We start from the raw sequence: 69,755 nt of genomic DNA, 5'->3' as shown, positions 1-69,755 counted from the left end.
GCTAAGAGGTATTGATTGTATTTTCCTACAGCAATTATACCAACACCCTGGTATGAACTATAGCTAAGGTCTTAGGCTTCTATACTCCCATCTGTGAAATGATCTCCTGGAACCATCTCAGCACTCTCCTGACTGCCTTTGGAATGTCTTCTGTGTTTGGGGGTTGAATGTTGCTTGATGGTAAGCTTTGCTGTCAGCAAAATGATGGTTGAGTTTATGAAAGCCTGCTAAATGCCATTATTTTTTTTCTAGCTTTATTGAGATATAATTGACATACAACACTGTATAAAGTTCAAGGTGTACCTAAAGTGCCATTACAAAATGATTACTTGTGCTATACCAAAAACAAAACAAAACAAAAACCACTCAGAAGCTTAAAACAATAACCACACATTGTCATGCTCATGGGTCTGTAAGTCAGCTGTACCTTGAGTCATCTAGCTTCAGGCTCCAAACCAGGTTGAGTTCAGGTGTGCTTTACATGTCTCTCATTCTCCTTGGACCAGTGGCTACCCAGGGCATATGGTCTGTTCCTGGACACTCATTCCAGGACCCAGACTGAAGGAGCAGTGGCTGTCCGGGGATTGTTTTTATCATGACAGATTACTGCAGCACAAGAGGGCATGTCCTGTGAGCAAGCATATTTCAAAGCTTCTCTTGTCAGATTCACAAACTTCCTAATGGCCAAAGCAAGTCACATAGCCAAACACAAAGTCAAAATGTGGGAAAGTATTCTTCTCTGTCCACTATGACAAGGGTATGGATGGAGAATTCTTTTACAGGGAGCAAAGATTTGGACCAATAATTCAATTATCACAGCTGCTTCAGCTCCATGCCACTTGCTTGGTTCAAGCTCTAGCATTAGACAATAGGAACATTCTGCTAGGAGCCCTGCCTGCCTCTTGTCTGGTCGTTCCAAACCTTGCTGCAGCCAGAATGATTGTTTTTTCAGTAGTCCTCCTCCAGTTTTTTTTCCCTAATTGTGGTAAAAAACACATAACATAAAACTGACCATCTTAACCATTTCCAAGTATACAGCTCAGTAGTGTTAAGTGTATTTACATTGTTGTGCTACCAGTCTCCAAAATTTTTTCAGCTTGCAAAACCAAAACTCTATACCCATAAAACAACAACTCCCCATTTCCTACTCCCCACCCAGTCCCTGGCAACCACAATTTTTCTGTTTCTATTAATTTGACTACTCTAGAAACCTCATATAAGTGGAATCACATAGTATTTGTCTTTTTGTGACTGGTCTATTTCACTTAGCATAGTTCATCCAAGTTGTAGGATATGTCAGAATTTCCTTCTTTTTTAAGGCTGAGTAATATTCCTTTGGATATACATACCACATTTTGCTTATCCATTCACCTGTTGATGGACACTTGAATTGCTTCCATGTTTTAGCTATTTTAAATAATGCTGCTATGAACATGGATATACACATATCTCTTTGAGACCCTGCTTTAAATTCTTTTTAGTACATACCCAGAAGGGGAATATGGTAATTCTATTTTTAAGTTTTTGAGTAACTTCTATACTGTTTCCCACCGTGGCTGTAGCATTTTACATTCCTACAAGCAGTGCACAGAAGTTCCAATTTCTTTGCATCCTCACCAACACTTGTTATTTTCTGTTTTGTTTTGTTGTTTGTTTGTTTTTGATAGCATCCATCCTAATGGGTGTCAGGGTTCTTTTTTAATTAAATTTTTATTTTGTAATAATTGTAGTCACATGCAGTTATAAGAAATAATAGAGAGATTCCCTTCGTTTGATTCCCATCCCCCAGCTTTCACCAATGATGACATCTTGTAATAGTAATAATAGCTACACCCTGGAAATTGACATTGATACAATCCACCAGTCTACTTCAGATTTCAGCAGTTTGCATGATTTTTTAAACAGGTGAATCTGATCTGATCGTATCACTTCCCTGTTTAAAACTTTTCTAAGGATGTTCATTGCATCATTGTTTAAATTATTTAAAAAATAAAATAAAATAAAAATTAGAAGCAATCCCAAATGTTCAGCAACAGAGGAACGGTTTAATTGATTACATTACATTCTTATAATAGGCATATAATGCAGCCATTAAAAAGAACATAGCAACTGTATATATACTGATACAGACTAGTTCCTGTGGTCCATTATTTTGCTACTGAGAAGATCCAGGTGCAGAATAGTGAGTACCTTTTGGGTATAAAGACAGAGAATGTAGGGAAGGATAGGTAAGACATTGTCCACAGCAGTGGTCTTTGGAGAGAAGCAAACAGTAGGCTGTGATTCAGGAGTGAGATGAAGACATTCACTCTGTTTTGCAGCGGTTCTCAGACTTTTTAATTTGGGACCCTTTTATACTCAAAACTATTGAGGACCCCAAAGCACTTTTATTAATGAGGGCTATTAGAAATTAAGACTAAGAAAAATTTTAAATATTTATGTATTAATTCATTTAAAAATAACTATAATAAACCAATTATATATTAATGTAAAGAACATATTTTTATGAAAAGAAACTATTTTTTCCAAAACAAAAAAATTTAGTGAGAAGAATGGCTTTGTTTTGCATTTTTTGAGAGCCTCTTTAATCCCTGGCTTAATAGAAAACAGCTTGATTCTCATATCTGCTTCTGCATTCACTCTATTGCAATGCATTTTTTTGGTTGAAGTAAGTGAAGAAAACTCAGTGTCACAAAGATATATAGCTAGAAAAAGGAGGAACCTTCTAATAGCCATTTGTGGATATTCTTTTCTGATAGCACATCAAAATTCGACAAGTGGCGTTTTCTTAAATGTTAGTTGCAATGTAAATCTGAAACCATAGCAAGAGCATTTTTCATACTCTGTTACCTTAAAATCTATTGTTCTGTCTTGCACTTTGAATGAATCTTTTATATGTGCATGGCTTTGTAACATCATACATTTGTCATTTGGAAAATATTGATTGAGTTATACAGATCTTCCAAATTTTAACACATTTCATTATACAATATTGAAAAATCACATTTGTTACTATCACTACTAATCTCAGGCCTCCCATCTTCCCCCTCGTCCTCCAGGCTCCTGGTGGGAAGGAGCAGGAAGTGCCCAGCCCTGCAGATTCAATCAGAGTGAGGAGTGGGGCCAGGCCAGCCTCAGGAGTATTGCTAGGAGCCCCACTCTTCTCTAGTCTCCCGACCACCAAAGATCAAAAAGTGGGTGGTGGCCCAATTTCTGGAAATCCCCACCCTTTCCCCAAAATAACTGGAATACTCCTCCCACTCATTAGCCTATGAAATTACCCACCCTATAAAAACTGACAACCCCATACCCTAGCGCCGCTCTCGCCTTCTGAGATGGCCCACACTCTGTCTGTGGAGTGTGTTTCTCTCTAAGTAAATCCACTTCTCACCTATCACTTTGTCTCTCACTGAATTCTTTCTGTGGTGAGACATCAAGAACCTGAGCTTCATTAAGTCCTGAGACTAGGTGTGTGATCTCAGTTAAAAGAACGTGGGTTCGAGACTTCCCTGGTGGTCCAGTGGTTGAGAATACATGCTTCCAATGCAGGGGGTGCAGGTTCAATCCATGGTCGGGGAGCTAAGATCCCACATCCTGTGTGGTGCAGCCAAAAAAAAGAAAAAGAACATGAGTTCAAGTCCCAGTCTGGGTTTTGGCTTGCTTCAAGTCCAAGCACGTGGGTTCAAGTCCCAATCTGAGTTGCACGGTTTCACAATCCCCTCTAATCTTATGATTAGTTCCTCTGGCAACCAGCCCAACATCCTTCAGAAGTCATCTCAGGTGTGGTTGAAAGGGGCTTATGATGAATAACAAAAGACCTTCTTTCACCCCTATGACTCTGGAACTTTCAAGGGTTATAGGAGCTCTGTGCAAATAAATGGAGGAAAACCAAATACATATTTCTTATTATATCCCAGTTTTGATGCCAAAAACTCGGCCTCCGTGCCGAATTGAATCCTGGAGACAGAGTTTTGGGTGATGTAGAAAAGGATAACTTTATTGCTTTGCCAGGCAAAGGGGGACACAGCAGGCTTGTGTCCCTCAAAACTGTGTGTCCCAGCCTAGGAGGATTTGGTGAGGAGTTTTATAGCAATGGTTCAAGGGCAGGTTGCTGATAAGGATTAGGGTGTGTGCAGGGTCTGCACTCATTTAATCTGGCCTCAGGTGGTCTCTTCCTAATGAGCTTCTCTGGTTCCTTTAATCTGGCCTCAAGTGGTCTCTTGATGAAGTTCTCAAGGTTATTAAACTATGATCTTCTCCAGAATGAAGAATGCTAACATCTTCCATTTGTTCGGGGGTTTTAGTTCTGTAAAGAGCTCAAAGCGGGGGGGGGGGGGGGGGGGGGGTGATGAATTGGGAGATTGGGATTAACATATATACACTAATATGTATAAAATAGATAACTAATAAGAACTTGCTGTATAAAAAAATAAATAAAATAAAATTCAAAGATTCAAAAAATAGAAAGAAAATAATCCAAAAATACAAACATGGTTGTACAAGAATTAAATGTAGCTTTAAATGATAAAAAAAAAAAAAAGCGCTCAAAGACATTGTTATGTATAACCCTTGAAGCAGAACCAGGACCCTGCCCCAAGGCTGCACTATTGTTTCTTGGCTGCTCCTCCCTTGTCTCTTCATCCCCTCCCTTACCTGATTAGCAACTGTTTGAAAGGCTTCCATGCCTAGGAGCCCCACAGTGTCCTGCTTGGTTTCAGTATCGCAGTAGGAAGCTGTGAAGCTCACAGTGATGAATACAAGTTTTCCAAAATTCTAACTTTTGCTTGAAAGTTCAAATTTTACTGTAAGCAAGAAATAGTGTCCATCGTTTTCCATGAAGTGACAGGTTCACTATATTCATTTTCAAGAAAATATCTGCCAAATTATCAGAGTCTGAATCATCATTGTCACTTTTTTTCAAGTAAAAATGGTATTCCATGAAAACAGCTAGTTTAGCTGGCAACTCAAAGAATCACACAAGTGCGTTTCCTTGAGACAAACAACATCCTTTGGATGTTGAAGTGCTTCATGCATACTTTCCCCTTTCTCACACAGAATATTAAAAAGACAGACATGTACTACTCACAGATTGAGATTTAATAAAATTAATATTTTTTACTGCTCCATCAAGGGCATTCATATTGCAAATACACAGCAATGAAGCTTAGAGTGACTACCAGTATAGTTTGGTGTGGTGGGGAGGAAAAACTTTTCCTCTACCCTCTTAGGTTCAGAATCTGGGGGCCTGTGAATTAAACAAACAAAAGACAGATTTACAGGAGAAAAGCATACAATTTTTATTAATATTTACATGTATGGGAGTTTACAGAAAAGAACTGAACCTCAAAGGAGTTATTAGGGTTGGGGGCTTATATATCATTCTAACAAAGGAAAGGGGGTTTGGGCTTTGAGGAATAGTAAACCATGGGAAAGTGGCTAGGAAATATATGAAGGAACTGATGGAAGATAAGGGTTATTCTAGTAAGGTCTGTCTACATAGACTCATCTTTGTGTTCACTCTTCAACTCTAGTGATGAGTCTCTCCTCCCTTCCTGGTACTGAGGGAAACACCTCCGCAAAGGGAAATCGATGCCCTACTTTTAGGTAGATAAAGCGAGGATAAAGAACTCTTCCTGCATCTGTTGATTCTCAATTGCCTTCAGGTCACAATAATCCTTATGCCAAAATGGAATACTTTGGGGTGGCATATCCTGATTCCTTCATGTGCCACTGCCTTAATTTGTGCTAAGGCACTAACAGATTTACCCACCATTCTTTTGAGTGATCAGTCAAATGATAACATAATGAAAAGGGTAAATAATGTCTTAGTATTGTTGTAACCGAGCAGGACCCTGTGGGGCCCTCCTGGGCACAAAAGCCTTTCTGTGATCTGCCCCCGACCCTCACTCCTTGTTCCTTATTTGCAGGATAAAGGCTTCAGCCTCCTAGATTTCCCTGAGTTCTAGGGAACAGATGTAAACAGTTGCTAATCAGGGAAGTAAGGGAATGCAGAAACAAAGGAGGAACAATCAAGAATTTATAGTGCAGCTATTAAAGCAGGATCCTGGTTCCTCCTCAAGGAATATACATAACAATATCTTTGAGCCCTTCTACAGGGACTAAGGCCCCCACCCAGGTGGACGATGGTAACTTCAGGCTGAGCACAAGATTCCTGGAAAACCACCCTGTTACCTCACCAGCAACCAATCAGAAGAATGCCACACCTTGCAGTCCCACTCCCAAATTTTGCCCATAAATACTTCTCCCTGAAAACCATCAGGGACTTCGTGGGGTTCTGAGCACAAGCCACCTGTTCCCCTTGCTTGGCCCTGCAACAAACCTTCCTTGGCTCTTCCAACTTTATGGCTTGTTTGGCCTCATTGTGTGTTGAGCACACCAACTTGCCTTTGGTAACAGGAGTCCTGTATTTTTATTTGCTCCATCTGGCAACCTTAGGCAAGCCATTACTCTTCAGCACCCCATGCAAGGTAAACCCCTTTTTATACACAATGTCACCTCTGTCTTTGTTAGTCCTTGCCGCCTGCATGGGAAGCTTAAACAGCTTACTGGAATGAATACTTTCAGTCTCAAAACTGCCCAGATGCAGGGGACAGAGGCAAACCGTGGGCTGGGATGGATACTAGGGGTAAGGGCAGGTCTCTTCCTGTAAAGGGGTGGGGGGCTCTCCATTTCAGCTTGGTCACAACCTCCTTTTTTTTTTCCCCCCCATTTATTTATTTATTTATTTTTGGCTGTGTTGGGTCTTCATTGCTATGCGCAGGCTTTCTCTAGTTGTGGCGAGCGGGGGCTACTCTTCGTTGCGGTGCACGGGCTTCTCATTGCGGTGGCTTCTCTTGTTCTGGAGCACAGGCTCTAGGCGTGCAGGCTTCAGTAGTTGTGGCACACAGGCTTAGTTACTCCGTGGCATGTGGGATCTTCCCAGACCAGGGATCGAAACTGCATCCCCTGCATTGGTAGGTGGATTCTTATCCACTGCACCACCAGGGAAGCCCACAACCTCCTTTCTTAAGCCACCTCTTCTCCCCACAGTCCCCTCAGTCCTCTCTCTAACCTTCCAGGACTGGTGTCTCTGCAAACTCTTCCCCCCATAAGACTGACCACCGCTCCCCACAGAGCACTGAAACCCACCTCTACCTCCCATCAGGCCCCCTGGGTGTGTGTGATTTCCCTGGCAGGCGGGCTCCACTCTGAGGTTGGGGGTGGTGATGGGTCCTCCCTCCCAGCCCATTGCTCTCCACCAGCCCCAGCTGCTTGCGTTTTCTCCCTTTAAGGACCTGAGAGCAAACTCTCCTCCCTGCTGGACTTCTTCCTCCAGAAGAAGATCACAGAGTGGGGGATGCACCCTCTAGCTTGCATGAGGCCCTGATTTTCCTCATTAACCTGACCTTGACCCTTTTCCCTGCTGAGAGTACAGCCCCCACCATATTAAGCTGAAGATGCCTTTCCCTCCTGCTGGGCTGCCATTCCCATGTCCTAGAAACTGAAAATGCTTGCTGCTGAACCACCCGATTGAATGGTGCAAATCTGCCCTCTCCTCCAGCCCAGGGTTCCTCTCTGAGAAGAAGACCACAGAGGGAGAGATTTGGATGAGGCAGCCCCAGCCATGGGCTAGTCCCTAGGAGAGGCTGTGTGAAGTCAGATGCAACAAACATCTCCTGTTGTTGGGCACTGATCTGGAAAATAGCTGTGATCGAAATCAGAGCAGGTTTGCCCCCATGGAGCCAGGGATGGGTATATTCTGGAAGGGGTGATGTGTTCTCCTAAGGAGGTAACGGGAGAGCTGGGACTTGTGTGAGCAGGCAGTCACTGTTGCTGGGTGTGGAGGAGTGGGCAGAGGCTTTAGGGCCAGCCCAGCCTGCCAGCCCGATTCACAGGGGAGGAGAGAGTGAGGCTGGAAGACAAGTGAGTTGTCCAAGATCACACAGTGACTGAGGCCTAGAATTTAGGGCTTTGGGCTCTCCATCAGGATAGGAGACCTCATGGCCAGGTGGCAGATTCTCCCTCCCTCTGCCCCTGGAGGGGAAAGGGTGGGGTTTCCTGGTGAGTCTTGTGCCAGAAAGAACTCTTGGGACTAATTCAATCATTCCTCCCCTCTGAGGCCTGTACCCTAGCTGCTGCTCTTGGACTCACAAGGTCAGGGAGACTGGCTGTGGGGTCCTGGCTGGACACCTTCTGGTTTAAACAGAATGGCTTCCCACAGGTTGGACACCTAGATCAGAGGAAACTGGGTGACAAAAGACTGCCACCGCCTGTATCATTTGCAGGCCTGGGGCAAGAGAACATATACAGAGGCTCCTACCCGTGGTTGGCTTCCCTTCTCTTCGGTGGCATGTTGCATATTTCAGAGGTGGCCACCACAATATATCCAAGTGCCTTCTTACAATGTACTTTGACACATGTCCCATTAAGACGTGGAGCCTGTGTGCCCTGTCCTCTCATTTGGGCAGCCTTATGACTGCAGCAGAAACGATGCTCTATGATTTCTATAACCGAAAGTTATAGAAATCACGAAAGGTGATACAGCTTCTGCCTGATCCTTTTCAGGACTCTTGCTCTTAGACCCCAGCTGCTATGCCACAAGGAAGTCCAGGCGCACACCAGCATAGGTGGAGGTGCAGTGCCCACAGCCAGCACCTGACTGCCACCACATAAGAGACCCGAAAAGAGAACAGTCCAGCTGAGTCCGGTCAAACTCCAGAACCGTAAGAGATAACAATAAAATGCTTGTTCCTGTTTCACACCACTAAGTTTTGGGGTGGTTGGTAATACAGTGGTGACTGGAACATATTCTATCACAGGCTCCATCCTGCACCATGAGTAGCCTCGGACTCCTGTGTGTCGGCACCCCAGAACGTCTGTTCAAACTCTCTACACTCTCCCTATGTTCTCTTGCACAACAGCACCGTTGGCCAGCCCTTGGGAAGATAAGGTGGGCAGAAACCACCGTAGGTCTGGAAAGTGGGCTGGGGGCCTTGTAGGCAGGGGACCCAGAGTGTAGTCTAGAATGGAGTGTGGGTTCTACTCTTGGTCCCAGTGGGGCAGGGAGCAGGCAGGGCAGGACCAGAGTGAGGCCTTCTAAAGCACAGCGCCCAGGCAGGGGCAGTACTGGCTGAGTACTTTATATCTATTGTCTCTTGTTCCTCCCCCAGCCCTGCCCCACTGGGCTCATTGTCCCCGTTGCCCACAATAACACAGAGGCTCACAGAAATTCAGTCACAGGGCACAGGCACACCAGCAGCAGCCAAGGTCACATGGTGGCCTTTGTCATACCACATGGCCCCCAAGGCCCTCCTTGGCTCAAAGACACTTGATTGAGCATTTCTTAGACATACAGTCTACCTACCTTTGTTTAAAAACCAAACAAAACTGTACCCACTTTAGACTAAAAGGGGAGGCCCAAGGAGCCTGACATAGGAGAACCTAGCCTTGACCGTGGGGGATGAGGCCGGAACTCAGAGCGCTGGAGGCGTCCAGCTGCTGTCCATCCAGGAGGCCAGTCCTGTTGGAGGTCACCAAGCCAGCTGGTGGAGACTCATTTATCTCTTTAGCTCCCCACCAAAGGATCTCTTTATCAGCCCAGTCTGTAAACCCAATGTCCACCCCAAGGAGTGTCTTTTAAAACCGTTTGGCCTTGAGAAAGGCAGTCTGCCCCTTATCTCTCTGTTTTGTTCTGTGTTGGCTTCCTGGTGGGTTATCAGGGGAGGCTTTGGTTTCTCCATCTCCTGTTATCTCCCTGCTGGCTTTCAAGGCTGCCCTCTCAGCAGCTCCTGGCCTGAGCTGGTGCCTTACCCTGCAGAGACTAGAGAACTGGCGGGGCAGGAGCCTTCCTGATTGCCAACTCCTGGAACTTGTCTGCCCCTCGCCCAGCTGGGCGCTCAGCAAGGCTGGCTGCGTGTCACTTATGGCTTCTCCAGGGACATATGACATCAAGAGGGCAAGCCCCATGGAGCCTAGATTTGGGGAGTTCACAGAGCAGCCACTTTTAGTTTTTTTAGGGAAACCAATGTAGGCTTCTCACTTCACTTTTGTATGTTTATTTATTTGCCAAATACATTACAAAAAGTAACTTCTGTTTCTTAAGAAAGGATGAGGGGAATTCCCTGGCGGTCCAGTGGTTAGGACTCTGCGCTCTCACTGCCAAGAGGGCCCGGGTTCAATCCCCTGTCGGGGAACTAGGATCCTGCAAGCCATGCAGCGCAGCCAAAAAACAAACAAAAAAACACCTCCCAATAATGTCAGATTAAAATGATGGCGTCGCCCCACTCCCAGCCCTATCCCCTGACAAGAAAGGATGCTGGCAGCCTCATATGATCCCTGAGGCCTGGGAAAACCTTGTCTGGGTTGCATCAGCTCCTGGATAGGTATTAAGTCCCAGATCTGAGGAAACAAGGCTCTGGGAATTCCACAGAGCTGCCAGGTCCTCATACACACAGGGCTGTTTCATGGCCTGCATAGCACCCTTGCTTGCGATGCACCCCCATCCCCTCCCCCACACACTCACACTCATGCTTCAGACACAGCCCAGGTGTCTCCTCCTCTAAGCAAGGCCTGCACTGTGGGTGTAGGATGTGTGCGGTCACACAGGCCCTGTGCTGAGAAGGGCCCAGTGCTTGGTTTAATGCTCTGCCATCGCCATCTCAAAATCTGAGCAACGGGCCTTGCATTTTCATTTTGCATGGGGCCATACAGGTTATGTAGCCGGTCCTGCTTCCATAACATCTTTCTGATGTCACCTCTCACCCTAAGCTGAATCTGGGGCCTCCACTGCACTCAGACAGCCCCTCTGCTCACTCCCCGATCACCCTACACTGAAAGCCCTACTCACTTATCTGTCTCCCCACTAGACTCTGAACCCCCTGAGGTCTGGGGCAGAGTCTATGTGAGCCCCACACCATACTTAGTACATGGCAGGTGCTCAGTAAATGTGTGTTAACATAAATAGTCCAGGGGAAGGCCTGGCCCAGTTCCTTATGTGATTCTGGCTAGAGCTGGGCTTTTAAAGAATTATTTATTTATTTTCTTTTGGCTGTGTTGGGTCTTCGTTTCTGTGCGAGGGCTTTCTCTAGTTGTGGCAAGCGGGAGCCACTCTTCATCGCGGTGCGCGGGCCTCTCACTATCGCGGCCTCTCTTGTTGCGGAGCACAGGCTCCAGACGCGCAGGCTCAGTAGTTGTAGCTCACGGGCCTAGTTGCTCCGCGGCATGTGGGATCTTCCCAGACCAGGGTTCGAACCCGTGTCCCCTGCACTGGCAGGTAGATTCTCAACCACTGCGCCACCAGGGAAGCCCTAGAGCTGGGCTTTGACCCACTTCTCTTGCTTTGGGGCCAAGACAATCTTCCCTGCCCTCTCTTGCTCTCCTGACCAGTGGCCAAAGGCCAAAACCAACCCAGACCAAAGCCAAACATAAATTTGTTTTTCTGACCTAGGACCCAAATTAATGTATTTTGTTTTTTGCCAAAGGTACTCACCATTTTCTAGAAGAGTTAAAGCCAACTAATCCAGACCATCAGAACACCCTCAACTCTCCAGTGCTGGGTGGAGTAGAGTCAGAGTGAGGGCCAAAATACCACCCAAGGAAGACTAGGACCCCTGCTGGGTCATAAGGGACTCAGACTAGGTCCCAGATATGAGGAACCAGTAAGCTGTGAACAGGGGGAGTGGCAAGTGCTGAGGCTAGATTTTACAGGAGCAAAAAAACCGAAGGGTATGGCTTATACCAGTTCTGCCAAATCTACCATGCAATCCCCTTACAGCCTTTCATTCATTCATTCATTCATTCAACCACTCATGCAGGGGATGTCTAGTGCGGAAGACTGACAGATTCCAATCTTTTTAATGCTTAGGTTCCAATCTTCTTTGGAACAAAGCAGAGTCTATAAATAATATGGAGGAAACAAGCCATTGGTACCCACCTGGCTCTCTGCACTGGACAGAGATTCCACAGACGCACCTCTTGGGCTTTTGCTGTCTTTAAAGGCAGCCCTCTCCTTGCTCTGGGACCCAGGCCCAAGCCAGTGGTTATCTGAGCATGCAACAGGCAGCACTGTGCTGTGCTCTGAACTTCCCCAACTTCCCCAGGGCCCCTCTCTCCTCCCTTAGCTGAGTTCTTACCCAGCTGCTCTAGGCCCCATCTGATTGGTCCCTAGTGGAAGCCAGACCCGGAGCCACAAGGTCTCCTCTGCCTGCCCTGGAGGCCTGGGAGGTAGAACTGACCATGCCTCCCCTCAACAAATATTGAAACACCCTCTGGTTGCCCAGCTCTGGGCTCAGGAGGGTGTATCCAGCCCCAGGAGGGAAGGGATCTGGTCTGCTTTCTAGAGCTCTGGTCCCCATTGTGGGCACCCGAGAAAGAGGTGTTGAAGGAATGAATGAGCAGGCCTGGGCAGACTAACTTCTGGGCAAAGTTGGGGCACAGATGATCAGTGTTTGGCTGGTCAGAGAGGGAAGAAGTCAGGAGTGTGGGGGAGGTGAAAATAAAACGTTTCTATTCTCTAAATTCAAGAAAAGAAAAGACTTCTGGGACCAAGCCCTAAGCCACGAACAGATCCATTTTAAACCTGGCAGAAGTAACCATTGACAGCCTTACGGCAGTACCCTGAGAGCCAGCCAATCAGTGGCGGCCTCGTTCCAGTGACCACGCTTCTGAGAGCCAGCCAATCAGCAACAGCCTTATTCCCCAGCGCTACCGCTTCTGAAAGGCAACCAATTCCTAAACTTTAAGGTTGAAAGGCAGCCAGTCTGCAAACAGTCTGGCTTCTGAAAGTCAGCCAATTGCTGAACAGCATGCTTTCCATACCCTGTGTAAGATCAGCTCTTGCGTTGCACAGATTTTGTGCTTTCATAGCAAGTAAAGTTTTGTTTTTTTCTTTTTGCAAGTAATAAATACAGCTTCATTGTTTCAGATACATATGGGGTGGCCGGGGGAGACTTGCACTCAGAACACGTGTCCCAGCGTGACCGGTGGTTTCTGGGCCTCTGAGCCACTTCTCCATAATCCTGTCCTCTTCTTTCCCCAGTGATGTCTTGAGAACTGGGGAGAGAGAGTGTGTGTATGGGGTATCTTCACAAGGTCCTCTGTGGGACCCCACAGGTGGGGGAGAAGGACTCAGCCTAAGGGGGATCCATGGGCAGACACAGCCCAGCTGTCCCAGGGCTGCTCTGAAAGGGACACTGATGGATGGGGAGACATCCATGACATCACATCTGATTGGAGTGACATGGTCTGATAGAGAAGGCAGGACACCTAAAAGCAATCAGCAAAACAACTCTGGATCTCCCAAGTCTCACTCAGACAGGCCCCTCTTCCTGGCCCAGGAGGTACTGAGGAGGGTGGGGAGGGTAAGTCAAGGAGGGCTTCCCAATGGAAGTGACGTTCAGGGGACTAGAATGCCTTCCCCAGTCGTGCTCACATTATTTGCCAGCGCTTCGGGTCAGGGAAAGGAAGAGGAGAGCACAGCTTCTCCTTTCCATCTTCTCCCAGTCCTGTCCTCCAGTATCCCTCAGGCTAAGCCGCTGATGGGGTTGTTACCAAACGCAAGTTCGCAAGTTCGTGTGCCCGACACACAGAGGCCAAACAAACCAAATCAAAATGTCAGAGTTTGAAGCAGAGAAAGATTTATTGCAGAGCCTTGCAAGGAGAATGGGTGGCTTGTGCTCAAAAAAACCCCTGAACTCCCGAAGGGTTTCAGCAAAGCATTTTTAAAGACCAGGCGAGGGAGGGGCATGCCCGGGGTATGTGATCAGCTCATGAACAATTCTCTGGTTGATGCTGAGGTAACAGAGTGGTTAACATTATCAGTCCTTAGGCACCAGTAGGTCTGGGGGCGCCATGCTCAGGATCATCAAGTAGTTAATTTCTTCCATTTGGCGGTAGTTTTTAGCATCTGAAAAACTCAGGAAATATGCATGAGATACTATTATCTGGGTACTTCAGAGAGGAGCTACAGCAGAGGATATGGGGGAGGGGGTCTGTCCTGGGAAGGCCTCAGAGGGTCCTGCTTGGTTACAGGGTGAGCCCAAGGCAGGATCCCAAGGAGGAGAGCTTCTGTGAGCTTCTTGGAAGAGGGGCCTGGGATGGCCTGAAGGAGGTCTGGTTGGGGCACTCTGAGTGGCTGGTACGATAAGCAGAATCAGCCTCTGAGAAGATTCTGTGTCCTCTGTCTGCTTTGCCCCACTCTTCTCCTCCCCACAAACACCTGTCTCTGCACCTCCCCTTCACTGAGTAAATGAAATACATTAAGGTGTCTTTTTCATTCACTGGAATAGACCTAAAGTGGCAACCAACCATCTCAATAAGTTGTGCTTTACTAAGTCCTGGTCTGGTTGGGAGTTTGAAGTGATTTTGGACCAACCCTTGTGCAATGGGTGCAGCACCCACGCAGGTGCCCTCCCTCCAGTCTGGCTACTGGTGCTCCTTCCTTCAGCCTCCCACCCTCACCCCCATGCAGACCTCCAAAAGGCTGATTTGCATAACATTTGGCCTGTGTTTGCGTGGTGGCTCCTCTCTCCTTTTGGAGCCAGCCTGGAACTCCTGGGTTCTGGCTGCAAGGAGCTCTGTTCCTTCATGCCTGCCTGCCTGCAGAAGGACCAGGTTCCTCAATTCTTCTCCCCTGATGTTAATCTGGGGCTAAAGTAAGGCCAGCAAAGTGCCTACACCAAAATAAATAATAATAATTAAAAAATAAAGAGATACTCTTTTTGGGGGGGAGGTGGGCGCCACACCACACGCCTTGCCAGGTCTTAGTTCCCCGACCAGGAATAGAAACCGGCCCCTGGCAGTGGAAACACCTAGTCCTAACCACTGGACCGCCAGGGAATTCCCCCCTCTTTTTTTTTTAAAATTGAGGTGTAGTTGATTTACAATGTTGTGCTAGTTTCTGCTGTACAGCAAAGTGACTCAGTTATACACACATAGGCACACTTTTTTTTAATATTCTTTTCCATTATGGTTTATCCCAGGAGATTGGCTATAGTTCCCTATGCTATACAGTAGGACCTTGCTGTTTACCCATTCTAAATGTAATTGTTTGTATCTTTTAACCCCAAACTCCCAGTCCATCCCTCCCCCTCCCCTCCCCCTTGGCAACCACAAGTCTGTTCTCTATGTCTGTGAGTCTGCTTCTGTTTTGTAGATAGGTTCATTTGTGCCATATTTTAGATTTGAGATTCCACATATAAGTAATAACATATGGTATTCGTCTTTCTCTTTCTGACTTACTTCACTTAGTATGATAATCTCTAGTTGCATCCATGTTGCTGCAAATGGCATTATTTCATTCTTTTTTATGGCTGAGGAGTATTTCATTGTATATCTGTACCACATCTTCTTTATCCATTCATCTGTAGATGGTCCTTTAGGTTGTTTCCATGTCCTGGCTATTGTAAATAGTGCTGCTATGCACATAGGGATGCATGTATCTTTTTGAATTATAGTTTCGTCCAGGTATATGCCCAGGAGTGGGATTGCTGGATAACATGGTAGTTGTATTTTTAGTTTTCTGAGGAACCTCCATACTGTTTTCCATAGTGGCTGTACCAACTTACATCCCCACCAACAGTGTAGGAGGGTTCCCTTTTCTCCACACTCTCTCCAGCAGCTGTTATTTGTAGTCGTTTTAATGATGGCCATTCTGACTGGTGTGAGGTGGTACCTCATTGTAGTTTTGATTTGCACTTCTCTAATAATTAGTGATGTTGAGCATCTTTTCATGTGCCTACTGGCCATCTGTATGTCTTCTCTGGAGAAATGTCTATTAAGGTCTTCTGCCCATTTTTCGATTGGGTTGTTTGTTTTTGTTGTTGTTGAGTTGTATGAGCTGTTTGTATATTTTGGAGATTAAGCCTTTGTCGGTTGCATCATTTGCAAATGTTTTCTCCTGTTCCGTAGGTTGTCTTTTCACTTTTTTAATGGTTTCCTTTGCTGTGCAAAAGCTTGTAAGTTTGATTAGGTCCCATTTGTTTATTTTTGTTTTTATTTCTATTGCCTGGGAGACTGACCTAAGAAAACATTGGTACAATTTATGTCAGAGACTGTTTTGAAGAGACACTCACTCTTACGTGCTGACCCTGCACTTGCAGGACGCTGAGGGTGAAAGCCTCCTAAACTTTTGCCCCCTAGATGCCTCACTTGCCTTACTGGAGCCCCTGCTGGGAGTGTTCAGGCCCCTGGGGTCTGAAATCAAATCTTATCAAATATGCCCTAAAAGCTGTTAATCCTGAGTCTGTCCTTGAGCTGACCTAGGCACCCCCTTCCCTGGCCCCTGACCCCTCTTGGAGGGGAAGCTAGAAGAGGTAAGAAGGGGTCTGAGGTAGGTGGGATTGTGAGATCAATATCAGGATCAAGAATCAGAGGGGAACACCCCCCCACCCACCCCAGGAACTGAAAACCACACTGAAGGAATCTTGGAGTGACCTGCCCTCAGAGGGAACCAAGCAGGCCAGACAGTGATTGGGACTAAATGCTGATGTGAAACCCAGAACCCTGGGCTGAACTTGACCCCTGCACAGCCTATCCTGGGGATTACCTGGCCCTTCCCAGAGAGGTCTGAAAGGCTCTGGGGAAGGCCGGGCTGAAGCATGAGGTTTAAACTCCAGGTCTCCAGGTCTCTGATAGGAACTAGCTGTGAAAGAGGACTGTTGTGAGACCAGGAGAGACAAGGCAGTAAAAGATCCGCCTGTGTTGTGGAGGACCTGGGGGGGGGGGGTGGGCATTGTCAGTGGGCGTGGGCATGTGCCCCCATCTCCATGCTTAGGCCTCAGTACCTGCTCGGGCACTGGGCGACCTTCCCCCTCTCTCGGCCCTGCCTGTTCCTCACTCTGCAGAGAGCTTTATCCTGCCTGACCCCTTGGGCATCCCTCCTGCTTTCGAAGCTCATCCAGAGCCTGGAACCCCATAGTGCCCGGGTCACTGTTTGTGGCCTCAGGAAGTGTTTTCTTGGGAATTCCCTGGTGGTCCAGTGGTTAGGACTTGGCGCTTTCACTGCTGTGGCCCAGGTTCAATCCCTCGTCGGGGAACTAAAATCCCACAAGCCGTGTGGCATGGCCAAAAAAAAAAAAGAAGTGTTTCCTTAAGTCTAGCTGGAGGAGAGCGTGCCCCAGCTCACTGGCCTCTTCTAGCAGCTGGGTGGGGGTGGTCCACAAGCCCACGTGGGCAGGTTGGGGGGGGTAAATCAAGTGCAGGGTGAGCGCCCTCCTGTGTCTGGGGAGGTGCCGAGCCAGGGCTGGGGGTGTGTGTGTGTGTGCGTGGAGGTGCTTCTGGATTATTCCAGGCTGGGTCTTCTGCATTCCCTGCGTGTCTGAGAGGCCTGAGCTCACTGGACAAACACAACCCTGGCAGGTGGCAGGCAGGCCATTGTTTTCAGGAGGTGTTTCCTCACTTCCTTCTGGGAAAGGTGAAAGCAAAGACAAGAGCTGACTAATGGTTCTGAGCCCCACCTCCCCAAGTGTGAAGTGATCCCAAACTCCCCGCCTCCCATATTTCTCCTCCCACCTCCCCCAGGGCTGGGGAACCCAGGAGGCTCCTGACACTTATGAGACCTCTGATAGGTAGGCCTCTAGCCTTGGCTTGCAACCCTCTAGTGACTTATGCCCCCCAGAGAGTATGAGGTGATAAAAAACAGAACAGACTTTGAGACTGGCCGAGAAGTGGTGACGTGGGGAGGCTGGAGGGAACTGATCATAAATCAGAACTTGTGGGGCACACCCCACACCACTGGCAGGTTTGACAGTGAGGGGAAGCAGAATATGCCACCCCAGAAGGTGTCAATTTCGCATGTAGATTATTTTGAACTGAAGACAGTGGGGGCCCGGAGGGCTCAGGAAGAGCTTTTTACTTCCCCCCTAACTGCCTAAAATTATTTAGAGAGGGGCCTGTACCAGGAAGGATAACTTTTCATATCAGGAAGACTTATCTGCAGGGCATGACAAACATTTGTTTACCAAACATCTGCTCTTCTCATCTTCCTGTGAATTGTCTTCCTCCCCTTTGAAGCCCCTGACCCCTACCCCCTTCTCCTTAGCTCAGGATGGTATATAAGCCTCAATTACTCCTGACTGCCCTTGGGAGTCTCATATTTTTACAGGGCTCCCACATGTATGAAATTTGTTTTTCTCCTATTAATCTGTCCTATGTCAATTTAATTATTAATCCGGCCAAAGAACCTAGAAGGGAAAAAGGGAAAAGTTTTCCGCCCCTACAGCAGTGTCTGGGGCCAGGCCAGCCAATGGGGTGAGTTCCAGGGAGAGAAGCTCCAGCTCAAAAAGAAGAAACTTTTCCCAGCAGAGCTAGTGATGCCGAAAACTTGACCTCTGTGCACCGGTGCTGAATCGAATCTCGGAGATAGAGTTTTGGGTGACATGGAAAAGAATAGCTTTATTGCTTTGCCAGGCAAAGGGGGACACAGTGGGCTCTGTGCCCTCAAAAACCGTGTGTCCCAATCTGGGAGGACTGGTGAGGAGTTTTATAGCAATGTTTCAAGGGCGGGATTGCTAATAAGGATTAGGGTGTGTGTAGGGCCTGTACTCCTTTAATCAGGCCTCAGGTAGTCCCTTGATGAGCTCTTCTGGGATGAAGAATGCTAACATCTTCCATTTGTTGGGGGTTTTAGCTCTGTAAAGAGCTCAAAGATGTTGTTATGTGTATCCCTCGAGGTGGAACCAGGACCTTGCCCCGAGGCTGCACTATTGTTTCTTGGCTGTTCCTCCCTTGTCTCTGCATCCCCTCCCTTCCCTGATTAGCAACTGTCTGAAAGGCTTCCGTGCCCAGGAGCCCCATAGGGACCTGAGCAGTTTCACTAGGGGCCGTGGTCACGATTTCGGGGAACTAAAGAGCTTTCTGTCACTGGAGGAGTGCAAGTAGACAGTGGGCATCAGCAGGGCTGTGGTGGCTTCCAGGAGGGCCCCCAGAGGGGCCCCAGGTGATGGGATGAGACTCTTCTCTGGGAGCATGGCCAGGAAGGGTATCTCTTCCCCAAATCCAGCCAGGCTGTCTGAGCAAGGGCTGGGGGCTGGAGGGCTGGGCATTGCCTGAATATCCCACTCTCAGGATGGGCTTCTCCTGTGGGCATCAGTAGTTGGCCCTTAGCCTCCTCCGCCAGCTCTGTTTCTGTCCCAGCTCCTGTCACCTGACTCAACTCATTCTCACAGCCAGGTGAAAGCAGGACTGGCGTCCACAGGCCATCTCTGCCCAGCCTCAGACCAAAGCACCACAGTCCCCTCAGGCTCTTCAGGGCTGGGCCTTACCTCCCTCTAGTGCCTCTTGGACCCAGGTGAGTGATGGGTTTCCCTTCTCAAGGCCCAGACCTGCTTGCTGCTCAGGTGAAGCGTCTGGGATCGAACCAATAGACCTTGCCCCTCCCATGCTGCTCGCCTCTCCCAGGGAGAACTGCTTCACAACCAGGCACAGGAAGGGCGAGGCTGTGTCATGATGGGCACCGATAGGGAATGGGGTTCAGTGACACTGCACAGGGGAGGTGGTGGGGGCCAGAAGGGATCTTCCTGAGCCCTGGGATTCTATAAATGGGGCTGCTCTGGCTGTGAGATGCAGGGGCCTATTCAGATGAGATGCAAATCAACCCTGCGGTGCCCCAGCCCATCCCAGGGCCTCCCTTCACCTTCCTCCTGCCTGACTGTTGCAGGGAAGCCGAGCTGGGGCTGAGCAGTCACCAAGGGGGCTGGGAGCTGGGTCAGGCTCCTGCCCTCAGCTGCAACCCAGGAGAGGTTCTTTCCCTCTTGCAGCCTCAGTTTGCCCACTTGAATTATGTCTAAGAGCTCGTTTCAAGTGAATTGAGGTCTAGGAGGCTGTCCAGCCAGGACTGGGTTGGGGTGGAGTAGGGGATGGGGAGGTCTTGGAGGCCAGAGAAAGTAGGAAACCATCTTGGCCTTGGGGCTTAACATCCCAGCAATGTGGCCAGCCAACCTCTGGCTCAAGGTTGAGAGGCGAGGAGCCTGAGGGTGGTCATGAGGGTGGGGAAAGCTTGTGCTATTGATATGCAAAGGTCAGGATGGTGGAAGCTGTATACTCCAAGTGTAGGCAATAAGGGGGGGAGGGGGATGTATGCAGAGAACTTTAAAACAGTAACAGAATAAAGTCTATCTGCCTTTTATTCTCCCATGTGCTGGCAGTTCTAAACCCTGTCAGTGGCAAAATACTCCCCTCTGAAAGTCTTTTATTGGTTGACGTTCTAGACAATTATTCCAATTACTGTAATTTTTATAGTAAATAAAATAAGCTTCAAATTACCACTTTTACTGCATATTCATTAATAAATGTTGTGTTCTACAGGAAAGCTCACTCCGAGAATTCCCTGTTACACACAGGCCAGCCAAGCTCCAAGCACAGTTTCATTTGTCATTCCTAACCGGGCCGCCCCATCTCCAGTCCCTGCAGCACAAATTCCCACATTTAAACAGTGGATTCTAAATAAGCAAGGACAAAGTGATTGTAAAGACAAAGAAACAGAACTTGTAAAGTGATTGTAAAGACAAAGAAACAGAACTTGAGGGTTCTGTTTCAATTCTGCCACTCTGTGTGACACCTTGGAGGTTTTATTTGTGAAATTAGAGCCAAGTAGGAGGTGTAATATTTTTGTTTGATAAATGCAAACTTTACTTCATTATGGAATGTATTCATTTCATTTCACGATCTTTACAGTGTAATCACTTAGAGGAGGGAAGTGTTAAAGAATGGTCCACCATGAGTCAAATATGCTCAGTACGCCGCTGGCTCCTGCAGCTCTGCAGAGGGGGACCAGGCAAGTTCTCTACCCTGGGGGACCTTGACGTCATGGGGCGGGCAGGGAAAAGGGTCAGCCTCCCTCGTAGAGGAATGGCCTGGGGACTTTTGCAGCCCAGCAGTAGTGCCCCCTCCCCCCATCCCAGCTTTATTCACCTGTGGATGAAGTTCCCTAGTGTCGCCTGCAGCCACCCCATTGCCCCAGGTGGGAGGGGTGGGGGATGGAACGGCTCTAGCGTAGCCCTGAGCAAGCTCTGATAAGGAACAGAGGCCACCAGTGCCCCAACCTCAGCCAGGGAGAGGAGTCTGGAAGGTGTCCTGAAAACCGACAGGTGCCCTCCAGCCTAGGCCCGCATCTCCCATCCTCCCCACCCTCTCCCCTGTAATGAGTGGAGGGGTACAAAATCTACCACTGTGACCTAAGGATTATTTTGAGCTGAAGATATTTGAGAATCAACAGATGCAGGAGGAGGCCTTTCTCTGAACTTCCCCTTATCTGCCTAAAAGCAGAGCCTCCCAAAAGAATTCACATGTCATAAATTCCCTCCTGGGAGTTTCACAACCAGAGAAGACGGACTCCAGTCACCTGAGACCCGGATAAGAATTCACCTAAACAGACCTTATCACAACACCTCTCACATCTCCCAGCTATTCTCCTAAGGGCCCATTTATCTTTCCTAAAAGCTGTTTGTTTTCCCATAAGTGCCCTTTCTCCTCTTTCCCTATTAAGATGGTATATAATATCTGATAAGGGGTTAATATCCAAAATATACAAAGAACTCATGCAACCCAAAGCAAACGGAAAATACCAAACAGTCCAATTTAAAAATGGCAGAAGAACTGAATAGACATTTTCCCAAAAAAGACATACAAATGGCCAAAAGTTACATGAGAAGGTGCTTGGACATCACTGATCTTCAGGGAAATGCAAATCCAAATCACAATGAGATATCACCTCACAGTTGTTAGAAGGGCTGTCATCAAAAAGACAAGAAATAACAAGTGTTGGTGAGGATGTGGAGGAAAGGGAGGCCCTGTACACTGTTCTTGGGAATGTAAATTGGTGGAAAACCGTCTAGAGGTTCCTCACAAAATTAAAAACAAAACTACCATAAGATCCGGCAATTCCACTTCTTGGTATATATCCAAAGGAAATGAAAGTGAGATTTTGAAGAGATAGCTGCAGCCCCATGTTCACTGCAGTGTTAGTCACAATAGCCAAGACATGGAAATAACCTAAGTGTCTATCAACAGATGAATGGATGAAGAAGATGTGGTATATGTGTATACACACCATGGAAAGTAATTCAGCTATGAGACAGAAGAAAATCCTGTCATTTGTGACAGCAAGGACGAACCTCGAGGACATGCTTAAATGGAAGAGATGGCGAAAGAAAACTACTATACAATATCGCTTATGCATGGAATCTAAAAAAGTTGCACTCATAGAAACAGAGTGGAGTGGTGGTTGCCAGGGCCTGGGAGGGGGGAGGAAATGGGCAGATGATGGTCAAAGCATACAAACTTCCCTGTATAAGATGAATAAGTTATGGGGAGTCTACTGTAGAGCATGATGATTATAGTTAATAATGCTGTGTTACATACTGAAAAGTTGCTAGGAGAGTAGATCTTAAATGTTCTCACCACAAAAAAAGAAATGGTAGTTGTGTGACATAATGGAGGTGTTTTAGCTAATGCTGCGTGGTAATCATTTTCAATGTATGTGTATCAAATCAACACATTGTACACCTTAAACTTATACAGTGTTATGTCAATTATATCTCAATAAAGTCGGGAAACAAAATAAGATGGTATATAAGCCCCAAATTCTAACTGCTTCTTTGAGCCACATTTCCTGTGAGCTCCTTTGTATGTATGTGAATGAACTTTTACCTTTTCTTATGTTAACCTGTCTTTTGTTAGTTTAACTCACAGGTCCCCAGTCACTGAATCTAAGTGGGCAGAGGAAAAGTTTGTCCTCCCCACCGTGATTATAATAAAAATAGTACTAAAAATAAAAATATATTGAGTGTGTACTGTGTGCCAGCCCTATTATAAAGCTTTATATGTGTTATCTAATTTAATCCTCCTCCCAGTAACCTTTTGAGGTGAGTGCTGCTGTTAGTTCCACTTTATAAATGCAAAAATTGAGGTTAATCTGCCTAAGGCCCAGAGAATAAACGGTGAAGTTGGGATTTGAACCTAGTCATACCCCCCGGAGCTCAAGCCTCTGAGCGGGGGCTAAGCCACAGGTGTTGGGAGTCCCACTTCTGGCTCCGCCTCCACTGGCCTGTTTCCCGGTCTTCACAGCAGATTGGTAAGGTCTCTCCTAGCTCTGACAGTCCTCAATCACAAGACAGGCTGTCAAGAAGGAGACCAGCTTGAGTGTGACCTGTCTACAGGGTTAGCAGAGGGAATGTCATGCGACAGAAAAAAGCCACTGGCTGCCGAGGGAGGGGTTCTGGGCTGAGTGTTTTCCACCCATCTCTGCCACTGCCTGGCTGTGGACCTTTGGGCCAGTCGCTTGCTCTCTCTGAGGCTCAGTGCCTTCATCTCTCATCTGCCTGATCCTCAGTCTAGAGGATCCAAGGAGAGGGTGTAAACTATATAGAGTATACTCAAAATGTGGACTATATGACTTCATGAATTATGACTCCCAAGTTCCAGTGATATGGTGATCACAACATCTTATCAGCATCAACATATGAAGGCTGCCTAATCTGCATATCTATCAGACCTACAGCCAAGTGTGAAGGGGTTGCAGAACCAGCATATGTTTGCTAAACCTGTCAAGAGCCACACCTAAAAGCTTAGTTAATTTGCATGTAGCCAATCGCAGCAAACAAATGAATGGCAGTGCCCTGAGGGAAACTGTGGTGTGATAAAAATGCTATGTATTATATATGATATTTATACTATAACATATAATATTATAGAATATATTTTATATGTGAAATAATATTCTATATATAATATACATGTAATATATCTCTATATTATATATATTTATTATTTAAATATATTTTTATATAAATGTGTGTATAAATTTAAATATATCTATATATTTATTTATTCCTGGCATAGAGCTCCTAAAACCCTTGTAATTTCCTGAGTGATAGGAATGTCTTTTATTATTCATAACAGGCTACTTTGACTTTACCTGAACTCAGGTTAATGCGGTGACTCAGTGTGGGGCCTCTAGATAATGTCAGGATGGGGACTGGTCACCAGAAAGACCAAATATGTGATTAGGAAATGGGAATTTTCCACTCCACCCACCTCATTCTACCTCCAGGAAGGGGAAGGGGCCCTGGTGATTGGATTATAAAAACTCTTACCCAGTGAGGTTCAGAGGACTTCTAAGTTGGTAAATACATCAAGGTGTGGCAGGGTGACAACCCTGGAGAGGGCATGGAAGCTCCCATCTCACCCCCCGCCCCCCTGCCCCATACCTTGCTCTATACATCTCTTCCATTTGGTTTATTTGATCCTTTAAAATAAACCTTAGTTCTGTGAGTCATTCTAGCAAATTATTGAACTTGGGAGGGAGGAGTTGTGGGAACTCCTGAATTTGTAGTCAGCCCAGCAGGAGTATGGGTACCCCCAGATACCCCATTTGCAACTGGCATCTCAAGTAGGTTAATCTTATAGGACTAAGCCCTTCAACTTGTAGGATCTGACACTAACTCCAGGTAGATAGTGTGAGAATTGCATTAAATTGTTGGGCGCCCAGTTGGCATTGGAGAATTTGTTGTTGGTGTGGAAAAAACTCCATAGGAACCAATTACAAAAAGAGAGTTCCCCACTGCAGAGTATAAGGACCCAGAGCTTTCTTACCCCCTTGCTCTATTTATCAGCAATATGCAAAAAAAGTTTGAAATAAAAGGCAAATCTCTGGCAGGAGACTCTGCGTATTGCTATGAAGAGCTTCAAATGAGATCTGATGCAGAATAACATTCTAGGCAGCCACCACTGCTGGTGAGAGAGCATCTGTACCAGCAATACCAGCAAGTGGATCACCACAGGCATCCACCTGGAGCTTAAGGTACTGTGGTCTTTCTACTCTTGCTCAAAGAAATGTGTATGTGTGGTGTACGTATTCATAGAGACTTTTATCTGAATAGATGGAATAATTCTATATGGGGATCTTTTATGTTGAATAATCCTATAATGAATACAAACAATTTGGAAATGCTGCCCATCTTATCCTGGGTCCTCTGAAAAACAGAGCTTTATGCAAGGATTAAGGTGCTAATACTTTATTTGGGAGGTGCAAGCCCAGGGTAGCAAGGGTGAAGAAAAGAGAAGTAAGGCTGGGAAAGGTGGAATAAAGCAGATTGTTAGGGGAATCTGAGCAAGCACCCAAGATTTGTACCCCCAGATGCTATTCTGTTTGGATTCCAAAGTTACTTTGAAGCCAGTGGAATTAGTGTAATACATTCATGGCAGATTGACACAGTTTCTCCATCTGTGAAATGAGAGCGCTTGCTGAGGATGACCTTTCCCCTACAGGCCTCCTTACTCCAGTTCTGACTGTTTCTTAGGGGGGAAAGGCCGCTGAGGGCCCAGCACAGCTCACTCACACCTCCATCTTCTGCTGCCTGTGACCACACCCCCGTGAGCCATTCTCAAGTCGTAGCCCAGCCAAGGCCCAGTAGTTGAATTCACATTCCCCAGTACCACCTGTGGTGTACCAGGGACCCAGAAGTGAATCAGACCCTGTCTTTACTATTTGATTGCCAATAGTAATAATAATAATAGCCACCCGTATTGCCATCTTTTACTGTAGCACCAGCTTTGTGTCTGGCATATAAACATAAACACACACACACACACATGCATCCTGTTTAATTCTGACCACAACCTTGAAGACATGCATCACTTTTCCATTTTACAGATGGAGAAACGGGGGCTCAGATGTGTTCTGGACCTTGCCCAAGAACACCAAAGGGCCCTGGGTTAGACGCAAAACACTATGGTTTGAATTTCTATGAGGAGGTCAATCGAAGAACATGCTAGGAGGGGCGCCCATTGTTCCTTAATCGTCAGGTTTTCTCAATATGCTATAAAGTAGTTTATAGCCAATGCACCACAATGCACTTCGGGCTAAGGTACCTGGGTGGCTTCCCGCCTGGTTATTTGTGTGTGCATGTGAGGGCTCACCTGGAACAGCGAGGCCCCCTTGCCCCTCCTCAGTGCAGCATAGCCCGAGAGCTCATGGGTTGATCCTGGGCCCCCATGATGGGGCATCACCTGGACAGAGCTGTGGGGTCCTCTCATCCTTTGCCCTCACTTTGCGGCCCTCCTCCCTGATGAGATGTCCCTTCCAGCAGCTGCCCCCTGGGGCATATGGCCACTCCTGAGAAATTAAACCATAACACCCTCGTCTGAGGCTGGTGTCGTGTGAAAAGTGCCCCTTCCATAAATAAATAAATAAATAAATAAATAAATAAATAATTAAAAAAAAAAAAAAAAAGGCTTCCCTGGTGGCGCAGTGGTTGAGAATCTGCCTGCCAATGCAGGGGACACGGGTTCGAGCCCTGGTCTGGGAGGATCCCACATGCCACGGAGCAACTAGGCCCGTGAGCCACAATTGCTGAGCCTGCGCGTCTGGAGCCTGTGCTCCGTAACAAGAGAGGCCACGATAGTGAGAGGCCCGCGCACCGCGATGAAGAGTGGCCCCCACTTGCCACAACTGGAGAAAGCCCTCGCACAGAAACGAAGACCCAACACAGCCATAAATAAATAAATAAATAAATAAATAAATAAATAATTAATTAAAAAAAAAAAAAAGTGCCCCTTCCAAATTCTCATTATCAGGAAGTAGAGGCCTGGGACCCCGTGGTCATTCTCCTTAAAGGAACAAGCAACCATTCTTGGTAAGTGGAAATATTTTTTTAAGCCAAGAAGCTGCTGCTCTAAATTTGCTAAAACTGAGTCAATCTTTGGCTTCAATCCCCAGGACAAATATCAGTATAGAGAAAACTTTTACAGTTGTGGGTGCTCCATAGACCAATGAATGCAACCAATTATATGTTGTTCAGATGGGCAGTGAATTGGATGTTTGAAAGTGTTATCTTTCACTTGTTTAGAAGCAAAAGACACATTTTTATAAAGTCTTTACAAAAAGAGGAAAGTGGCACAATGCAAATATAAGAGACATGCAGATCATTGATGATAAATGTTCCATAGCAGGCTGTATTATTGTTGTTGTTGAACAAGTTTTTGCCCAGTTGCAATGCCCTGTGAAGCTTCCCCCAGGGTGGTGGAGATTTCTCTCTGAAGAGGGAGGGTTTGCGAGTCTCCTTGGCCTCTCTTTGGCCCAGGATCCCCAGGTATCTCGACTTGAGGACTGAAGTTCCTGAGGGAGGACCCTGTAGGGCCATTCCTCTCTCACTTGGATGACACATACAGTCAGAGCTGGCTTCATGGGTCTGACACCAGGACAGCCCACAGGGCCCTGCACTCAGAAGGACACCTAGCTTGGTTAAATGCACTGAGATTGATCGGCATCTTGAAATTTTTCATAATTTTATCTTTGAATTTGTGTCTTGTAAGGAAAGTCCAGGGGAGTAATGGATCCAGTGCCAGGGGCTTGAGGCTTCCTGCTCACAGCACTGTCCTACCTCCTGCCACCTTCCTGCCTCTTTAGAACGCGTTCTTATCCTCTGGTACACCTGGCCTCATCTGGCCTTCCCCTCCTCTCTACCCTGCAACCACTGGCCACCTTTCTCTGGTCAGGCAGCAATATGGTGCATTCAGTGGGGTGGCTTGGCCAGGGCAAGCCTCTTTCCCATTCCCATATGGGTGCCTCGCATAGCCTGGCTTGAAGGTTGGGACGTGGGTGGGGACTGTGGGCCTTTGGGAAGGCAACATGCCTGACTCGACTTCCTGGAGCATGTGCCTGGTGGCTGATATGAGGGACAACCTGGAAGTCAGTGGATCCTATATGTGTGTGCCAAGTCTTGGGACTTGCCTACCCCACCGCCCACCTGTGAGGGTCTGCACTTGTCCTGTGGGTATCCCCATGCTGGAAGGAGTGTGACATTAAATAAATAAAACGAGCATTAGGATGGGTTGAGAGAGAAATCGCAGAAAGAAGGAAAAAGCTTTAGCTTTTTCCCTGCTTTTCGAACGAGGGACCCTGCGATTTTTTCATTTTGCACTGAGCCTGGCGAATAACGTAGCTAATCCTGTATGCAGTGTTGTGCTGGAGCCAGCTCTCACCGGCTCCCAACTCCGTGTTCAGTGATGTCATGTTGGAAGCTTGAAAGCGGCCTGGTGATAATATTAACAAGACAGAAATCAGGCAAATGCTGCAAACCAGGACCTTTTTTTCTTAGAGCTGGTTGTTAAACATTTACCAGCACACCACTGCACAGAGCACTCAATCATGTTGGAAACTTCTTACTCTTGTTATTATTATTGGCGAAACTGGGCAGGCCCAAACTTCTAGGGGGACAGTACAGAGCCAGGGAAGGAAGGCTAGGGAAAAAAACAACTCACTAAGTGCCCAGGCACTGACCCAAACCATTTCACCACCATTTCAGGGATGAAGAAACAAGCTCAGAGAGGTAATGGACTCACCCAAGACCACACAGCAGAACAGCTACTGAGTTCAAATTTGGGCCCAAGGTCCTAGCTCTTAGGAGAGGCTCTTTAGAGCCACCTGTCCCCTGTCCTTTGCACAGTGCCTAGTACAGGGTTATGAACTTCAAGACTAAACTGGGATGAGGGGCTCAGGAGGAAAAGGCAGGAGGGGTGAGGGGGAAGGACCCAGAAGTCCCAACCCTACACTTTTGTCTTCTTTCAGGATCCTCATGGCCTGAGGCAGAGGCCTAGACGAATGGGCGGCAGGACAGAATGTTCTGGCAGCCACCGACTAGATCAGAGGCACAAATATTTGCTAAGCCCAGGGGCCTCCCAGACATGCTGGCAGGGTTCAGGGAAGCAAGTGTATGGAGCCTCTTCCTGTGGAGCCAGGGAATCCAGGAGAAGGAAAAGCCCCTCAAAGAGTCCTCCCTGACCCCATTTGCTTTGTCACAATTGTATACAAGTCCCTCACACCCTCAAGTATGTAAAGTCCAATCACAAAGCACCTTCTCAGCCGTGAGCTGAATAGGGAGATGACCCCCATTTTATAGATGAGGAAACTGAGGCCCACAGAGGGAAGAGAACATGCCCAAGGGCTGGGAAATGGGAGAGCCTGAAGTGGAGGCAGGATGGGAAAGCTTACCCCCAACACCGACATTCTTGATCCTGCATCTGGTCTGCTGCCCTCCCCTACTCAAGAACTGCCCTTGAACTTCACTGGCCTGGACTATTACTTGCTAGTCCCCGACTGACCCCCAGACCCTCCTCTCTGGCCAGACCTCTCATACCCTCGCTTCTTACAGCTCCGGAGGGCTGCTCTCTCCCCAGGGAAACCTCCCCTCTCTTCTTACTTCCCAGCTCAGGGAGCACTTCCTATCTCACACCCTCCTCAAATCTTGACCCTCCTGCCTTACCTAGCTCGGACCTGGCCTCCAGTCCAGGAAGCCCTCCTGGACTGCTCCTGCTCACAGGGCTCATGCCCTCTCAGGAGTGGGAGCATGAGAGGTCTGGGTCCTTCTCAGGAGTGGGAGTAAAACAGGGGTCTGGGGCCTAGTTGCAGCTCTGGCACCAACTCACTGGGTGATGTGAGGCTACCCTGTTCTCTCTGAGCCTCAGCTGCCTTATCTGGACTCAGCTTGCCTGCCTCACCAGGGAACTGAGAGTATGGGTGGGAAAACCTTGGCAGTGAGCACAGATCACAGCTGCTGGAGTTCTTGTTGGCATCAGCAGTGCCCCAACCTTGGGCTCCATCCAGACCCACTGTCATCCAGCCACACATTGTCTCGACTTCTGCCTCTCCTCTGCGGGTGGGAGGCCTGAGTCTGGCCTGAGAGCTCAGCTGGGCTGGGTGCTGGGCACACAGGCACTCCACTGGCCCCAGCGAGCCAGGCCTGGGAATGGGGCTGGGAGGGGCTGCAGCTAGAGAGGTTGGAGGCCACCTTGAGTCCCAGCCCCTAGGCAGTTCTGCCCTTCAGCCCTCCAGGGTGTTAGCAATTTTTCCCAATCAAGAGCAAACTCTATCTCCATGGCAGCAAAATTAGGAAGGGCCCCCGGGAAATACTGGAGTTTTTTTTCCCCGGAGGCCGACTTTTGGAAGGCCCAAAGAAGTGCTCCCCACAATGCCTAGAATCAGAGACTGTCATGGCAATGCATCGTATGGAAGAAGCCTGCTCCCCATCGTAGAGATGAGGAAACTTGACACCTAGAGAGATGCAGGGACTTGCTACCACTGCAGGGGAGACGCTAGTACGTTTAGGTAGACGGGCCCTCGTCTTGAAGTTGCGTGGGCAGAGCAAGCTCCAGCTTTGTACTTAGTTTTAATGCTATTGTGAGTTGCTTTGGGGGCTCAGGCCCTTTCAGAGTCACCCCTTTGGCACCGCCACTGCTTCGGGTCTTCAAACGTCTAAGACTGAAAGAAGACCAAAGCCCTGGAGCTCAGTTCCGAGGCTCCGGACCTCGGAATCCCATGGAGGAGGGAGCCTCGCTCGCCCAGCAAGGGGTATGGGGGCTCTGCGGGGCGGGGCACGCCGGGGGCGGGGCCGAGGCAGCTATGGCTCCACCCCCGGTAAACTGCGGACTCGGGTAAACAAGCCTAGGCGACGCCTGGGGCTGCTCCTGCAAGCCGGGCGCCGAGTTACATCACGGTTCCCGGGAGCTTCCCGCCCGGCCGGCAGGTCCCCGCGGCCCTCGCTCGCCCGCCGCCTGTGTCCGAGGAGCAGAGGGCCGGCGAGGAGCCTCCCTCCCCGGGCCCCCCAGGCCAGGAAGGCCTCCAGGTTTTCTCCGGAGGCCCCTGGGACTTCGTTGACACCGGTTCAGCTAGAGGGAAGGGACTACGCCGTGGCAGCACAAGAACTGCTCCCCAGTTTCCCCACCTGTGAAAACAGGAGGCTGCGTTAGGGTTCTGTGCCTCCCAGCTGGGGGAAGGAGAGGTGCGCCCTGAGCCCAGGGCGAGGGGCCGCCCCCGACCGAGCTGGCTGTGGCTTGGAGCCGGGCTTTCTACTTTAGCGGTGTAGTGGGTGCTCGCACAGCCAGGTGTCCCAGAACGCAGACCCTCCCCTCCAAGGGGTCTGGGGGACCACTCAGCCGCGCAGAGCAAGGATGACTCTGTAGTATCCTAGCATCTCCCTCTCCTGACTTGCTGCGGGACACCGAGCCTCTGGGTAACAGGAAGACTTGCCCGCCACCCTCACAGCGGGTTTGTGCCAGCGCTTTGGAAAAGGTATTGGGTTGCACAACCAGTGGGGGAAATTGCCGCTCAATATCGACAGCTTGCACCTCGGAGCCTGATCCGAGCAACAGGCTGCCTGAGGAGGCTGTGGGCCCCCGCCCCTGGCAGACACTCAAGCAGGTGTGGGCCGGAACAGGTCATGGAGGCAGCAGAAGGGATGCTTGCCCGATCTCTAGGAGCTGCCCGGTCCCGGCACCCAGCGATTTGGTGATTCTGCACCTGCGCTGTCCAATAAGGTAACCACTAGCCACTTGTGCCTGTTGAGCCCTTTAAGTGTAGTTTGGGGACTCACTTGGAACGCCAGAGTTGGCATGAAGATCATTTTAAGCTGAAGATATTTGAGATTCAACAGATGCAGAAAAAAGCCTCCTGGGAGCTTCCCTTATCTGACGAAAAGCAGCAACTTCTGGGAAAACGAAGCTACCATAAATCCCCTCTCCAGGGGAGTTTCACGGCCCTGAAGAAGACGAGAGACCTTTCATACTTGTATAGACAAATATTATCACAAACTTTCTTATGTTGGTTCTCCTAAAAACCCATTTATCATTCCTAAAGAAATCTATTTGGTTTTTTTTTTCCCCATAGAAGCCATTATTTCCCCTCCATTTTCCCTAAGTTAGGTTTGTAAACCTTTAACTTTAATCATTTAATGAGCCAATTACTTCCTTTGTTGGCTCCTGTGTGCATATGAAATACACTTTTTTCTCCTGTTAATCTGTCCTTTGTCAGTTTAATTCTCTGGCCTCTGCAGCTGAACCTGGGAGGGTAGAGGAAGATTTTTTCCCTCCCTTGCAGTGGCTAGTTGGCATGAATATGTGCAAGAAGTGTAAAATACCCACAGGATTTCAAAGACTTAGCTTGAAGTAAAAGAATGTAAAATATGTCATTAATAATTTCATATATTGATTACATATGAAACAATATTTTGGATAAATTGGGTTAAATTAAATATATTAAAATTTAATTCCACCTGTTTTCTTCTTTTTTTCGTGTCCACTAGAAAATTTTTAAAAAACATATGGCTCGTATTATATTTCTATTGGATAGAACTACTAAATGTCAGGTGACCTTGTGTCTTGGGTTTACTTTTACCAGGCAACATCAACATGGCTTTATTAACTGAATACTGTGTCAGGTCCTGAGTGGCTCTGGCAGGTTGGGTGGAGTAGGGGGCTGCCACGGAGGCACTGTGCCAGTTCTCGACAAGTTGCCAAGCCCCTTTTGGCTCCCAGCTCAGCCTGGCTGGGTCCTCCTGCAGTCCTGCCTCCCTTCCTCCACAGGACACTCAGGCCAGCAGAAGGCTGGGCAGAGGATTCTGGGACCTGACAGGGCTCTGGGAACTCAGGGAAGGAGCTCCACACAGGCCAAGGGTTCAGAAGACAGTGTGGCCAGTGGCCAGAAACCATGGCTGGCCCTTGAGAGCTGTTCCCATAGCCAGGACCACAGAGGAGCCTTTCAGCCGCCCAGTCCCAGGCTTCACTGCACAGCAGCACCTCCTGGCCATCTCTTAGTGGCAGCAAAGCCCTCTACCAGCCCTGCCAGTATCACCTGGCAGTGATGGAACAGGCTCCCCAGCTCTCTCATCCTCTGCCACCTCCCATTCCCCAGGCTCTGCTTGATTAAAAGATGTTCCTGATAATCACAGGGCTGCAGGCTGAAGTCTGGGAAAGAAAGATATCCCAGACTCACACACACACACACAAAACCCCACGCAACTTCTGCAGCTGGCATTTCTGATTAACAGTCCACACCTGGTAATTTGAGGGCTGTCCTAGTTGGTATGACCCAGGTTTAACCCATGCAGCTGATATGAATGTGACAGCTTTACGGCCCTGTAAAGCTAACCAGACCTGTACATAGTTAAACAACCTTATCTAACATTCCTTTTTCTTCTCCTATATAAACTTGCTCATAATAACAATAGCTAACAGTCTTTCATGCTTATTGTGTGCCAGGCACTGTGCTAGTAGCTTACACATATTAATTCACTTAATTTGAATTCAATTAGATTTCAGGCACAACAACAACCCTATGACGTATGTGCTATTATTATCCATTGTTCACGGATGAGGAAATCGAGGCACAGAGACGTTAAATCACCTTGCTCAAGGTCACACAGCTAGAAAGGGACAAAACTTGGATTGAAACCAGGTGAGTCTGGCTTTAGTGTTTGTGCTGCCAGTCACTTTATTACACAGCTTCTCCCAGGATACTGGAGGAATCTATTGTGTTTTGTTTTCCTTGACTGGTTCCTTTGCTAACCAGTTTATGGTAAACCTGTAACACATGCTCACCATCTAAAACCTGTCTGAGATTGGCTTTCACAGATTATAAATGATGAGGTAGAAAAGTGACCAAACTCATAGGGAAGAAGAAAAAAATCCCAGAGGAATAAATCTTCCTATCATTCTTTGTCCATTTCTCTACGTGGGTGGGCAAGAAAGCACTGTCTGAGAACGGGTGTAGCTTGTTAAAAGAGACACTGCAGCGGAAGGTTGTGAGGCCTGGGCTGATAGGTGCCCTTAGTTTAGCAAGCTGCCTGGGCGGGCTCAGAAATGGGAGACATAGCTGGTTTGCTGGGGTGGGGTGCTAAATTGCTAGGAATGAGGATGGGAGAACAAGCATTTCAGACGGGGGTTGGGGGGGAATCCCTGGAAGATGTCAGCAAGCTGTGACCTGAGTCGGGAGTGGCAGGATGGGAAACAGCTGATGGGTTTTAAGATAAGAGGGCCACCGTTTCATTGTCTGACCTGCTTAGCTGTGACGTTGCTCCTCTGCATCGTCCGGACCTTTGGTCAAAGCCTAACACCAACACTGCTTTGCGCCGGTCAGTGCTGAGGGGCTAAGGGCTGGAGAGGGGGTGGGGGTCCAGCGTGGGGAGGAGTGGGCTGGAGGCCATGGGCGCAGGACGAGCTGCTGGGTGGGAAGTCTGCCTGGAGAAACAGAAGCCACTCCACCAGCCTCAGAGTTACTGGAGGGCCACTGGGTCCCTGCCAGTTGCAGGGTGGGCAATGCACAAGGGTGTCCAGCCCCTGAAATCCAGTACATGCTCTGCTCCCCTGTCAGGCGCCCTGACACAGGGCTCTGTCTGCCCCGAGCGGTGCCTTTTCCCAGTCCAGGTGGGCTGGCAGCAGCCCTGTGTGGAGCCTCTGCTGAAAGCTAAAGGCTTGAGGCCCCTCGGACAGTAGCCGCTTGGGTCCTGCACATAGTACAGGACCTGGACTGCTGCTAGATCGTCCTGAGTCAGAGAAAGACCTGTAGGGCCTCATCCTGACTTCAGACTCAGCCTCCTGCCTCTTTCTGGGGCCACCCTAGGCCAACCTCCTCTGGGCAGCCTGCCTCTGCAAATGCGTCCAGCCCGTGGGACCTCAAAGACACAGAGATGGGGCCCATGATGGGAGTCCCGAGTGATACGCTATGAGCAATAGAGCACCTGAGTTTGCTAATCAGCGTTTGGTTTGGTTTGGTTTGGTTTTGAAGAAGTTAGAGCAGACTCAAGGGTTTATTTATTTATCCATTCATTCCTGTTGTTTATAATGAACCTGTACACCAGATACATTGATTTTCTAATTTAGTCTCACAACATACCATTTGGTGTTTTTATTCTTACATTACAGATGAGGAAACTGAGAGGCAAAGAATAGCTGCAACCCAGCCCCTGTCTAGATGGTACAGGTCTTCCCGTTTGGTAGGGGTGGGGTGGTGGCAGCCCGGGCTTCAGGTGGGAGAGGGTGAGCCAGTGAGGGCTGTGCCAGTGCTTTTCATTTGCTTCCACCATAAAAAAGGAAGAAAGGCGTATGAGCCCCATTTCAGAGATGAGAAAACTGGCCAACCGTGTCCAGTGACTGGCCTGAGGTCACAAAGCTCGGCTGGGGTGCAGCCAGGATGCAAACTTGCCTTTGCTGGTCTGGTGGAGGAACTCAGTGTAAACCCCAAAGCAGCGAGTGCAGGGACAGGGGCTGGGGATGGGGGAGTGTGGGGGGTGGAGGTTGGGGAGCAAAATCGGGGCCGGAGGCAGTGGGTGATTGAACGCCCTCCCCCCAACACCTCCTTATTCTGGGCCAGAAACGAGAGGCCAGGGGGGCTTTTAGGGTCCTGGGTGACTAGTGGGTCCTGTGGGCACACACAGAGGGCATGCATACCCTGGCATAACAGGCCTGGAAGAGTGCAGGACACAAAGAACAAGGGGGGAATTCCCTGGCGGTCCAGTAGGATTCCACACTTCCACTGCAGGGGGCACGGGTTCGGTCCCTGGTCGGGGAACTAAGATGCTAAGATTCTGCATGCCATGCAGCGCAGCCAAAAAAAACCAAGGAGTGAGCCAATGAATGAATGAATGAATGGGGGAAAGAATGAATGAAAAGCCATGTTCCGAGGTGTATCTGTCCGTGAGGGGTTGTGCTCCTGTGTGGTTGCAACATCTTCTCCTCCTGGTCCTCTGAGCTCGTTCCTGTGAGTCTGGCCTGGCTGGGAGAGCTCCATTCCAGGCGCAGTGGCAGGAGCACAGGGCTGGGAGTGAGGGACCACAGCTTGGGGTCTGCTTCTGGATCTGCTGCTTCCTGGCAGTGAGAGCTTGAGCAGGTCATTTCACCTGGGCTTCCACCTCTGCACGACTGGCCTACTAACCCGCAGCTCGGAAGACTGCTGTCCACTCCAGTCTGCTAAGCTTCATGAACTGTGAGGCTCTGGACTGATGTTGTCCTCATTACGAGAAGAGTCAATAGTCCTGGACAGAGTCCACAGGCAGCCGGGTGGACAGGAGATTGGACAGGAAATGGGGAGGGGTAGAGGAGGGAATGCGTCCGGCTGAATGAGGGCTGGGGAGGGGGGCAGTGGACACCCCGGTGCAGGCCTGTACTGGGAGAGGGGGCTCTCTTGGTTGTCCCAGGCCAGTCCCCCACATGCACACGCACCTCCGGCTGCACAGCCCAGCTCTGTCCACCCCACCCCTCGGGTTCACCTCCAGGAAGCACTGAGCATTGCTGAGCCCCAGCTCACGCTGGGTTCCTCACATTCACAACCTCACTTAGTCTGCCTGATTGTCCCACAAGGTGGGTGACAATTATCCTAATATTATACCCGCAGAAGCTGTGCTACAGGGAGATGAAGTGACCTGCCTAAGGTGACATAGCTAAGAAGCAGCAGAGGCAGAATTTGAGCTGAGGACAGGGCACCCATCTCCTCCGGCCTCTCCAACCCAGAGTGTGGGCCCCTGCCCTCCAGTCCCGTGGCCCCGGAAGCACATTCTCAAGCTCAGGGAGGGCCCTCATTCTGCTCTGTGAGGCCTGTCTCGACTTGTCACGGGGTGGGGAGGCCACCATCCTGGTAGAAGCCTATCAGGTCATGGTGACAGTCCTGGCTCCCCAGGGACTGGCTCCCAGCCACAGCCCTGGGGGGTGGTTAGCACTCTACCCGCACTGACCTGAAGTCACGGAGTCAGCCAATCAGGGAGCCCCTCAAAGTCCACAGGGGTGCTTGGGACCGAAAGGGTTGCAGGAGTGGATGAGAGGTGGCCCCGGTTCTGGGCAGACCCTGACTGAGAAATAAAGAAGACTGATCATGGCTGTGGTCGCCTGGGCCCCAGGGAGAGGCCCAGGCCTTTCACGTCCAAGCCAGATCCACTTCCTGGGTTCACCAGCTTCCCCTGCTGCTTCCCTCAGCACCCCCTTCCCAGCTGAGAAGTACAGTCTCCACAGTTGCCTCCAAATGACTTCACAAATGCTTTGCCCTTAAGGCTTTATGCTGCCCCTTCTGGGGACAAACAGGGACCATGGTCACAGGCAGGGCTCAGGCTGACCAGAGCCTGATACTTCTGCCCCCCACCGTCAGCGCCCGTGGTGTGGGTCACAGGAAGACCCCGTAGACTTGAGTTTGACACTCAGAAGATCACTGTGGGCAAGGAGGACCAGGCCAGAGGCAGCGGCCTGGAGGCAAGGAGCCATGGTTTCCGAGTCCCTTCCCCTTAATTGAACAAACCCACCTCAAGGCCTTTCGCCCTATTAGGATCGTCCTGCTGTGTTTCCTTGTTGTTGCCTCAGAACTGGGATAGGAATGGGGATAGAACTGGAACTGGGAGCCAGGATTGGGATGAAGATGGGCTGGGAGCTGGAGGCTTGAAAGCAGGAGATGTTACTGGAAGGACTCGCCTGCCCGCTCCCCTCCAGCTCGGAGCCTCTGGAGGGAGGAGGGACTGGGGAGCTGGTTTTGGCTTTCTGGCCTTTCCGCTGTGACTCACAGAACTTCTCCTTTCTAGAGAAGGGAAAGCGGACCTCGACTTTCTCAGGGTCCCATAGAACTGGCCTGAGAAAGGAGGGGGAACACAGGCTCCCGGAGTGCTTACTGCCTGCCAGGCCCAATCAAGTGCCTGCGAACACTGGGCACTTGAGCCTCACCATGAACTTGGGGCAGGATCATCATCCCACAGTCAAGGACCCTGTAGCTCAGAGAGGTGAAGGGCCCTGCCTGAGGTCCCACAGCCATGAGTGGCAAGTTGGGATTTGGGACTGGGCTAAGTGGCTGGTGGCATTTTTTCACCAGACCATCTTTAATAAGGCAATGCTTATCCCAGGGAAGGAGACACTTACAGGGACTTCTGGCACCAGAACAGTGAGGCAGCAATGGGACTTTTCTAGACTGAACCGGAGGAGACTCATTGCAGGGGCAGACCCTGCCCTGGCCAAGTGTCTTCCCAGCTGCACTCTATTTGCCCTTCCTGCTGCTAGGGCTCCAGTCTCGTGGCTGACCACAGACCGATGTCAGCCCCAGGTTGCCCCGATCTGTGGGTTTTGGCTTGGGGTGAGGCTGACTTCCTGCCTGTCTGGGTCCCCTGTGCCATTCAGACTGGTTGCTTACCTGGGCCTGACATGCCCTCCCTCACACCCTCCCCCAGGCCTGAGCAGTACCTTAGGGGCACCCCCAGCCCTGTCAAGGCCTCTCTCCCTCAGCCAGTGTTTCTCTGACTCTGGGGAGGGAGACAAAAGCTGGCTTCCTGTGACGCTCACCTCCTGCCCCACAGCCTGGGTGCCGCTGCCACCTGCCTCCCACCTCTGTAGCACTGCTGCTCCGCCCCACACCCCACATCTTGTAATTCTCCCCGGAATCTGGCGACTTTTACTGTGACTGTTCCTTTGTTAAAGATGTGGAGGGCTTCCCTGGTGGTGCAGAGGTTAAGAATCCGCCTGCCAATGCAGGGGACACGGGTTCGAGCCCTGGTCCGGGAAGATGCCACATGCCTCAGAGCAACGAAGCCCATGCGCCACAACTACTGAGCCTGCGCTCTAGAGCCCGCGAGCCACAACTACTGAGCCTGTGTGCCACAACTACTGAAGCCCGTGAGCCACAACTACTGAAGCCCACGTGCCACAACTACTGAAGCCCACGCGCCCTAGAGCCTGCGTGCTGCAACCACTGAAGCCCGCGCGCCTAGAGCCCGAGCTCCACAACAAGAGAAGCCACCGCAATGAGAAGCCCACGCACCGCAATGAAGAGTAGATCCCGCTCGCCGCAATTAGAGAAAAGCCTGCGCGCAGCAACGAAGACCCAACACAGCCAAAAAAAAAAAAGATGAGGAAATTGAGCTCAGTCAGGGGACATCTTGGCCTGCCCCTCACACCAGAGCCCCTGTGCTGTGCTGTGGCCTCACACACTCTGACAACCCCTCACATTTCTCCACTTCCTTTTGTCTCCTGCAGGAGGCCCTCTCCGACCCCACCAGCCAGAGACCATCCCACCCCCCCTCAGCTCCCTGATCTGACCCCAACCGGTTTTGCCTCCTTCCCTTGGGGACCTGGCTGTCCTCGCACACTTCCCCTGCCCATCACCCTGATATCCCAGCCAGCCAGGGGTCCCTGAATAAGCAGAGCTGGTGAGGAGGTGTGTGGGGGTGCTGAGAAGGGTCCCAGCGATTGCTGCAAGAAGCCTTGTCCTGGGAGGGGCTCCTCTGCCTCCCAGCCCCCTACTCCAATCCCAGAGGGGTTCTTCAGTTGGCTCCGCTGCCCTGTGCTGGGAATGCCACATCAGTGAATGCTGGGGCCACCTGTGGGTGCAGGGAGACTGACAGGGGCCTTGCAGCCTGGCCCCTGGGCCTGCATGAACTTGCCCCAGCCCTGGGCCCTGAGGTCATAGAGACCTCCTCAAACCCCTTCCCAGGGGAGCCGTTCAAAGGCAGACAGGCCGATGAGGTGCTAATTACTGAGCTAATTGGAGCCGAGTGAGCTACAGATGGCCTGGTTGTAGGGACTGCATGAGGGGAGGGGGCTGCCCGCAGAGGTGAGGAAGGAGGCCCGGGTTCAGAGCGGGCTGTGTTTGCTCAGGAATTGTTTATTTACTAGCACTGGCCAGCTGTCCTGCAACGTCCTGGTCTCCTCCACAGCTCAGCCCTGGCCCTGGCTTTCTTGCCACCAGAAGACTTGTGTTCTGAGGCCACACTTGTTGGAAGGGTTCACTGAGCACTGGGGGGCAGAGTGCTGTGCTCCGGGGGAGACTGGAAGAAGAAGGAGGACACCCCTGTCTGGGGTGGCAGATGTGGGGCTGGGGGCCCTTGAGGCTGCCTGTGAGAACAGCGGTGACAGCACTGAGCTGGGTTGTCCTGGCAGGGTCTGGGCTCATGCCATGCCAGCCCTGGCTCTTTCTGGACCTCGGCTTGGGCTCTGTCCCTCAAGAACAGGCCTGTGTGGCCTCCCGAGGGGGCTGGAGAGCCCAGGGAGATGGATTTGTGCTCTGTGATGATGGAGGCTCACAGATGGGGGATGAGATTGACCTCCAGACAGAGGGCAGGCGAGTTAGTGTGGCCACCTTGATGCAACCAGAAAGGATTCCCCTCTTCACAGCCCACCTTTCTGGCACATTCTCAGCACCCTGGAGTAAGGGGGTCTTTGGTTGCCTAGGGTCAGACCCCAGGCCTCAGCAGGGCAGTATGTGACTGTCACTCACATCGGCCTAGGTGTCTCAGCCCACCCCGCATCTAGCCCCATTGGCTCCTGTGGCCCCTGACCACACTCTGCACTCTCTTTGGTCTCCAGGCCTTTGTCAAGGCTGTTCCCCCAACCAAACCTACCCTCTCTGCTCCTTTCTGCCTAGTTAAATCCCTCCCCACTCTGAAGGCTCTGGTTCCATCTGCATCCCAGACTGCTCTGTGACCTTCTGCTTGACCTGCAGCCCCGGCTCCTCCACACCCCTCAGGGGGCCCAGGACCCCCAGACCAGGTAATCAGGAGACAAAGCTGGGAGGCTAAACACCTCCCCTAGGTGAATGCCTGCCCCCACTCTCCTTCCTCTCAGGGTGCTCTCAGAACTCAATGTGATGATGGGTATGAACAGTCATCGGTAGTAATACAGGTTTAATAGCATGATGATAATTGTTCCAATTTTCTGAGTCCCTACTTCTGAGCCAGGCATTGTGCTAGGTACTTTCCTTGAATATCTTCTCACAGCAACGCTCTGGGGCTGGAGTTTCTATTATCTCCACTTGTCAATGAGGAATTGGAGGCTCAGAGAGGTCAAGCAACCCATCCAAAGTTACACAGCAACTAAGTGACAATCTGGGGACTCTTGAGTCCCTCCCCTCACAATGGGAGGGGGGTTGTTATTATTTTTTTGCCAACCTGTTTCCTTCCCCCTTTCCCCTCCCTCCCTGCCTGTTATCCTCTGCCTGGTGAGTTTGCATCATTACTAGGGCTCAGGGGTCCAATTAGGGGACCTCCCCAAAGGATCTGACTGAGGCAATCCCTGCCCCTGCCCCCCAAGGGGGCCTCCCTGAGCCAAATTTTTTTTTTAATTTATTTATTTTATTTATTTATTTTTGGCTGCATTGGGTCTTCGTTGCGGTGCGCGGGCTTCTCATTGTGTGGTGGCTTCTCTTGTTGCGGAGCACAGGCTCTAGGCACGGGGGCTTCAGTAGTTGTAGTACGCAGGCTCAGTAGTTGTGGCACATGGGCTTAGTTGCTCTGTGGCATGTGGGATCTTACCGGACCAGGGGAGCCAAAGTTTTAATTAGCATTTTACAGGCTAAACACTGCCTAATAAGACAGAGGTTATCATCCCATTCTACAGACGAGGCAACGGAGGCTCAGACAGGCAATCAGCATGTCCAAGGTCACACAACCACTGAGAGGCAGAGCAGGATTTAGACCCAAAGCCCAAGCCCTGTAACCTGGGAAATCATTCTCCTCATGGACCCCACCTCAGGCCACAGAGTGGTGGTCAGTAAGGCCACAGGGCTGCACCCCCAGTCCCTAAAGAGGGAAAAGTGCCCCTCTCTGCTCCCACTCAGCCTCCCCTCAACCTCCCAGAAACCTGAAGGCTCTGAGTATTGGTGTTTGTGTGGAAGACCCTGGAGACCCCTTTCGTGGGGCAGGGCTATGGGTCTAAGCTGAGAAAATGATAAGGAGTTTCTGAGGTTACAGATCTGAGGCACCACCCCCATCCCTCCCAGGCACATGAGGCCTCCTGACCATGACCTGAGCTGGCCTGACTGCAAGCCTCCCCGCTCAGCAGCAGCGGCTGTGCCAGCCCAAAGCCAGAGCCTAGCCCTTGGATGCAGTTGCCTGGTAACCAGCCCTAAGTGATGGAAACCCCAGCGGGCCACTAACGAAGGGGCAGCGCTAACCACCTGGCCCGAACCCCACTGCCCCAGCCGGCCTTAGGAAGGCTTCAATGGGCAGTCTACCCGGCCTGCCCACGATAGGACAGGAGGGTACTCCGGCACTGGGGGAGGGGGCCCAGGCAGGGCCAGGAGGACCTGGGTTGGCAGCCTCCCAAGACCTTTGAACTGGGGAGCTGGGGGAAGGTAATTCCTTATGGAGGCCAAAGCCTGACCGAGGCGAGGCGGGCACTGGGCAGGAGTCAGGGTTGTGGGTACAGCTTGCCCAGGCCCAAACCACCATCCTGGAAACAGCTGGGCTGCTCTGCCCAGGGCACAGAGGCCCGGGGGAGGGGATCCCCAGAGAATGGCCCTGGATAGGGAAGGAGGGGAGGTGATTAGGGAGGCTGGCAGGAGTCCAGGCTCAGGATGGGGGGAGCAGCCTCCTGCGATGACATCGAGGGGGAAATGCATCAGCCTCTCCCCTTCTCTCAGGGGCTCCCCCTCCTCTTCGCCTCACTCCCAGTCCCAGGCTGGGGGCCTCCGAGGAGGGGGCTGCAGGCGTGCAGGTGGAGCTCAGCCAGGTGTTTCTCCCTCCTGGGGGTGGGATGCGGAGGCAGCATCGGAACAAGAAGGAAGCCAGTGTTCAGACTGGACACGCCTTCAGGAGACCTGGGTTCCAGGCCCGCCTGCCCCACACCCTGGGCATGTGGCTGCCCCTCTCTGGGCCTCAGTTTCCCTATGTTGACCAGCAGGCTGCCGCTGGCCTCGGGTTTGCGGTCTCGGGTCCTGAGAGGCTGAGAGGGGAAATGCAGGGGCTTCAGGGGAGATTTTGGCAGCAGAGGCTCCTCTTAGGCTCTCACCTCTGGGCCCGGGGAGGTTTTTCTGCCTTTCTTCCCTTTCAGATGTGCACAGTCCCCCTTTGCCATGAACCCTTCACTCCACAAGCACGGCCTGACTTAGCCTTGTGCTGGGCACTGGAGTTCCAGCACTCAGGCAGACCCAGGCTAGTATGGGAGCCAGGCTTGCAACTAGATAATGGAGATAAGTTCATGGCTAGCATGGAGATAAGTTCAGAATGCTATGAGGCCTCAGAAGAGGTGACCAGACTGAGCCTGGAGCTCTGGAAGGCTTCTTGGAGGAAGGGGCCTGAGCGGAGCCTTGAAGACCAACAGGAGTTAGCAAAGAAAGAGCTGGCCAGGCAGCCAAAGCTCAGGGAGAGCATATTCCAAAGCATGGAGGTGTGACCCGGCAAAAAACTTTGGCTCTGGTGGCTGCAGTGGCAGGCCGGCTGGGGAGGGTCAGTCAGGAGGCAGGCAGAAGCCAGAGTGGGAAATTGGATCCTGAGGGAACTGGGGAGCCATGGGAGACTCCAAGCTGGGGGCAGGGAGAGTGACAGGGTCAGATGTGGGCATTAGAAAGACCTCTCTGGAGTCAGCACCTAGCCAGACCCCCTACCCCACCCCACCCGCCAGCGGCTGGGTTCTGGCACAGCCAGAATGCGGGACCCTCCCCTGACTCAAGGCCCAGTACCCTATCCCTCAGGCCTCTCTCAGGCCACAGCAGCCCCATCCCCACACAAGCAAACATCACACTGGAGTGTCATGGTCTATTTTATATCCACCTCTCTCACTGGCCAGGGAAACAGTACCAGGGTCCCACTCACTGCCAGCATAAAGCCTGTGGATCCTCAGTAGTTGGTGGAAGGAAGGAAGGGAAGGACAGTCAATCCACTCTGGCTGTTAATTAATCAGAAAGTCCTCCCTCTCCTGCAGTAAGGTCCCCAAATTATTGTGTGCGGGCTTTTTTTCTAGCCAGAAGGCAGGCATGGTCTTCAGAGTGGCCTAGTGAAAAGTCTTCTCCCTTTCTTGGTCTTTGGGATCCCCCTCTGAGAGACTGATTTCCTCTGGAGGTGGGGTCTGGCTCCTCCAGAGTTGGGGGGGTCCCCACTCCCTGCTCACTCAGGAAGAGTAGCAGTTTCCCCCTGCCCCTAACCTGGCCCTCCCTGCAGAAGGAAACCCTGGTTTTCCAGCACAGCTTTGGGAAATGGCTCACCACATGCTGATCAGATCCTATGAACCTGCCCCACCCCAGGTCCTATCCAGTTCAGACCCCCTGATATGCCCTGAGCCCAGGCTGACAGCCCCTGGTACAGGGGACCGCTCAGGGTATGCATGCTTGAGTGGCAGAGGCTTCCCGACCACCAGCTGTGCCTGAGCCTTCTCTCAGAAGGGTTTGGGGTCACATGGTCCTGGGCGTGGGGGAGAGTCCCAGCTCCTCCATTTCTTGGCTATGTGGGCAAGCCGCTTCCCCCTCTAGAGCTACCACTGGTTGAGGACTTACTATAAAAAACAAGCTGTGAACTCCTTGGATCTGCATGAGCCCTGTGACATTTTCTAATCATGCCCATTTCACTGATGAGCAAACTGAGAGGTTAAGGGGTTTGCCTAAGGTGACTCAGCTCAGTAGGTCACACCTCAGTTCACTTGTTTTTCACACCCCTGCCTCATATGTTTGTTGTAAGAATTAAATGAGATCATGTCTATCAAGCAATGGGCGGCAGGGCCATGTTCAAGGCGGAGCTCCTTGCCTTCTTGCCTTGCCCACCTACCAGCACTGAGATGTTCCTCTGCTGAGCAGGAGGAGGGAAGGGATGAGGAAATAGAGAGGACAGAGAGGGCCATAACAGCAATCTGGGGGCCTCCCTGAAGGAGGCAATGTCTATAGCTGGGTCTGAAAGGATTGGGGAGAGCATTGCTGTGTGTCTTGGGAAAAGGCACCACACTTCTCTGTTTCTCTGCCTGTAGGGTGGCTACCAGCACCACATCTCCCTCCCCTGGGGTGAGAAGGAGCTCCTCTGAGGAAGGAAATTTGTAAATAGCAGGGCTGGCCTCATTAGAGAGAATGGCATTGTTATTAATAGCCATGTGTAGGTAACAAGCAGAGGTTCAGGAAGCTGACCTTTTACCTCGCCTTCCCAGGGAGCCAGGAGGAGTAATCAGTGTCTGGTGCGGGGTGGAGGGGGAGAATCTGCCTGTGGAGCCTGTGGAGCCCTGGTGTGTGTGTTGGAGGGGGTGGTGGTGAGTGTGAAACCTCCTTTCCAGGCTTCTCTATGCCACTGTTCTTTGTTAACACCAGCCAGGAAGCCCACATAAGGGCAGATTATTCCCTTCTCTGTTTTTGCTCACACTGTTCCTTCCAGCCACAATACCATTCCTTCTCTCCAAGACCACAGCCTAATAAACACACGGTGCGGGGGCGGGGGGGTGGGGTGGGGAGGGTTCCCAAGGCAGCCACCTTGTACTGATTACCTTCTTTTATCCAACAAAGGCTTGATAGGCACCTCTCCCCACAGGCTCTGCACATGACCTTGGGATAGAGAAGAAGAGGGCAAGGTCACGCCTTCAGGAGCTCATAGTCAGCTGATACTCTACAAACTTGTTATAGTTTACAAGCAATTTCCCACACTGATTTTGTTCATTCAACACTCACCGCAGTCTGTGAGGCAGGTTTCATGGTTCCTGTTTTGCAGGTAAGGAAACTGAGGCTCAGAAAGTTACAAAGTGGCTCCCAAGTCCCCTGCCCTGTGATATCTCTTTTGTAGTCCAAGGTGTCTAAGTGATGCCTAAAAGGAATGGAGAAGACAATGATTAAGTGAAGATACTTTGTGAAGTGGTCTCTGAATTAAGACAAGACTCAATGGGACCGCAGAATCTTTTTTTAAAAAAAAATTTTATTTATTTATTTATTTATTTGACTGCCTTGGGTCTTCATTGCTGTGCACGGCTTTCTCTAGTTGCAGCGAGTGGGGGCTACTCTTCATTGCAGTGCATGGGCATCTCCTTGCAGTGGCTTCTCTTGTTGCAGAACACAGGCTCTAGGCATGCAGGCTTCAGGAGTTGTGGCACGTGGGCTCAGTAGTCGTGGCTTGCAGGCTCTACAGCACAGGCTCAGTAGTTGTGGCACATGGGCTTAGTTGCTCCGCGACATGTGGGATCTTTTGGGCCCAGGGCTCGAACCCGTGTCCCCTGCATTGGCAGGCGGATTCTTAACCACTGTGCCACCAAGGAAGTCCTGGGCTGAAGATTCTTAATTGGCCCCCTTGGGGTCTCGCCAGGCTCATCCTGGCCTGGGTGGGCTCCGCTCAGGCTCAGAGAGATTGAAGGGAACACCCAGCCCGCTGAGCATACAACCCGAGAGTTCTGAGACTAGACCCTAAGAGCTGAGAACACTGCCCTCCACCCAGCCCCTAATTACAGGGCAGAGGCGGGGGAATGGGTGTTGTGGAGGGGAGGCCAGGTTGGTGAAGAGCAAGAGTGGGGAAGAACAGCCTGTGAGCTGAGGCTTGGCCATGACTCCTAGCTGTCAGCACACAGATGCACTTTCCTGATCTCAGCCTGCTGTGTGACTTTGGGAAAGCCCCAACCTTCTCTGAGTCTCTGCTTGCCAGCTCTCTCCGAACTCTATTTCTAAGGACCCTCCAGCTCTCAGTTAAGTGACACCCTCTCTGCTGCCCCCAGGTGACCTTCACTTCCTCTTCCTCCCTGCAGTGCCCAGCCCCTGCTGCTCAGCTCCAGCTGCTCTAGCTGCTTCCTTACTCTTGGAACCTGTGGCCTTACGTTTGCTCTACCCTTTGACTCAGGCAGGCCTGACCTTTGGGATCTGAGCAAGTGGCCTGGGTGGTTTTGCCCCATGAACTTGCTCTGACCTTTGGCATGTTCACCTGTTCCCTCCCTCCACTGCACACACCTGTCCCCAGTCCTTGGGCAGCCCAGGAAATGTGAGGGACCAGGTTTTTCAGAGAAGGTAGCAGCACCAAGGGGCTTCTCATCCGACATCAGATGGCCCTGAGAGGGCAAATAGAGAAAGCCCTTCCACCACTCCAGCCCCTCTCTTGGTAACAGACCATTCCTGGCTGGGGATACTCCACCCCATCCCACCTCCCAGGCTACACGTGCTCAGGCTTGTCTTACTGAGGGAGATTTGTCCTAAAGGTTCAGAGGCCACTTAACAAACCTCCCAGCATCCTCATTCCTGGCTCACTCCAGAGATGGGGAAATCACCCCTTCCTCAGACAGGTATGGTGCCCTAACAGGAGTTGAGATACATTTGTTTGGAATTTGCCCTCACTGGCTGCACCGAGATGAGGGGACAGACTAAGGAGCCCTTCTCCAGCCTCCTAATGCAACTGTACTAGCCCAAGAGAGCCAGATATTTTATTTTATTTATTTTTTTGAGAGCCAGATATTTTAATACAAACTCTTCTAAGCCTTACGACACAACCACTATGATATAATCCCAGTTTTACTAAAATAAGGAAACTAAAGCTCATGAGGTCAAGTGGCAGGCGCAAGGCCGCATAGCTAGAAAGTGACAATGAATGAATGATCTAACGGAGTGACTGAATGAAGGCGTGGGATGGGCGCGCCAGGCGATGGTTCTCAGAGTGGGGTGGGTACAGACTGTGCACAGCGCCCGCGGCCCGGTCCCCAGAGGGCTGGCAGAGGCAGGCCCTTCGCACCCCGGGGCTCAGGGGAGCGCAAGCTCCCAGAGGCGCGGCCGGGCTCTGCCCCAACCGCGCGGGCCGCCCCGCCCCCGCTCCGCCCCCAGCCCGCCCCGCCTGGGACCGCAGACGGCGCCCGGCGGCGGCGCGAAAGGCAGCGAGGAGGGTGGCTCCGGGCTCGGTGCTCACCGCGACTTCCCGTGCAGGGCCCGGCCGGACAAGGACCCGCGGCCTCGGCGGCGCTGGAGGATGCGGCCGCGGCCCCGGGCAGCAGCAGCGGGAACCCCGGTGCCCTGCAGGTAGGAGCTCGCCCACTCTGCGGGCGCGGAAACTTGGGCCGAGTTTGCGGGCGGCGCGTGGGGAAGGGGCGGGTGGCGCAGCCCCAGGGCGCCCCTGCCGGCCGGCCCGGGGATGGAGCGCGCTGGGCCTGGGCTGAGGTGGCGTGGCTCCTGGCTGCTGTGGACCCCCGGCTGGCGGGCTGCGGGGCCAGGGTCTCGCCGCTGCCCCAACTTTCCCCGGACTTCGAGGCCCCCGGGGCCTGGTAGCTCTCTGGAGCCCCGGCGGGGCCCCGGCGCCCGATCCGGCGTGGGGCTGGCGAAGAGGAGCTCAGGCCGAGCCCTCGGGCCTCCCGCTGGGCCCGGCTCACGTGGACTGCCCGGGCGGAGATGAGGGGGTGGCGGGGGGCTGGCCTGGGGGGCGTCTGGCACTGAGGCGCCGCGGGGCCCTGGACGCGCCCTACTGGGACGGGACGGCCCTGCGGTTTCCTCGCTACGGCTTGACTCACCCTCTGGCCGCAGCCCAGGCTGGCGGGATCGCCCCGAGGCGGTGGCTGTCCGGACTCTGCTGCCGGGCCGCCCCCTGCCCCCGCCCTCCCGCCAGTCTTTGGGTGTCGGTCCGTGGGGCTGGGTGCGCGGGGGCCCGAACGAGGGGAGAACGCAGTTCTGGAGGGGCGTGGGTGCAGATATGGGCCAGGCACGTACTTGCAGGCACGGGTTTGCATGGGTGGCGGCGGCCTGTGTATCGGCCTGCTGGGGTGCACGTGCGCCCCAGCGCCTCAGGGCAGGGCATGGGGACACCCGGAAGCCGCCGGGGTCGGGTGTGGCGGCAGCCCCAAAGCTAGGTCGGCTGAGGGCCCCAGGCACCGGAGTTATGGGCCAGGCAGGTAGGGGAAAGGGGGTGGAGCGGATCCCGCGACCCTTCCCCCACCACGAGAGCCTGGGCTGCCCCTAGATGCGGTTGTAGCGTGGGCAGGGCCCAGAGCCTCAGCTGGGGGAGGTGTGAGAACACGGGAAGGGGAGCCGATTTAGCCCTCTAAGAGAGTCCAAGCGCTGGCCACAGCTGGGCAGGATCGCTCTCTTCTTCCTGGTCTTGCCCAGCGTCCATCCGGAGACCCCTTAGGCGTTGGAAGAGGGAATTGAGCCACGGAGCTGTTTGCTCCCCCTGCTGCTTAGGGCAGGGATGGCACAGCGGTGGTGGGCTCTTCTCCTGGGCGCTGCTTGAGGTTGGTCCTCCCAGCCCAGCCGCAACCTCAGCCAGCAAGCAGCTCGGTGGCCCAAAGGGTGATGTGACCCTGCCCCCTGGGGTCCCGCCCTTCTCCGAACAATTGCTTGCCTCTTGCTGCGTGTGTGTGAGGGAAGGAGGCACCTACATTTTGGCTACCGTTTAGAGTGGAGAGGGGCCTCGCTTGAGGGAGTGTGTAAAACACTGGGCTCTCCCCATCTCCTAAGAGCCGGAGGTAATGTTACCCCCATACCCTTCATAGTCCTCTGCTGCCTCCCTGGAGCCCCCATCTTTCCCCCAAAGACTCTTGTGGGTCCCAAGTGGCCTCACCTTTATTGGGCTAAGTCCCGGGGGGGTGTCTCAGGAAGTCTCCAGGGTCAAGGGCACGCAATGGGCAGAGCCTAGGAGAGAAGGGCTCTTGGGGCCGGGGGTGGGTATGGAGAAGGCCCCAAGGAGTGTGTGGGGGAGGTGAGACTAGAGCCAGCACTTATTAACCCAGAGCTCCCCAAGGGCAGGGAGGCTCAGCACTCCCCAAACCATACAACCCCTTCTTGCAAAGTTGCTGTGCAGCAGGATGGGGGCTTTCCGCCTGGGGTGCAGGGCCCTGTCATAGGGCACGGCTATCGGTATTGTTGCTCTGGTGCTCCTTCCTGTCTTCTCGGAGCATCCACTTCTCCAGGCTGGCCTGAGGTGTTGGATTCTGGCCTGGAGATGAGACAGCTTTCTTTCTGAGTCTTGTCTGGCTTCCTTGGTGCACTTAGGCTGGGATGAGAGTAGGCATTGGCCCCCATATTACCCTTGGCTTTTTCTGTCCCCAAAATGTGCTGGTCTAACTCTGAGCGTGTGGGTGTCGTTGGCCACCAGCCGGAAGGGAGAAGACTGAGAGAGGGGGGCTGGTCTTGGCTTGGTGATAGAAACTTGTGACACCTGTCCCATGGCCTAATGATAGCAAGATTGAGCTGATTCATCCTTTCTAAGCCACCTGAGGGTTTCAGGGAACAGGGCACTGGGGGAGGTAGAAGCAGGTCAGTGTGGTCCTAGTAGACTGGCCTCAGATGACCCCCTCCTGGGCCATTGGGTGCCTGCTGCCTTGAGGAAAGCCACAGTTGACCTCTCTGAGCCTAGGTCCCAGTCCTTGCTTGGCCTTGCTTGAGGACCTTAGTCTTTCTCTGGTACTCAGTTTTTCCATCAATACAATGGGAGTCGTTGCCAACTAGCACTTTGTGACCCCTGGAAGCTCCTTCCCTGCATATTCACATCCTCTCGCCTCCCCACCTGCTCCATGGTCCTGTGCTGCCCCCGTGTTCTTGGAATAGCTGCAGTTTAGGGGCTGGGATGGGCACAGGTTCTCCTCCCCTACGCTTTTGGGAGCTTCCTGTTGGCGCCACAGCACCATCTGCTGGACAGCCTTTGCTCTCCTCCTGGGGGTGGGTCTGGGGTGGGTCTAGGGTGCGGGGTGGGGCTTATACAAAGGGTTGCGCTGGGGCACTGCCCTCTAAAACCAAGCCCAGTATCTGTCCTCCTGGGCCTAGGGACCTGGGTTCCAGGCCTGGCTCTGCTATTTTCCATGAGACTGGCAGGTCAGAAAGTGAGATCTAGAGTATCACAGGAAATCTGAATTTGTAGACAGTGCCTGATTCCACATCTTGGCTGCTGTAGGCATCTAGAGATCACTATGGCATCTTGGAATAAGAGCTTGTAGTGAGAGGTAGGAAGCCTGCCTCTCCTCCCATCTCTTTCATCAGTGACTTTGGGATGAATGGGTCTCCTCATCTGTAAATGGGTGGAGGTGCGGGCAGGAGGAGTAGCCAAGTGAAGCGATCCTCAGACTGTGTTCTACAGAGTCTGAAATTGTGGAAGGGGTCTTGGGAGTCATGTGGAGGAAAGCTGAACAGAAGGGGCTCCTGGAGTGGGAGCGGGGGTATGTTAGGGCTGCTGTACAAGAATTCATTAAACAAAGGATTCTGCAGCTTACAAAATAAAGCTGGCTCATGCCTTCATTCATTCATCCATACAGTCTTTATTGAGCATCTACTAAGTGCCAAGTTCTTGGGCATGGCAATGAGCCAGTAGGAGCAACAGCCTTCTGTTGCTTGCCTGAAACCTGTTTTTCTGACAGCCCCTGCCTCTTCCTCTCTCTCCCAGGTCAGCAGTTGAGTAGCTGGGGCCCTGGAGGGCTTGAAGCCTTCACAGTGATGGCGGAGAAGCGGCCACTGGGGACCCTGGGGCCTGTGATGTATGGCAAGCTGCCCCGCCTAGAGGCAGACTCTGGGCCTGGGCACAGCCTGCCCCCCTCTGCTGGTAACCAGGACCCCTGCAGCTACAAGGGTGCCTACTTCTCCTGCCCCATGGGGGGTCCTCCGAAGACAGGGTCTGAGCGGTTGGCATCCTGGACCCCATACCCACCCTTGTACCCCACCAACATGGCAGGACCCCCACTTCGGGCAGACAACCTTCTGACCAGCTGCCTGCTCTACCGCCCACCCACAGAAAGCTCCGAGAAAGTACAGGACTCTGGCCCCGTTGAGCTCCTGCCCTTCGGTCCCCAGGCTCACTCCTACCCAGGCCCACCACTGGCGGCACCCAAACCTGTCTACCGCAACCCTCTGTGTTATGGGCTCTCAACCTGCCTGGGGGAAGGGGCAGCAAAGAGGCCTCTGGATGTTGATTGGACGCTGGTGACTGGATCCCTGTTACCCCCCACCGACCCATCTTGTTCTCTGCCCCCAGCTCCTGGCAAGGGCCAGTCCCTGGATGGCACCTTCTTGCGTGGGGTGCCAGCTGGGACATCTGGCAAAGACTCCTCGGTGAGCTTCTCCCCGTGCCAGGCATTCTTGGAGAAGTATCGGACCATCCACAGCACGGGCTTCCTGGCCTCCAAGTATGCAGGTCCTTACTCTGGGGACCCCAAGCAGGCATTGTCCGAGGGACCCCCCAGTCCTTGGACCCAGCTGGCCCAACCTCTGGGACCAGCCTGCCAGGATGCAGTGCCCACCCACTATCCGCTGCCCCATCCCGCACAGGCCTTCCCTTGCCCTCCAGCCTGTCGCCACCCAGAGAAGCAGGGCAGCTACGGCTCAATGCTTCCACCGCAGCCTCTGGGAGCCCACAAGGGGGCCGGGTACGCAGCTGGTGGGCTAAGCAGCCCCTACCTGCGGCAGCAGGCAGCTCAGACACCCTATATGCCCCCAGTGGGGTTGGATACTTATTCCTACCCCTCTGCCCCCCTCCCAGCACCCTCGCCAGGCCTCAAGCTAGAGCCACCTCTTGCCCCACGCTGCCCAGTGGACTTTGCCCCCCAGACGCTGGGCTTTCCTTACGCCCGGGATGACCTCTCTCTCTATGGAGCATCCCCAGGGCTCGGAGGGACGCCACCTTCCCAGAACGGTGTGCAGGCTGTGCCACAGCCCGGTGCCTTCCAGCGGGCGTGCCAGCCTCTGCCTGCCAGCCAGCCATGCTTAGAGCCTGCAAGACCTGCAGAGAAGCCAGTGCAGGAAGCCGAGGAGAAGATGTGGCTGCCCAGCTGCAGGAGAGAGCAGCGCCAGCCCCAGCGCGATGAGCACCCTGGGGCACCCATCATCATTGGAGATAGTCCAGTTCCACGCACCCCACCGGCACTCCCGCCCTGTGCCCAGGAGCGCCAGTCTCTTCCGCAGAACGATGGCACACTGCCACCCAGCTCCCCACCCATGCCTATTATCGACAACGTCTTCAGCCTGGCCCCGTACCGTGACTACCTGGACGTGCAGGCACCTGAGGCCACAGATGAGCCAGACCCGGCCCCAGCCCCCGATGAGAGCCACAGCAAAGACTGCAGGGGATCTCTGCCTGGCCGGGAAGCCCCCTCGAGTGTGCACGCCTCACTTAAGGAGGAGGTGGCACTGGACTTGAGTGTGAAGAAGACCGCAGCAGAGGCCCCCCCTACCAAGGTCCCTCATCCCGCAGGGCATGCCAAGCCCACCGCAGCTGTGGATGTGCCAGGCGTGGGAAACACAGTCTCCGACATACCAGGTGTGGGGGACACGGTCTCAGATCGACAAGTCCTGAAAAAGGTAGTCACAGAGGCACCAGACCTGCCTGGGGTGCCAGTGACCGCAGAGGCCACCCCAAGGACCAACTTCCACAGCTCTGTGGCCTTCATGTTCCGAAAATTCAAGATCCTCCGGCCAGCACCCTTGCCTGCAACTGTGGTTCCAGCCGTGGTCCCAGCTGTGCCCACCTCAGCCCCTGCCCAGCCTGCACCCACCCCCACACCTGTGCCCGCTGGACTACAGATTCTCACCCAGCCCTTGCCCGTGGCCTGCTTCAACCTGGCGCTGCCCAGCCCTCCAGCTGTAGCCATGACCTCCCCCGCCTCGGCCCCTGCTCCGGCTCCATCGCCTGCACCAGCTCCAGCTCCAGCTCCGGCTCCGGCTCCGGCTCCAGTTGCAGGCCCCGCTCCAGCTTCTACTCCCGCCACAGCAGACTCCCCAGAGCAACACTTTGCAGGACTGCATGCGTCCCTGTGTGACGCCATCTCAGGCTCAGTGGCCCACTCCCCGCCGGAAAAGCTGCGCGAGTGGCTTGAGACGTCTGGGCCTTGGGGCCGGGCGGCGTGGCAGGACTGCCAGGGTGTGCAGGGGCTGCTGGGCAAGCTGCTGTCCCAGCTGCAGAGCTTCGTGTGCACGCAGCAGTGCCCCTTCCCCCACGTGGTGCGGGCCGGGGCCATCTTCGTGCCCATCCACCTGGTGAAGGAGCGGCTCTTCCCGCGGCTGCCACCCGCTTCCGTGGACCACGTGCTGCAGGAGCATCGCGTGGAGCTGAGGCCCACCACGCTGTCGGAGGAGCGGGCCCTGCGGGAGCGCGCCCTGCACGGCTGCACGTCGCGCATGCTGAAGCTGCTGGCGCTGCGCCAGCTGCCTGACATCTACCCTGACCTGCTGGGCCTGCAGTGGCGAGACTGTGTACGCCGCCAGCTGGGTGAGCATGGGGCAGCCCCAGTAGCCACCGGAGCTGTGTGAGCGAGTGACAGGTGTGTGGGCTGTGTGAGTGGCCACAGCCAGGGGCTGAGGGATTCCCGGGCTTCTGGAAAGAGCTCGTGCCTGGGGAGGGGGCTGGCCTTCCAGGGTAGGCTCTGTGGACACCCCCCATCCCTCTTCACCCCCAGCATCAATGAGCGCCTGCACAGCCTCCTTTGTAAGTCTCTGAACGTGCCAACTGCTCTGTCCCCAGGAAAACTTGGCCTTCCCTGGCGCAGCACCCTCCCAGGTTCCCCCCTCATCCTCCGTTGTGCCTGTCTGAGGTCATTTCCCCCTGTGTCTGTCCCGCCCCGCCTCCCCTCTTCTGAGCTCAAGCCCCAAATACCTGACTGCATGCTGGGCTTCTGCACCTGGGGTCTCTTCAACCCTTAACTCCTCCCAAACCACACTCCTGACCTTTGCCCTGAGCTCACTTCCCACCCCAGTCTTTCCTGTCTCAGCAGCACTGCACTCATCCAGCACCTCATACCCCAAACCTGGGAGGGGTCCCACCCGGGAGGGGTCCCACCCTCCCTCCCTGAACACTTTTAAATGTGTAATTCCCCAGTCCTCCCAGATATTTACACACACAGAAATTGCCTGTAAGTCGGAGCGTCATTTTGTGGTTTGCTTTTCCCTACCAAATAATCTGTGCTCGGTGTTCTCCAATGTGCTGTTTTTGTGTCCGAGAGCATCTTCTGCATCAGTTCAAGTAGCTGGACCTTGCTCTCGGGAGTGGCTGTAGTGCCTCACGGCGTGTACCATCAGGATCACACTTCTTCAGCCTCGGCTTTGGTGATGGTGTCAAGTGGTGTCTGTCGTTGCCTGTCCTACTTCAGGACATCTGGCACTGAGGCCAGGGGCCCGCTCTCTAGTCCCCCTGCCTTACGTCCGCCAGGCCTCTGATTGTGTCTCCACAGAAACTCTTTCTTGTCCCCTCCCCATCCTGGCAGCCTTGCCCTGGGCATTTACCTGGTCCAGACTCCATATCGGGGTGGAGAGGGGGCCTGAGGCAGCGAGGTGCTGATGTGGAGTCTGGGGTGTGGGTGATGAGCATTACTGAGCACTTACAAAGTTGGGGCATTTGCCCTAATGGGGTGCAAAGAAAATGCAAGTACAAGAATTCTATTCCTGGGTGAGAAAGAGTGAAAGTGGGTGTCATGCCTCACTCACAAGCTCCCCAGCCAGTCTTGTCTCTATACACTTGGGCTCTCTGGGGCCCAGAGAGGGACAGGTCCGCTGGACAGTGGGTCCCAGGCACGTCACAGACCCCTCCTGCTCTGACCAAGTCTATGAGAGTCTGGGGCCCAGCTTCCTACCACTGGCTGCATTTTGGTGCCCCCGCCCCCATTCCCTCCCGTATCCTTATGGGGCCACTCCTCAGTGGTGTCCTTAGACAGTGCTCCCCTGACAGCCTCCCTTCCAAGTAGGTGTGCTCTTGGTCAGGAGCCCCCTCCCATTCCCTCCGCCCCTTCCTCCACTCCCTCCCTCCGGGCACTGCTCTCAGGGCAGTCCCTGCCTGGCTCTTGTTCCGGTTCTGGGGGTGATGTGGCAGAAGAATGATGGCACCCTTATACGTGGCAGGGTCCTCTCTCTCTGTGCCTCAGTTTCCCCACCTGTTCAGTGAGCCTTTGGATCAGACCAATGGTTTCTGGCCTGTTGAGCCCCTTTCCTCTTGTCCTTGCACCCAAAGGGTTCCTGGGGGGGTGCCCTCATTAGATAGAGTGCTGGTATCACCTGGGGAGAAGCACACCCTTTCAGCTTGACGGGCATGACAGTCTGGCCAGTGTGCACGTGCTGGGAAGGGTCATGATGTCTGTGACCCTGCCAGGGCCGCCCTGACCTGGGACAGTAGAGCCACTGGTCTAGATGGCTTTGGAGGCCTGGAGATGGGACTTGAGGGTGTTGGGGGTCTGCAGCCTGACGGTATGTTCATTTTCCAGGTGACTTTGACACTGAGGCTGGATCTGTGCCCTCCTCAGAGCCCACCGTGGCCAGAGAGGAGCCAGAGAGCCTAGACCTGGCTTGGAAGTTGTCTGCCCCCAAAGCCAAAAAGCCGGGGAGGAAGCCACCAGCCCCTGGCCTGGAGAAAGCAGAGGCAACTGCTGGAGGAGGGTCCCGAGGTGCCTCACCCACCCCTGCTGCTGGTGCCAGCTCGCCCGGCCCCGCGATGAGGGCACGCTTCCGCAGCCTGCTCGAATCCGCCTGGCTCAATGGCCTGGCTCTGCCCACTTGGGGCCATAAGGCCTCAGGACCCGACCGGACCGCGCCCCGCCCGCAGCTGTTGGGCAGCCAGAGCCATCAGCTGTAGCCTTGGTCGCCTCTGCTGTTTGGAGATCTGGGGATCACTCTCTATGCCCTGCTTCTGCTGGTCCAGCTGCTGAGGGCCAGGAGTGGACATGGCCTTGGGGTTTCTCCAGCTCTTACCCTGCCCCCACCCCCAACCCCAGGCTGGGGTGAGAGACCCTGAACTTTTAACTTGAGGGCCTTTATCAGAAAGGACTACTTCCTATATTTCTTCCTTAGAGAAAACGTGTGGGCTTTGGAGCCCGACAGACTTGGGTTTGAATCCTGGCTCCTGTTCCTTGCTGTGTAAACGGGCGGGCCACTTCCTCTCTTGCGCCCTCAGTTTCCCATTTGTAAAATAGGACAACACAGCCTACCTCACAGGGTTGTTGTGCGGTGATGCCTGACACACACCCATCACGGTTTGCTCTCTGCTTCCTGCCCAGGACAGGAGCCTAGGTCTCAGCCAGGGCCTGGAATAGGAGGCTGAGGCCCGCAGAACCTTCCTCTAGAAAGTCTTGATGCATCATAGGACTTGGTCATCTTAGAGTGGTACGTTGTCCAGTGTATATGGCTCACACACTTTCTAGAGTCATTTCCCAGAAAAGCCTAGCGCTACATACAGCCCCAGCATTTGGGGTTGGGCCTTAACCCCTGAGTCTGGAGCTCCCTGAGGGAGCCTTCCACTCCCATCCCCTGCTACAGGGGGTGTAGGGATACAGCCTGGGGCTGGCATCCTTGTCCTGGGCCTGCTGCTTTCACCCCTGGGAGGCCCCGGCCTGTGCTGAATTGACACCAGTGACTTCCCTGAGGCGCCGCCCCAACCTGGTGCATTTTCCCAGGAAAGTTGTGTGTTTGCCGGAAGCCAAGCAGCTGCAGGGACTCAGGGACTAAAAAAGGGACAGGCTGAGTGACAGCTCAGTCCTGGGAGGTCTCCGAAGATGTCGACTAAGGACCTTGGCCCTCCCCAAGCCAGGGCCCCATCAGCCAGGCCTGCTGTGGGTTACCTTCTTGCAGAGTGCTGAACTGAGCCAGAGGCTGGCAAGCCGGGCCCTTGGCCTAGTTAAGGTCTGTAATAAGGCTGTGGGCCATGGAGGCAGGCCATTAAACATAAAAGAATTTGGGTTGTGTTTGGACCTGGGGCCTGACTGTGTCTTGGGGGGAGGTCATAGATTTCATATGTCATCGCTAGCCCCTCACTCAGAGGCTGCAGCTCTCCCTGCTCCCAGCCCAGAAGATGCTAGGCCGAGAAGCACGCTGTGCCCACTAGCTGCAGCCATATGGGCCCTCACCACATGCCCACGGGGCAGCCGTTTCCCTGCTCAGGCAAAGCCTCTCCCTCCTGAGACCCATGTGGGTCCTGGTGGTTGCTGGTCTGTAGCCCACTGCCCAGTGAGAAATGCTGGTCACCAGACCCTATTGTGTGCCCCTCTGCCAGGACCAAGGATGTGCCTGCCAAGGGCTAGGTAAAACAGCTGTCCCCATCTCTCCACTGAGGGACGGCCCCTCCTACACCTTAGCTGGGCTTCAGTTCCCTCCAGACACCCTGCCTCTGCTGGCATGTATTCCCACATAGGTTTGTTCTCAGGGCTGCTGAGGTTGCTTCCTGGCCGTGGTTTCCCACTCCATCTGGGCAGAGCCAGTCTGTGAGGGCTGGTCACACCTACCAGCATCTATCCTAATATTTGTGGGTCTTCACTGAGCTCAGCTACACTATTTGTGTAGACCCATTGCCCCCAGTACTCTATCCACACAGGCCCGAGGAGTCCCCTGGCCTGGGAAGGGGACAGGTCAGGAGATAGGTAACTCCAGCACATGTGGTGACTGCAGTGCAGGACCTGGGGGGAGGGTGCCATGGAAGCTCAGGAGGGACCTGGCCTAACCGGGGTGTGAGGAGGTGTCCTTGGGTCCCAGAAGAGGTGCTGCCTGAAGTGGGCCTTGGAGCCAAGTAGGAAGACGCGGGTAAATGAGTGACAAGTGCTTCCTGAGTCAGGTGAACAGCACGTGCAGGGTCCCAGAGGTGTAGTATTTGGGAAATAAGTGTGGCTGGAGTGCAGGAACGAGATGGGAGGAGGCGGGGCCCGGAAACAAAGCTCAAATCCAGCCTGCTCCTAGCACGTCAACTCAGTCTGTCTTGCAACCTGAAGAGCTGGGGTGTGGTTCATGTTTACAGAAAGCTGAAGTGTTGGAGAGTTTGAATCACTCCGGGCTACTAGCGTAGGCAGGGAGAGACAGGATTGCAACGTAGGTGGGGTCACTGGACCCCCAGGCCCTGGGCTTCTGCAGCCTGCCAGCCTCACCCGCCTGGCTACCAGGGCCTTGCTGGATTTGGCTCTGATTCTTTCCTTCTTTACTTTTTATTTTCTTTTCCTTCCTTCCTTCTTTCCTCTGCCCTCTTCCCTCCTTTCCTGCCTTCCTTGTACACCTACTGTGTCCCTGTCACGTGCCAGGCATGCATCCTGCGCACAGTTACCTGGCAGGATCTGAGGCCTCGAGATAGGACTCCGCATCCGAGTCCGCCTGGGGCCCTAGAGGACCGTAATGGTGCAGAGGCTGGGTGAGAGCAGTGCAGGGCTGGAGCTGGTGGGGGGAGGCGGCTGCCTCCCTTGGGATAACTGTGTCCTGGGAGACCAGTCTAAGGGGAGAGGGCTGGCCCTGGCCTGAGGGGTCTGTTAAGGGAGGAGATATGACAGCATCCTAAGGAGCCCAGCCTAAGGTGGTGGGGACGGGAACGGAACTCTGCCCCAGGACTCTTGTCAGGGAGGCAGTGCTACCACCCCTCACAGTTTTTCACAAAGCCTGTTCCATTCTTTGCTGGGGATATTGATGGCTAAGAGCTGAGGGCAAGGAAGGGGGGATGGGGTGTGGAGCTGAGTGTGCTGGGTGCCCCCCAGCCCTCAAGGAAACTGGAGTGGGGCCCACTCTGCTTCGGTTACCTGTGGCTCTTCTGACCCCACCGTTCCCTGTAACCGGCTAAGGCTCCCAGGCAGGGCTTTTCAAACAATCACCTGGGAAATGGTTTCCCGGGCCCCATTGAGAAGGGTCTTGGGCAGAGCCCAGGAACCTGGGTTTTAATTGAAGGTGATGCTGAGTCAGGTGTTCCAGTAACACGGACTTCTACTCCCTCTAGGTTACAGATGGGGAAACTGGTACAGGAACTTGCTGATGGTCACATCAAGTCAGGGCCTGTGTCAACACCTAGAGCCAGTCCTGAGGGTTCTGGGCCAGCGGGGAGGCCAGGAACCTTTGTACCTGGCTCTGCTCCGCCCCCTGTTGGCCTGGCCCAGACCTGCCCTGGCTGGGCTTCTCTCCCCACCCAGGTGGGCTTGCTAGACATCACGTGCACCTCTTGCCCTAAGTTAATAAAAGGAGGAGGGCGCTCAGGTGAGCCTCCAGCGTGAGTGAGGCCCTGCCCCCTGGCCGCCCCACCTGGCTCCCCAGCCCAGTACAAAAGGCTGAGGGGCCCAACCAGCTAGTTTTGCTGCCAGGAGTTAAGCGTGCAAGGAGGTGAGTGAGGGCGAAGCTGTCTCGAGCGGGTGTCGTGGGGAGGAGGAGAGCGAGGCCATGCAGGGGTTGAGGGGTACGAGGATCCCCCCCTCCCCTCGGTAACCTCCACGGCTTCCTCCCTGGCTTGTCGTCACTGAGGGGGTTGGAGTGGCCGGGCTGCTCTCCCTCAGCCCCTTGCAGGGGAAATGGAGTGGGGCCCAACTCCCACCTGACTGCGTGTGCCTCTTCTGACCCCCCAGGCCCCTCTGGAGGTGGGAGTGGTGCCTCCAGCCCTGCCTGCTGCCCCTTAGGCCCGGCCCCAGCTGAGGAAGCCTGGGGAGGGCGTGGGTGTGAGGAAGGCCGCAGGGGCGCTCGGGCCCGTGAGCGCTGGGCTCTGCTCTGGCTGTTGTCCTCTGTGCTCTCAGGACCTCTTCTCGGGCAGCTCCCCCAGCCCCCGGCCCAGGGGGTGCCGCAGCCCAATCTAATGCAGCCCTTCCAGGCCCCAGGGCAGGGGAGGTGCTGCAGAGCCCCTCCTCTCGCTCCCCTGGCTGGATGAGGTTGGCAGGCAGATGGGGGGGCTCCTTGGGTACACTGCTGCCTCCGTGGGGACCCCAACTCTGGGCGTCCTAGCTGCTGCCCACCCAGAGGCTCGTACGTCCGTTGATGGAGCCGTCCACGCCATCTGACACCCCCTCCACCCCTCCCCAGCCTCAGCCTGAACTGGTCACTCTGCCTCCTGCACCGCTGCCTCTGTCCTCTAGGGACCCCACCCCCAGGCCCCTGTGCCTTCTCAGGGCAGCGAGAACCTGGGCTCCTGGGAATGATGTGCTGAACCCCTGTGCTCCTTGGAAGGACCTCAAGAGGCCTCTCCAGTGATTACTAGGCCTGGCAGGGGGGTCCCTTGCTCCTTTCTCCACCAGCCACCAGATAAAATCATCTACAAGCCCCTCTCCTTCTCAGGTGGGGTTGGTGAGCCCGGGGCAGTCTTCTCTCCTCCCCATAGTTCACAGCCTGCGATTCCAACCATGGCGGCTGTTTGTCCTCAGATCCTACCAACCTCCCTTCCCCAAGCCCCGCTGTCAGAGGGGCTGGGGCTTTGGCTTGGGGCCTCACGGCAGAGAAGCTAGGGGCTTCCGCCAGCCTCTTGCCTGCTGAGGCCTCGGCCCTTCCTTCTGAAGTGTCCTCAGTGAGGCCTGGGCTCCCATCCACTGTGAGTGGGCAAGAGACCCTGTTCGGGGAGGCCTGGGTGCCCCGGCAGTCCTGGGCCCTGCCTGCCTTTCCGCAAAGCTTGGCGCCTCCTCAGTGTGAGAGAGCCAGGGTAGCCCTGACCAGCCTTCCCTGCCACCCCTCAGCTTGCCACCTGTTGGTCCTGAGGACACACGGATGCCAGCTTCCAGGGGCATCTTCCCCAGCCCTGTGCACCACCACCCTGGTGAAGCCAAGCCTAGCAGGTGGCACGAGTCCCAGCCACTAAACCAGGTCCCCACCAGATCTGCCTGGTGCTTCCCCAACACTGCCTTCCAGCCCGGTGTGCATCCCAGGCCCCCAGCTTCTGGTACCACAGCCCTTGCCAGTTGTCCAGCTTGGAGCCTCTCCAGACCTGGTGCTGCTCCATCTGGAGGTAGCTCAGACCCCTCTCCTGGTCGTGGGCACCTCTGGCCCCAGCCCCTGGCATCCCGGGCTCTCCCAGCGTTCCTCAGGACTGGTGGGAATGTTGCCAACCGGGTCCTTGGCCTCCTTAATCAGTAAAACTTGATCAGAGGCCAGAAAAGAAATTCAGGCAAGGCTTTATTCGGGCCCCTGCTGCAGCAGGGGGGAGCGAGAACAAGTGACAAGTAACAGGTTCCATTGCTTGCTCGCTAGCTGAGGTGGGGTGAGCCAGTTCCTTATGTGGGGTGTGGGTAGGGGTATGTCCAGGGGTCGGGCCGGAGGGGTGGCTTAGGTGTTTTGCCCACCCCTTAGGTGGTGGTGTGTGCAGGGGGCATGCCGAGTACCCTGCTTTTGCTCCCCACCCCCTGCTTTTGCTCCTGGCTCTTCAGCAGTGGCAGTTGGGCTATTTGGTCTCTTTGTATCTCGTTGTCCAGAATTTGCCCCAACTGCGCATGCACGCAGTTATTTTTAGTCCCTTATATTGATACTTCCTTTGTATTTTCTTGCTGGAGGAGGCTTGTGTCCAGGTGCAAGCCTGTCTCAGGGAGACCTCGCCCTGCTCAGCTCATGCCACGTTCTGTACACCAGGCTTGCTTTCCATGCGGCACCAGCAGGTAGCCCCTTTCTCTTGTGGCCCCAAGGCCCACCTCCCTGATACGGGCCCTAAACCTCCAGCTGGGCCCACCCTGCAGAGGAGGTGCCTGAGGTTTCTGCAGTACTTCCTCTCGTGCTGGTCTTCCTCCCAGGGACCCTTCTGGAGCCTGGTGCCACCGACTTCAGTGGGGCAGAGCCCAGTGCCCCTTCTCCCTTACCCATTGGCTCTGTGGCCACCAAGGCCTCTGACTGCTGGGGGACCCACACCAGGGCCCCAGGCCCACGGCCTCCTTCTTTTTGACTGCTGGCCCACCCAGAGCCTGGACACCTGAGCCTCTGGGCAGAGAGGTGTAATGACCCCCAGGACGTTCCTCTCAAGCAGAGAGCCTACTTGGCACCAGGCCCTGGCTCTCTGGGCTGAACTGGGCAGCGGGAGTGTCTCTGAGGACATCTGGGCGGAGGTGCTCAGTCCTGAGGAACCAGCTCTCACAGCTTCTGCTGTGTTCCCATCCAGTATCCATCAGGGGGACCCAGCTCTCCTCCCACCTTGGCTGCTGGGACCCCCAACTCGACTCACTCAGGGGCCTGGAGACCACCACAGCAAGCCACAGCCAGCTTGGAGGAGTGCCTGGTGTTTCTGCACCCCTTTTTATGGTGCCCACTTGGGCGGGAGGGGTGGGGACTTTGGGGGGACTACAGGTCCCCTCTGGTCAGCTTACGAGTCTGACCGGAGGATGGGACTGCCCCTGTCACAGAGGTAGGTCTGAGTGGTCCAGGCCCAGTCCTTCCCTCAAGCAGAGCCCCTCTGTCTTTCCAGCTGGCCAGCAGGCCCCAAACCCCAATAATGGCTGGGTGGCCTATGTCCCATCCCACTCTGTCTCTTGTCCCTGAGGGGAGGCTGGCTCCAGTCCTGGCCTGGCACTTGGACACCTTTGAGTTGGAGGCCACAGCTGGCAGGTTGTTCCAGCACGGCCTGCCCGTGCCCAAGGCAGGTACCATGTCGGAAGCCCCAGGCCTGGCCTCCAAGGCTCCCATGCTCCTCTCCACTTCTGTCTCATGCACGTCACCTATGCACTGCCCCTCCCTTACCCCCCGGCTCAGCCTGGAAATCATACTGGCAGTAAGAATAGTGCCACCCAAGTTATGGCTGAGCTTGCTTAGAGGGTGGCTGGAAAAGGGCCTGAGGCAGCATGTCTGGGAGTTCCTCTCTGCTTATCTTCCTTTCTCCTAGGCCCTCAAAGAAGGCAGTTTTCTCCATATCTCCTACCCTGCCCCAAGCACACACAGTGCTGCCCCTGGCCTCTCCCTCCCTAGAATGTACCCATGTGGGACTGATGCTTTGTTTTGTCCTAGGATCCATGTGAGAGGCAATTATCCCTCCTTTCCTCAGCAAAGGGGGCCAACTGAGGCAGCGAGGTGGACGGTTCCCCCACGGCCCCAGCCCTTAACGGTGGAGTCGAGCCCAGCCCTTGCTGGGTGGTCATGCCCGATGGAGTCCACGCTTAGAGGCTTCCCTCTCCTCGGTTCAGGTGCTGGCTGTCCTCCATGCCTGCTTCCTAAAATCCAGTCTGTTTCTAGTAAGTCTTCTCGGCTCCATGGTGTTGCGTGGGGGGCTAAGCCTAGGGGCCCTGCCCGCCTCTCAGGCCCCTTCCAGGCTGGGGAGGGGCCCCGGCCTCCAGTGCTGGCTAGCGCACCAGCTGAGTCCTCACCGCACCGGCTCCCTGCAGCCAGAGGTCAGTGTGGGTGCAGAGCCAGGTGGAGGCTGGAGGCAGATTCTGATCTCCAACTCAGACTTCCCGAGCGCCGTGGTAGCCAAGGCGTGCCAGCGCAAGGGTACCTGCTGCCCCTGGTGCACGGGCCTGGCCTCACTCAGCCGCAGCGGTGAGTGGGGGGATGCCCGCTCTCTTCTGGAACATGCCCACCACCTCACCTTTGTCCCTCCTGGGTTCCCTGGCTGATCTTGTGAGGATGCCTGTCACCTACCCTTCTGACTGCCCTGTGGCCCAGCTCAAACCTTCCCCTAGGCCTAAGAACCTTTTCCTGAAGGGTCATCCCCCACCTTCCTGCCCCCGCACTTTAACGCTTTCCGTAGGGGTTCATATTAGGGTTGGGTTTTATGGGATGGCCTATGAGGGTCTAGACTAGGAGCCAGATGGCTGTGATTCCCTCGGGGCAAGGCCCTCATCTGCCCCAGCCTCACCTTCTAGAACAACCCAGAACCCTGCTTCCTTTGGTCTTGGGCCTGCTGGGAGCTAAGGTTGCCCTTGTTTGCTTTCCAAGGCAATATTGACATCCTCATGAGATAGCAGGGAAGACTGAGGCCCAGCAGAGGTTGCCACAGGTCAGTCTCCATGGCCAAACAGAGCTCAGGTCTTGGCCCAGAGTGGCCTGGGGCCCTGTTCAATGTCTTAACACCCTTCCGGTGTTGTGCCCTGCAGGGTATACCTCGGAGCACCTGTAGCCTGAGAAGCTGCCCATCACCTGGGTGATCGTGGGATCAGCCCCCTGCTCAGGACGAAGGCCAACTCACACCTACAGAGCAATCTGAAAGCAGGTGCAGCCCCTCCACCTCCAGGGCCTCTGAGCTGGGAGGACGCTGTTCCCAGGGGCCGGGGGCAGAATCGGGAGGACAAGGCTCCACAGGCTGTCCTCTCTAGGGGTAGCTCTGGGCTCCGGGATCAGGACCTCCAAACCTGGCCCTTCCCCTGTGAGTCTCCTGGCCCCAGAGATAGCAAGCAGCTTGTCCAAGGTCACCCTGCAGAGAGGGGGCAGTGGGACCTTGGCTCTTCTCACTCAGCTGCACTTTCTCTCCCCACCCCCTCCAGGTGCTACAGAACCCAGGCAGGCTGGGTCCTGCAACAGCCTCTCACCTCCCTTCACATCTGGTTGGGGGGGAGCGGGGAGGGAGGGAATAAGGTGCCTTCCCTGCCAACTCATCTCCTATTTGAGGAGAGATGGCATCTGGGCTGCAGCATGAGTGGCTTAGACTAGAAAGGTGTTCCCTAGGTTCTTACCTGGCCTTGGGCAGGGTGCCTTCACGTGCTTCCTGATCCAAGTGCCCAGGATACCTTGAGTCTGTCTCCCTAGAGGTCCTCAGACCCCTCCCCTGGGCAGTCCCCTATCCCGGCCCTGGAGGATGCCAGGCACAGCCATCCCCAGGGCTGCCCCACCAAGACAGGCTCTGGCCGCTGCAGTTTCCTCCTGGAGCCTTGGGCCATCGCCCTGCCACCTTCCAGCCCCTGGGTGAACACCTAGCCCATAGCTCTTGGGCCCTGGACTTGGACCTGAGGGTCCTTCTGTTGTGGATGAATCTTCTTGGCAGATTCAAAACACATCTTTGCTGGATGTCCCAGGCTGGCTAGGCCCCCTCTCCACAGCACTGACATCTGTCTGTCAAGCCCCAACCAGACTGTGAGCTGAGGGTGGGGATAAGGTCTGACTTACGTGGACAAGATGTCCCAGGATGACACTTGCTTAAGCTCGTGGCCCCAGTAGTCTCTTTTGGGCACCGCATCCCCCCGCCCCCATGCTGAGGTGCCTGCATTTGGCCACAGGTGCCTCTCCTGCCACCCTCCCTACCTCAGGCCAGAGGCACCTGTGGTTCCAGGCAGAAGCCCGAGTGCAGAGCCAGGTCTGGCAAACGGTCCCCAGGTGCTGATGGCCTTGCCCAGCTGCTCATGGACCTGAGCTCCCTCACTGCGGCTGGTGAGTGACACCCCTCCCCCAGCCTGCCGTCCCTTCAGGGGCCAGGCCTGGGCCCAGCTGACCTTTGTCTGCTTCTGGCCCCTCCTTTACCTGCCAGGCTCTCACTGAACATGACTGTCTTGCCCATTTCCTCATCTGTCCTTAACAGGAAGTTTACAGAACCGCTCAGGGACATTGTGTCTCTTATCCACCAGGCCCTCATTGGAGATGTGGCCACCTTGGTAGGCCTGGGCCTGGCCTTGGAGTGACCAGGAGGTCATGCTGTCCTTCTAGGTTACAGCCCCCATGGTTCCCATAGGCTCTTCTCCATCTGAGCAATGGCCTGGTGGGCAGCTGCCCCTTCTCCCCTGCAGGGCACCTTGGGGTGGGGGGAGAGGGTGAGGCAAGAGATCTGGTCCTCTCTCACCCACCTGAGGCTGCTTGGAGGCAGAGTGCCCATCCCTGCCCACCTCCCACACCTGGTGCAGCAGGGCTGAGCCCCTTCCCTGCCCTCTGGCAGGTGCTGATTCAAGGTTCCCAGTGAGTGTCGCTGGGGTGGTTGGGGGAGTGGCTCACAGCACTCTCCCTGCCCTTCAGACCCTGGAGAACCACTGGCCCAGTGGGCTGGCTTGTTTCCTGCACTGCCACCTCCCAAAACCTGGGGCTGCAAGCCCTGTCCTTTGGGTGGGCGTAAGAAAGCAGCAGAGTTCCCACGTTTCAGGTGCAGATGCTAGCACTGCCCTGCTGTGGGCGTGTGGTGGTCAAGAATGCAGGCTCTGGAGCCCTGTGACTGTGACCTTGGGCAAGTCACTTAACTCCTCTGCCTCCTTTTCCTCGGCTGCGAGATGGGGATAATAGCACCTATTCACAGGTGCTTGATGAGTGTTAGGTTTTTAGAATGAACTGAGTTCTGGAGGAGGCGGCAGGCGGAGTGATCAAGGTAGCACTGCATGTTCATCTCTGAGCCTCTGTTTATTCAGCTGGAGAATGGGACTGCGCAGTTCCAGAGCTGCTGAGAATTAAAGTCCGTGTAACAGTGGGCCGTGGGAAGTGTCCTGCAGGCCCCATCTGGCCCATGGAGAAGACTTGCTTAGGAAAGACTCGTCTGCGTGAGGGTGCTGGTTTGCCAGGCCCCTCCGCCATCCTGTAGACCCTGGTGATGTCTGTCCAGCCTGGTGTCCGCATGGCTGGCTCACCTTGCCAGGTAGACCCTTTCTCCTTACGTGTTGCAGGTACTGTCACTTCACCTCCAGAGAGACCATGCTAGGTCCCCACATGTGGGTTCCCTTCCCTGTACCTTCTCCTTCAAACCCACAGAGGTCACTGGGTGTGTCTGAACTGTACCTTCATGCAAGGCCTCACGTGATGCTTGACAGCCTGGCTTGTGGAGGGCCAGGCGACCAAAGCCTGAAGAGCAGAGGGGCTCCGCGTTCACTGGCCAGCCTTGGCCCTCAGGCTCTTTCCTGCTTATCCCACCCCCTTCTCTCCTGTATCACCTACAGGGACTCTCATGGTAAGGGGGGGCAGCTTGGGAGAACAAGGCTGGCATAACCCTCCCTCCCTAAGAAAAACACTAGCAGGGATGTTTTAGGCATCCTGACGGTTGGGGGAGCATCTTGCGGGGCCACCTCCTAGTCCCTGGCCTGCCCTGGCCCTTGAGTCAGAAGTCGTGGAGAGAGGGGGTTGACCCAAGATAGGTGCAGGTAACAGGCTAGTTTCCGGGTACCAAGGGGTAGAGGCTTGTGGGGCAGGGCCCCTTCAGGGGTATGGATGAAAGCTTAAATATTCCAGAAGTGCAGAGGAATCGGCAGCTAGCTACAGTCAACCTCTACATGGTGACCTTCCTGTTGACCCTCTCTGGCATCTTGGTGCTGGCTGCTATCTTTGGCCAGGTAAGCCCATGGTCTGGGCCCTGGACTCCTGGGTCCCCTCGCCGGGTCTGCCGGCTCTTCTGTAGGTCGAGGGAGCCTTTGGGGTAAGACTACACTTGAGTCTCCTTCCCTTCTAGGTCATGGTTTCAAAGACCATCGCCCCGTGCTACCAAATCTCTCACGTCCCGGCGGGCCCAGGAGTCGCTGGAGCTTTGTGGGCCAAGGGCTTCACCTCCCTGGCTGTCGTCCAGGAAAGCTGCCTCCCCCTCTAAAGCCCCACCCTCCGACCCTGAGAGGCTGTCAGTTCAGCTTCCGTCCTAGACCTTCCCCAGCCAGGCGGTCTGTTCTCTGAGCCTGGCTTGCCCCGCGGCGCCAACCTTCCCTGGCACACAGCCAGGCCTCACCTCGGCCACCAGCACCCCAAGACCTTTGGTCTGAGGGTGACGGGCCCTAAGGCGGAGGTGGGGCTGGGACCAGGCCTTGCCCCCAAGAGTCCCCATTCCCACCCTTGACCCTGTCAGTCTTTTGCCCCCACCTCCTCCTCCTGTGGGCTCCGCTCTGAACCTCTCCTGTGTCCTCATGCTGGATGACTGCCTAGAAACAAAAGCAGTCTTTTGTACCAGCTTCTGATTGCGCCGTGTCATGTAATTTTCCATACCCCAAAAGGACCGGAGTTTGGCTTGAGACCAATGATACCTCCAGCCCCACCACTGTGTCAGGCTGGTGTGAGGGCGCCAGCTCTGTTCCCCTGCCCGCATCTTCTGCAGGCCTTCATCTCGCCCTGTTCCGCTCCCCAGGGCCTGACCTGAGTATGACGATGGTATCGAGTAGTTTCCCAGACCTTCCGGGGGGAGGTGGGTGCCATGGTTAGAGCACGCCTGGTGTGCCTGGTGTCCCTGGTGTGGGAGGTGAGGCGCTGTCCCCCCCACCCTGCCTCTGTCGCGGCCCTGGGAGTCTAGTCCTTGGATGAGCTAGGAGGGAAGAAGCCCCCCCTTGCTGTGTGACCTCAGGTGGTGCCTTCCTGCTCTGGGTCTCGTTGTCAGGGTTGAGGCGCTGACTGTGGAAGGCTGGGGGCGGGGCGGGAGGAGGAGAGGTTTGGAGGGTGGTTTCAGTGGGGGAGCAGCCGCGGGAAGGGGCACCTGGGGGGTGGGGAAAGGACAAAAGCCAGGAGTCAGGAACAACAGTGTACCCAGAATGGTGCTACCTGCCCTCCCCCACGTCCTCCTGGCTTTGGGGTCAAAGGGGGCACTGAGTTGGGGCACGTGTCCCCACTTCTTCTGGGTCGTGGAGGGGTCGCTGCCTGGTCCTCCGGTGGTAGAGGCAAGCTCCCCTCCCCAGATCTCCTTCCCTGCTCCAGCTCTCCTGGCCACATGGGGCCCTAAGTTCTGCCTCTGTGCACCCACCCTCTGCAGCATTTCTGGGGCTAAGTGGAGCGCATTTAGAGGGTTCTGCTTGACCACCCCGGGTTCACCCCCCGTGACAGAGGGCGTGAGCTTTTGGGGCACAGTGACTGTACCGCCCAGGCTCTGTCAACACCCACTGGGAAATGTTTGCACGAGGCCTTGGTGGCTGGGAGGCAGCCCCCATCCAGAGTAAACGTCCCGGGGGAGCAGGAAGAACTGACCTCTGTACCTGGACACTCCGAAGCAGGCCTTCCGCGTCAGCACCTGGGACGGGAAGGGTGGGGTCAGGCCAAGCTCCCTGGCTGGAAGCCCCTCAGTTCCTGGGGTGGCGAGTGACCCCTCAGCTTGACTCAGAGGGTCAAGGGCTCAGCCTGTCTCCCGGGAAAGAGACCCTGGCCCAGTCAGACGCTCACCAGGACAAGGGCGAGTGCAATAAGCAGGAGCCCCAGGATGGTGAGCGCCACAGCACAGCTGGGGATGGAGGTGTGACGCTGACCTGAGGCTTCAGAACAAAGTGGGGAGATGACGGCTGGTGGGTCCCCATTCTTCCAGACCACAGACCCCTGAGAAGGCAAAGCCAGGCCTGCAGAGAAGTTCCAGGCGAGGGGTCCTGGCCCAGAAGGTGCTACAGGAATAGAGCTCTAGAGCTGGGGCCACCTTGGAGGGCTCCCGGGAAGACGAGGAGCCGGACCTGGGCCCTAAAGAGCAGCCAGCTGGGGGCTAGTCCAGGAGGAGGGGAGGGCAGGAGGAGGAAGCAGTCCTCAGAATCAGGGCCAGCAAGGGCAGCAAGGCAACGAGCCTGAGGGAGGATGCAAATGGCCGGATGACACAGATAGATAGAGGGAAGTCGGGAGAGAGGCGCTGACCGAGGTCTGGGCTGACCATCTCTACGGAGAGGCCCTCAGCTTCCTGCAGGGCATGCAGACCCCGGAGCACGCAGTCCTGCACGAGGGCTCGGGCCGGCGCGGCCCTGAAGAAGGTGGCACCCACCCTGGCAGTCAGAGGGTCGGGCCTGGCAGGAGGATCAGCACGTGTCAGGAGGCTAGACAGCCTGGGGGTCTCAGGAAGGCCATTTCTCTGAGCCACTGGCCCCACCCCTAGAGTTCAGCCCTGGGCCCCAGGTCACCCAGA

General features: G+C 53.8%; 2 protein-coding genes across 5 annotated transcripts in view; one reads left to right on the top strand and one right to left on the bottom strand.

Moving 5' to 3' along the window:
- Positions 1 to 47,324: 47,324 nt before the first annotated feature.
- C2H15orf39 (chromosome 2 C15orf39 homolog) lies at positions 47,325 to 57,060 on the top strand. 4 transcript variants are annotated; one of them, XM_036844553.1, is made up of 4 exons: positions 47,325 to 47,452; positions 50,799 to 50,954; positions 51,384 to 53,612; positions 55,594 to 57,060. In XM_036844553.1, the coding sequence occupies exons 2-4, from the start codon at positions 50,849 to 50,851 to the stop codon at positions 55,959 to 55,961; spliced, it is 2,703 nt and encodes a 900-aa protein (XP_036700448.1). In that variant the 5' UTR covers positions 47,325 to 47,452; positions 50,799 to 50,848; the 3' UTR covers positions 55,962 to 57,060. The 4 variants fall into 4 exon arrangements, with proteins under 4 accessions (XP_036700448.1, XP_036700447.1, XP_036700445.1 ...); XM_036844552.1 differs by having other exon boundaries at positions 50,799 to 51,542; positions 51,888 to 53,612; XM_036844550.1 differs by having other exon boundaries at positions 50,799 to 53,612.
- Positions 57,061 to 69,620: 12,560 nt separating this feature from the next.
- The window catches only part of LOC118889825 (taste receptor cell protein 1), a 7,394-nt gene continuing 7,259 nt past the window's right edge, over positions 69,621 to 69,755 (bottom strand). The window contains 1 exon segment of the mRNA XM_036841990.1: positions 69,621 to 69,755. This exon segment is cut by the window's right edge and continues 312 nt beyond it. Within this exon segment, the coding sequence (XP_036697885.1) occupies positions 69,685 to 69,755 (71 nt within the window). The 3' untranslated portion in view covers positions 69,621 to 69,684.

This window comes from Balaenoptera musculus, chromosome 2 (assembly GCF_009873245.2).
Source record: "Balaenoptera musculus isolate JJ_BM4_2016_0621 chromosome 2, mBalMus1.pri.v3, whole genome shotgun sequence".
NCBI classification, from domain to species: Eukaryota; Metazoa; Chordata; class Mammalia; order Artiodactyla; family Balaenopteridae; genus Balaenoptera; species Balaenoptera musculus.
The sequence above is the reverse complement of the archived record's forward strand: the minus strand, read 5'-3'. Positions and strand labels throughout refer to the sequence as shown.

What these genes read in the sequence shown, in the direction of transcription:
- C2H15orf39 (XM_036844550.1), top strand. Translation starts at nt 50,849, where the DNA reads ATGGCGGAGAAGCGGCCACTGGGGACCCTGGGGCCTGTGATGTATGGC. An exon ending in CTGTGTACGCCGCCAGCTGG is followed by an intron (nt 53,613 to 55,593) that starts GTGAGCATGGGG and finishes TTCATTTTCCAG; the next exon opens with GTGACTTTGACACTGAGGCT.